Source organism: Oncorhynchus nerka, linkage group LG10 (assembly GCF_034236695.1).
Source record: "Oncorhynchus nerka isolate Pitt River linkage group LG10, Oner_Uvic_2.0, whole genome shotgun sequence".
Classification (NCBI taxonomy): domain Eukaryota; kingdom Metazoa; phylum Chordata; class Actinopteri; order Salmoniformes; family Salmonidae; genus Oncorhynchus; species Oncorhynchus nerka.
In genome coordinates, this window is record NC_088405.1 from 86,979,208 (window position 1) to 87,039,385 (window position 60,178).

The 60,178-nt window shown below is 43.8% G+C and overlaps 1 protein-coding gene across 2 annotated transcripts; it reads left to right on the forward strand.

The window, feature by feature from the left end:
• The first annotated feature begins 1,736 nt into the window (after positions 1-1,736).
• Positions 1,737-36,344, forward strand: gabra1 (gamma-aminobutyric acid type A receptor subunit alpha1). Of its 2 annotated transcripts, none has more exons than XM_065023896.1 (10): positions 1,737-1,901; positions 4,258-4,357; positions 8,911-9,023; positions 10,271-10,338; positions 13,733-13,953; positions 15,468-15,550; positions 17,538-17,681; positions 20,033-20,185; positions 34,229-34,431; positions 34,921-36,344. In XM_065023896.1, exons 2-10 carry the CDS (start codon positions 4,278-4,280, stop codon positions 35,245-35,247), a joined length of 1,392 nt encoding a protein of 463 aa, XP_064879968.1. In that variant the 5' UTR covers positions 1,737-1,901; positions 4,258-4,277; the 3' UTR covers positions 35,248-36,344. The 2 variants fall into 2 exon arrangements, with proteins under 2 accessions (XP_064879968.1, XP_064879967.1); XM_065023895.1 differs by lacking the exon at positions 1,737-1,901 and adding an exon at positions 2,291-2,649.
• The last annotated feature ends 23,834 nt before the right edge of the window (positions 36,345-60,178 follow it).

A 60,178-nucleotide genomic window follows, 5' to 3' on the forward strand; every position in this document is an offset into this window, starting at 1 on the left:
GAATGATAGAGGCCTCTAGTGGCCAAAAGGCTGGTCAGCGCCATTGAGGGCTTGTACCATTTTAATGTAGTGACCTGTTGGAGTCATGTTCAACCGGACATCAGGAGGGATCAGCCAATACTGAAGAAGAAAATGTACTACTTCAAAATGCAGATTGTGTCAGTGGCACTGCCCATGCTGTCACAGACGCTATAATGGCACAGATATAAATATGAGTAATCTATATATCTCTATGATCCTACGTGAGTCCTTCACTAAAAAGTTTTGAAATCTGCCGCACCCCCTTTGAATCAGCTATTGTTTTCTCGAAGGAGAAAAGCATGCAAACATTTAAACGATTTAAACGATATGCTATTTATCCTCTTATCTATAAAATGTATTGTACATCTAGCTACATTTGTTTTTCTCACTTTATACATTAATTTTTGCATTCCACCCTGTAAACGTCATTTGGCCGATGACGCGCGATTGGAGAAGAAGTGTCATTTCATGCAAGCGCATTTTCGTCCACTTTCCCTGTCCTCGCCGCCTCTCCTCGATTGCCCTTGAACTTTTCAAAAGCAGGCCAGAGAAGACAGAGGAGAGAGGATGCAGGAGGTGAGCAAATCCAAATGATGAAAGGCCATTGTCGTTTTGTTCGAACTCTGGGAAGGGTGTGATTTTCATTGGAAATAGACTTGATTGGCCACAAGCGGTCCGGTTTTGAACTGCCCATGGTGCTGAAATGACAGTTCGCCATACATTGCACTGAAGTCTCTCTCGCCCCCCCCCCCCCTCTCTCTCTCTCTCTCCCTCTCTCTCTCTCTCTCTCTCGCCCTCTCTCTCTCTCTCTCGCCCCCTCTCTCTCTCTCTCTCTCTCTCTCTCTCTCTCTCTCTCTCTCTCTCTATATATATATATATATATATATATATATTATATGAATTCTGACCAGACTTAATGTTATTGTAACGTAATGTCTTCGCAGACATGCTTCTTCACTGTCCAATGAACAGTGAGTTCATTTGTTTGTGTGTGCGTGTAGGAACGTGGGAGAGAGAGAGAGAAAGAGAGAGAAAGAGAGTAAGTTACATATATATATATATATATATATATCTTAACCCTCCCACGTTCCTACACGCACACACAAACAAATGAACTCACTGTTCATTGGACAGTGAAGAAGCATGTCTGCGAAGACATTACGTTACAATAACATTAAGTCTGGTCAGAATTCGGCGTTTAGTTTTGAATAACGAGTTATGCACTTGCAGCATCAGGCTAAGGTCGATGCATGTAGACTAGGCAACCTCACTATCTGTGTAGAGCACAAGAGAGACAGCGACAGAGAGCGAGAGCGACAGAAACCTTACTGAATACCCATAACTCATACATGCACTATATTAACCACATGTAAAGCAACACATACGTCCGGTTCCATTTCAGACGAGAGGAATCACAGTCTCCGTAGTCTGGTAAATTAAACCCAATGCCAATATTGCAGTTATTGCAGAGTTATGATTTGTACATGAAGGACGAGTAGTCTAGATGTCATCATAGCGTGTTGTAAACGTATTCAAACAAACCAATAAGATCAGTGTGTATTTTGCTTTGAGGTCAATAAACCGGCTACATAAATGTTCCGTTATTACATATCTCATCATGATTAAAATGTCTTCTGGTTTGTAGTTTAACTTGAAATACGCAGATGACTACAAAAATATAAGCTTGGTATCATCAGGCGGTTTTTGCAGAAGCACAGCACAGCTCTGTCTGTGCTCAGTCGTGGAGTGCAGGCGATAGCGGCATGATATTTGACAGTAAACAGGCGGTCCTGTTATCTCGATGCGAATCCTGGGCTTTTGGGGTACAGTGAGTGACTAAAGTTCATTTTCAGTGAGGCTTGTCTCATCAAATATATCGGGTGAGGGAATATGCATTTCTTAACATTGGGAAGAATGTCTTCGTGTGTATGAATGTGTGATTTTTATTTGCATTGTGTGTTCATTGATATGAGATAATAATTTAATAATGGGTTGGGAGTCTTCGTTTTGGTCAGAGCGAAATCTCGTGCTGGTTGATATAACCAATTCTATAAATGTAAAACGCCGCTTTTATCGGAGAACATGAAACATCAATCAGGAAGAAAAGGGGAGCGGGGGGACAAGGGAGCTGGTTGAAAATGGAAGAGGATTTGATTTTGCAGCCACTGAAAAAGAGATGAAGTCTAGAGCAGTGGAAGTTACATTATGCTGAATATAAACAATGGGCGGATTGGTCTTTAGATGAGACGTTGGTACCACCTTCCATTCTAAAATAAAATCGCCCTGGCTTGAAGTCACAGCCTATTTCATATCCGGTTTACCCAGTGATATGTTACCATTGTCCTGGTAAAGTAAAGCTTTATTTGGCTGCAGTCTCGGTATTTAGAGTAGATTTTGTAGTTAGATTGCCAATTTGTTGGGGACTGAGAAGAGTTTCACTCAACCACACCATTGAACAGTGCGCGAATCCTGCGCATACTCAGCATCGTCAGCTGCCGCTTCTCGAGACTCAAGCTAAATTTGGTCAGATCTCAGATCTTGGAGGATTGTTCTCATCGAATCCGTGTAGAAAATATATCAATAAAAGTTTGAAAATACGACAGCCTCGAACATCTCTGGCATATCGCTGTAAGTGAATTTTCCTTTGACTTGTCTTTTTCGATGCAGAAGGGAGTCGGGGAATTTGACTTGCAGTTCGAACGGCAGTGAGTTGTGTTCAGCCTAACAGAGGCAGAATCCAGTTCAAATAGATGGCATATGAGTTGCAACTGTCGGGGAGTGGATGATGTGGAGTTAGCTATTGAAAATGAAGACGATTTACTGGCATCTGCTGTGGTATGACATGGTTTTGTCCAAGTTGTTTCATCCCTGGACAGCGCTCCGAATGCAGCATTATTCAGTTGCTTAATTACTCGCCACACACGAATGTTTAAGGTGAGCATTGAGAAATGCCAATATCTCCCTGAACTCAAGATGTTTATACTGGGGACACATTTCACGGAATAATACAGAAAGTGTGGTGTATATGATGTTTTTCTTCCCATTAAGCTGCATTATCCCTGGTTTATCAAATCCTTGTCAACTAACGACATTTGAACAGAATATTGCACATCGTTTAATATGCTTCGTTTGCGGTATATTCCAGTGCAGTTTGGAGAAATTAGGCGCCGTATCTTCTACAGTATGTATCTTTAATTTACAGGTTATTGTAGTCGTTTGTTTGATAAAGGTGGAGCTATTGATTACAATACCTTTGCGTGGGTAATTAATTGCTGCTGCCGTCGGAAACATCGTTTTATGTATGTATATATATATATATGGTTCAGTTAAACGGGCATCTGGCCAACAATTGTATTTTCATAACGCAATAACATTATCCTACCACTTACATCCTCTGAAAGTGGGTTGACATTATGATTTCGGACGAAGGTGAAAATGCGTGAATCTAAGAGGATTTGGTTTAATATGCGGTTTCAGCCGCCTTTTAATTGCAGGCTATGAATAAACTAAGTAGGCTATACAAGTGCTATGAAAACAAATGACATACAAGACTATGTAACCGGTAACGTGTTTGATTCTTTATGTAATATGCATGCGTAATGTAATGTATGTCGACGGATCATCCGAAATCGATTCTTCATGGAATGTAGCTTTTTTTTTTAAGAAACCAATACATCGCAGCCAGTGTATCACATTCATTCAGACGAGCTCTCGCTATCTTTCTTTTCAGGTAATTATATTAAGTGTAATATATAGTAAACTGAAAACACTAAATTATATCTGATGTCTTTAACGGCTGTGTGTTTATGTGTCAACTGACATCTGACTTGTGACGAGAACGCTTGGTTTGATTTGTGACATATGAGCTTACGGATGCAGTTCCGTTAAAGTACGGTTCAAGATAGCCTATATAGGCTGTTTTTGTGAAATATTTAGTGTTTTGAGGTTCGACCCATCACCATATCTTAATGTAAGTCGTTTTTTTGTGTGTACAAAAGCTGGATACTAATATGAACTGAAAGATACAACATAGTTCTTGGGAAAGGCTGGTCTTAGAACGGTGCCTGCCTCTTATGTTCCTTGATCTTCTTGGTTTCACAATAACTCACCTCTTGATTTGTGTCTTGTTTGATTCTCTTTTGAGCCAGTCTTGTCAATGGCACTGCTTATTTTCTGATGTGGTATTTTATTTTTTGTTTTATTTTCTGATGTGTAGTTGTTGTCTTCCTTCTTCAGTGACAAACCACTCTCCAACCATGGGTGGACGGACAGGAACGGCCATACTGCTATGTGTGTGGGCCTGTTTGCTGGTGGCCAACGTGCTTTGTGGGAAAAGGTAAGGTGGGCTTCGACCACACAAACAAAATGTTCACTGTCAAGCTAGATTTGGCCCAGAAAAGAGAATCATTGTGTTCTGTTCTAGGGTCTAGTTGCGGAGACAATATGCTCGCTCGTCTCTTAAGTCCCCAACAGTGTGGAATTAGAATATATTTTGTGATCTGCAATCATGTCATGTTGGAATCCATCCCTCACTGGCAGTCTGAGAGCAAACACCTGATTATCCTGGAGAATAAGGTATGATTGTAATGATCATGTTTTGCCAACTGATCATATTTTATGTTGTGCATGACTCTGTGATGGCAGTAATTAGGGCGTCACTTCAAGACTCCACACTGTAATTGCGATAATAAGAGGAGCTGGGGCGGATTTGCCCAAAATAGCAAATACTGTGTTACAGTTTCGATATGCTAAGCAACCAAATAGGATAACAGTAAATGTTCAACCAGAGTAGAGAAGTGCATGTCTCAGACAGTCTGTCGTTTATTCAAAGGATGTATGTGTTTCAAGTGACATAGTTGAAGTAGAGGGAATTCCAACATAAAAAGTCAGACTTGGGAATACAGATGGTGTCTGTGCTCAGACCACCCACTCAGTACCACAGTGAGATGGGATGAGAGATGATAGGTTTTGACTTGTGATTACCACACTACTAATCCCACCATTGGAAATGACAGACATTTGCATTTACACCTCAATGCTAATCCAGTCTTTAGGATTAACATTGAGAAGTTTGACATTGAACTAAAAATATGCAAATATCAAGGATTCACTATTTGCAAATAAAGACGCATATACCTAGTTAACTTTGTGTGCACATGTGGAATCACATGAAGATGCTTGACTATTAAATGAATGAAGTTTTTTCTCTTTCTATTCTGCTAGCCTAAATAATTCAGTAGAACTGTCTGAGCTGCATCCACATCTAATCAGTCTAATGAAATGGCCATTTAAGGATTTATTTTCTGTGAGCTGTGACATTTTCCCTATTAATCAACAGACAGTTTAATGTATCTTAACCGCACTGCTTCAAGGATGGCCCATTTAACCAATAAACACCTTCCCTGATTACTCCACCTTACAACTGTCACCATAAACTGCAATGTAATTACTGCGTTGTGATTGACTGTATTGACCTCTAGAACTCAAAAACAAACCATGGAGGGTTTTTGAACAAATGCAATTATCATTAGCACATGTTTATATTGGTGTTGTGATATTTTAACAGAATAGGCAGGGAGGGAGAGAGGCAGAGAGGTAGGGAGGGAGGCGAGGGAGGTAGGCAGGGGAGGGAGGGAGGCAGAGAGGTAGGGAGGGAGGTAGGGAGGGAGGCGAGGGAGGTAGGCAGGGGAGGCAGGGAGGGAGGGAGGCAGAGAGGTAAGGATGGAGGCAGAGAGGTAGGGATGGAGGCAGAGAGGTAGGGAGGGGGGCAGGGAGGTAGGCAGCGAGGCAAGGGAGGTAGGCAGGGAAGGAGGGAGGCAGGGAGGGAGGGAGGCAGAGAGGTAAGGAGGTAGAGAGGTAGGGAGGTAGATGGGGGCAGGGAGGTAGGCAGGGAGGCGAGGGAGGTAGGCAGGGAAGGAGAGAGGCAGGGAGGCAGAGAGGTAGGGAGGGGGCAGGGAGGTAGGCAGGGAGGCGAGGGAGGTAGGCAGGGAAGGAGGGAGGGAGAGAGGCAGGCAGGGAGGGAGGCAGGGAGGGGGAGGCAGGGAGGGAGGGAGCGAGGCAGGGAGGGAGCGAGTGAGGCAGGGAGCGAGGCAGGAAGCAAGGCAGGGAGGCAGGCTGGAGGCAGCAGCATTTATTTAACTTTCCTACTTAAATAAAGGTTCAATAAAATAAAAGGCATGCAGCAGTCGGCAGTACTGTTGCTGTTCAGAGGACCTGTAGATGGGGGGGGGGTGTATGATGTTTTATGAGGAAGTGACCCCAGCAGCTCCTAAACATCCAGTCCATTGCTCTCTGCTTATCTGTACCCCCCCTTTCTCTCTCTCCTTCTGCCTCTCCCATCCTCTGTCCCCACCTCCCATTCCCAAATATATTCTATGTCAAGCGCATTTGAATTATTCCTCACTTGAAAGAACTCCAAGGCGTGTATGTAAGTGTAAGTCTGTGTTAGTGTGACGGAGTGAGCATAGCATGATGTACTGCGTGTGCTCTGTTTGTTCGTTTACCTCTCGGCTTCGCTTACTGTTTTTACTAAATGTTATGTCGTTGCCATGTGTTTCTGTTCTGCTGTGTTGTGATATCAGCTCTCCTGCTGCTGTAAGTGTTCTGTATTGGCGTTTGTGTTTGTCATAATGTCCCTGTCCTTCTGCGTTATGATGTCTGTACTGTCCTGTGATTTCAATGTTTTAAAATAATAATAATAATTGCACCGCAATTCCCAGTCGTCACTGGCCAAGCCGTCATTGTAAAAAATCATTTGTTTTTAATTGATAAATAAAGGTGAAATTTAAAAAAGAGGCATCCTTGCACGTTTCCTGTTGTGTTTTTTGTGAGGAGGATATAATGAACTAATCTACTGTATCTGGGGAAAATGGAAAAGCTTCGGCATGTTGTTTTCACTCATTGTATCAGCAAGCCAAGCAAGCAGAACATACATGTGTGTGTATGTGTGTGTGTTATTCAGATGAGAGTTTTTCAACCTCACATGACCCTGCAGGCAGGTCATTAGATATTTGTTTTGGTGGCCTAGGCTCTTGAGCTATGGCATGGAAGATTTGGCCATTTCTTAAAGTTTCACACAAAATAGAGATTCATAACTGTGGAATTGTTTGATATCAGACGCTTGTTCCAATTGCTTGTCTCATTATTTGTCTTATTTATATTTCCTAATAGTATTTTTGTCAGGAAGCTGCATTTTTAACAAATAGCCTATGTGGGAATGAAAGGTGTGTTTGATGGCATATTAACTATATAATTCCTGCAGTGATGTGAGTAGCATGTCCTTATTTAGAAGAATCGTTTACCTGCTCACATTTAAAGCCGTGTGATCTGACCCCCCGCCCCCACCTTCTCTCTCACTCTCTATCTCTCTCTCTCTCATTTGCGGCCGCCTGCATGCATGTCTTCTCAGCTGTTTTGTTCTCTCCTCCTGCTACTTGCCATTTCAGATTCCCCCTTCCCTTCCCTTCCCTTCCCTTCCCTTCCCTTCCCTTCCCTTCCCTTCCCTTCCCTTCCCTTCCCTTCCCTTCCCTTCCTTCCCTTCCCTTCCCTTCCCTTCCCTTCCCTTCCCCTTCCCTTCCCTTCCCTTCCCTTCCCTCCCCTCCCCTCCCCTCCCCTTCTATTCCATTCCCTTCCCTTTGCAAGTCCATGCTAACTTATCTTGATGACCTCCCCTTCTCCTTGAAGCTACGTTCTGAGCAGAGATTGTTTCCAAACACTGGGGACTGTTTATTTAGCATGCAATCAAACCAGTGTGGTCCGCGATTGGGTGTAAAAAGAGAAGGTGATTGCTCAGAGGCAAAATATTATTTATGAGAAAAGTTGTCCTGTGATTATCTATGAGAAAGGCTTTCCTGTGATTATTTTTGAAAGAGAGAAAATAACCCCCCCTCCTTCCCAAGCTGACCATCTCCCTCTCCATCTATACTTCCACTTGTTAAAATACATATTTTGCAACATAATGAAATCTATATTGTTGTTGATTATTGTGTTGAGATATTAATGAGTGGCTATGTTTACTCCACTCACACAATTACTGATTGTGGTGTTCTGAGTATGAATGAACTGATTGTGGGGGTTCTGAGTATGAATGAACTGATTGTGGTGTTCTGAGTATGAATGAACTGATTGTGGGGGTTCTGAGTATGAATGAACTGATTGTGGTGTTCTGAGTATGAATGAACTGATTGTGGGGGTTCTGAGTATGAATGAACTGATTGTGGGGGTTCTGAGTATGAATGAACTGATTGTGGTGTTCTGAGTATGAATGAACTGATTGTGGGGGTTCTGAGTATGAATTAACTGATTGTGGGGGTTCTGAGTATGAATGAACTGATTGTGAGGGTTCTGAGTATGAATTAACTGATTGTGAGGGTTCTGAGTATGAATGAACTGATTGTGAGGGTTCTGAGTATGAATGAACTGATTGTGAGGGTTCTGAGTATGAATTAACTGATTGTGGGGGTTCTGAGTATGAATTAACTGATTGTGGGGGTTCTGAGTATGAATTAACTGATTGTGAGGGTTCTGAGTATGAATTAACTGATTGTGGGGGTTCTGAGTATGAATTAACTGATTGTGGGGGTTCTGAGTATGAATTAACTATTTTGTTTCATGTTGCTCAAAGAGCACACTCAATGAGTCCTTTGCTGTTAAGAGACCACATTAAGGTATAAATAATTAATTACGAGTCCTGTGTGTGTGTACAATTTCATGCCCTGTGGATAAAATAAACCTATTTCTCACATTCATATGGCTTTATTACAATTGTGTATCATCAGAGGAAGTAGATTTTAAAGGATCAAGAGAAGTTGCTCAGGTGGGATGTTTCTCCAACACTCCTGCATCGATTCACCGAATTCACTTTCCAAAATTGCTCTTCCTTTTCGTCAGCTCTGGACAGAATGGCCAGACGGACGAGCAGAAAGACAACACAACAGTGTTCACCCGGATCCTAGACAGTCTTCTAGATGGCTACGACAATCGTCTCAGACCAGGGTTGGGAGGTACAGTACTGTACAATGGTTTCTCACCAACTCATATCATTCTGAAGTTTAGGGAAATAGAGGTGATGGGAGATAGATGGGTGGTGATGAGTGTCTTTGATTTAGTCAATAACATGTTTATTGCATGATGCTGTCAAGTATTTTCCAGCTAGTCATTTCCTGAATCATTTGTTGTGTTATTTGGAATTGTTGGCACCAGGTTGCAGCATTCTGTTGGTTTAATATTGATGGTTGGCCAAAACCATTACTTGGAGGATAGCAGTCAAGAGCACATCAAAACAGGATTTAAAGTAATATAATATAATATACTATAATCTTATATAATATAATATATATACCATTTAGCTGACAGTTTTATCCAAAGTGACTTACAGTCGTGCGTATTGACTACAGACTGGAGTCCTTTGTCCTACTTCATGAAAAATAAATCTGCAATGTGTTTGCGTATCGTCACAAGCATGCTCATATCTTGTTTTCTCTGCCTTTGCACTCGTATCAGAGGAATCTACAGGAGGGTGATTTACTGTTAGCTTGTTTCCTTAGAAGCATGATATCAAGAACTAGTATCTTTTGAAAACTAAAGCAAACTTAAATGACAGCTCCCCGGTAAATAACTCCCCTCGTTCTTTTGAGGAATAGTGTATGGTGTAGGATACTCTCATGGAGAACCTTGGGTAGTTTTGTCACTTTTCATGGAAGTGCACTGTGTGCCACACAGTTATTGCGTATACTGATTTATATCCGACTCAGCTGTACAGAGTTTTGGAGAGATATGTAGGCCTACTGGAACGTGAAGAGGAGTGGAAGGTCAAACAGGCAGGGGATTAGTATATTTTCAGTGGCAAATGGAGAGAAATGAAACATTATGATTGACACCATTCCTGATGTAAATCATCTTTCCATTATTCACTTGAAGAAACATAACTCTATACAGCAGACAAAGTTACTGTAAATACATCAGCCACATAAAGACCAGGTGGAATTTGATCTCAGCCAAGAGATTTGAAAATTCATGGAAAGATTGAGTCAGTCCCCGGGTAAAGGTCCTGCCACTGAAACGGAGAACTGCAGAAATGGTTATTGACGTGAAAATCGGGATTGTAAGGTGTCATTTTGGAAGGGGGCTCTGTGAGAATTGGGGAATGAAACGATCAATGGGCTAGAAATGCTCCCCAGGATTACGAGCCAGTTAGAGCTAACGAGGAGCCCTGATCGCCACTCACTCTCCTAATTTCTTGGTTCAACAGAGCGTGTAACTGAAGTCAAGACTGACATTTTCGTGACGAGTATTGGGCCCGTCTCGGACCATGACATGGTATGCCTGTCTTTCCTCTCTGTTATTCCCCTCTCTGAAATGTCACCAGTTCTGTGTCCTTGTTCTCCCCTTAACCTATTTTCATGTGGTTTCAAAGGTAAAGTGTTTATTGATTTGATCAGCCCCACATTAGTTTTTGGACATAAATGAAATGTCACAAGCAAGGAAATGTTATTAGACCAATTGGCTCAGTCATTTCCTAGATAAATGCCGCTTGTAGTCTTAAATGAAAGTACACGTGTATGTCAGTTTGTATTGCATGGCATGACCCAAGCGGAGAGGCTTGGTATTGATGTGGGTATAACAACTCTGGATCTTGTGTAGCCTTGGTCTTTAGAAGTGGCCATGATGTACAGTGTATTAGCAGGTGCTTGGGACTAGATTGCAAAGCCCCAGTCCGTGTTCCAAATGGAACCCTATTCCCTACTTAGTGCACTACTTTTGACTAATTTTAATGGCACCCTCTTGGTGCTGGTCAAAAGAAGTGCACTATATAGGAAATAGGGTTCCATTTGGGATGCCAACACAGAGAGCAGATGCTGTTGTCATGGCTAGAGACATTACCCTTCCTATGTCTATCATGACTGGATAATGTGATTGGATGGATATCATAATCACACTGAGATATCAATTGACAGAGGAATGATTAGGCTAGTCTTCCTCAAATTAGACAAAAGTAATTTCATTTAGCATAAGTGAGCGTACCTACCATGTGAAAAATAATGTAGAATATTCAATAGGTCCTCTTTGTTGAATGGCAATGGCTAATGTGAGATTGATTTGTTCGTGATTTCTTGGTTGAGACGTCTTCTTTAACCACTGTGGATCTCTCTGTATCTCTCTCTCTCTGTATCTCTCTGTATCTGTATCTCTCTGTATATCTCTCTCTGTGTATCACTCTCTCTCTGTATCTCTCTCTCTCTGTATCTCTCTCTCTGTATCTCTCTCTCTCTGTATCTGTATCTCTCTGTATCTCTCTCTCTCTGTATCTCTCTCTCTGTATCTCTCTCTCTCTGTATCTCTCTCTATCTGTATCTCTCTGTATATCTCTCTCTGTGTATCACTCTCTCTCTGTATCTCTCTCTCTCTGTATCTCTCTCTCTGTATCTCTCTCTCTCTGTATCTGTATCTCTCTGTATCTCTCTCTCTCTGTATCTCTCTCTCTCTGTATCTCTCTGTGTGTATCTCTCTCTCTCTGTATCTCTCTCTCTGTATCTCTCTCTCTCTGTATCTCTCTCTCTGTATCTCTCTCTCTGTATCTCTCTCTCTGTATCTCTCTGTATCTCTCTCTCTCTGTATCTCTCTCTCTCTCTCTCTGTATATCTCTCTCTGTATCTCTCTCTCTCTCTGTATCTCTCTCTCTCTGTATCTCTCTCTCTCTGTATCTCTCTTTCTCTCTGTATCTCTCTCTCTCTGTATCTCTCTCTCTGTATCTCTCTTTCTCTTTGTATCTCTCTTTCTCTCTGTATCTCTCTCTCTGTATCTCTCTCCCTCTGTATCTCTCTCTCTGTATCTCTCTGTATCTCTCTCTCTGTATCTCTCTCTCTGTATCTCTCTCTGGATCTCTCTGTATCTCCCTCTCTCTCTGTATCTCTCTCTCTCTGTATCTCTCTCTCTCTGTATCTCTCTCTCTGTATCTCTCTCTCTCTCTCTCTCTGTATCTCTCTTTGTATCTCTTTCTGTATCTCTCTCTGTCTCTCTCTCTCTGCCTCACTCTCTCTCTCTCTCTCTCTCTCTCTCTATCTCTCTCTCTCTCTCTCTCGGATCTCTCTCTCTCTCTCTCTCTCTCTCTCTCTCTCTCTCTCTCTCTCTCTCTCTCTCTCTCTCCGGATCTCTCTCTCTCTCTCTCCGGATCTCTCTCTCTCTCTCTGTCTCTCTGTCTCTCTCTCACTCTATGTCTCTCTCTGTATGTTTCTCTCTGTCTCTCTGTATCTCTCTCTCTGTATCTCTCTCTCTCTGTATCTCTCTTTCTCTCTGTATCTCTCTCTCTCTGTATCTCTCTCTGTATCTCTTTCTCTTTGTATCTCTCTTTCTCTCTGTATCTCTCTCTCTGTATCTCTCTCCTCTGTATCTCTCTCTCTGTATCTCTCTGTATCTCTCTCTCTGTATCTCTCTCTCTGTATCTCTCTCTGGATCTCTCTGTATCTCCCTCTCTCTCTGTATCTCTCTCTCTGTATCTCTCTCTCTGTATCTCTCTCTCTGTATCTCTCTCTCTCTCTCTCTCTGTATCTCTCTTTGTATCTCTTTCTGTATCTCTCTCTGTCTCTCTCTCTGCCTCACCTCTCTCTCTCTCTCTCTCTCTCTCTCTCTCTGTATCTCTCTCTCTCTCTCTCTCCGGATCTCTCTCTCTCTCTGTCTCTCTCTCTCTCTCTCTCTCTCTCTCTCTCTCTCTCTCTCTCTCTCTCTCTCTCTCTCTCTCTCTCTCTCTCTCTGTCTCTCTGTCTCTCTCTCACTCTATGTCTCTCTCTGTATGTTTCTCTCTGTCTCTGTCTCTCTCGCTCTCTCTCTCTGTCTCTCTCTCTTTCCCTCTCTGTGTGAATCTCTCACTCTCTCTCTCTCTGCCTCTGGTCTCAATGAAGGTTCAATATTTATGCAGTTGAACCATTTATATTTGATGTAATATGAGTTAATTACTGTTCATGCTCTAACATATGGGCCTGCGCTACCTTAGAGTAAGTAACGGAATGGTCTGGTCAGAAGAAACAGCTACAGAAGCTACCACTTCCCTTTCCCAATCCACTTCCATTACCTTGCAGCTCTGTTACCGTACACACTAATTACCTCACAGATCTGTTACCATTCACACTAATTACCTCACGGATCTGTTACCGTTCAAAGTAATTACCTCATTGATCTGTTACCGTTCACACTAATTAACTCACTGCTCTGTTACCGTTCAAACTAATTAACTCACGGTCGGGAGAAAACTGAGAAGCACCTTTTAATTTCACTGGCTAGCTAACTGTGTCAGGCATTCTGAAACAATGACATTCTTAGCCATAGTTATTAGTGCATGTTAGAGTGATATATCATGCCAGTGTTTGTATTTTTTGGTGCGCTAAAATCTAGAGCACTGTGCTTCTTCCTCATGTTTATGGAGGACACATTCATGAGGACAAGCTGGAAGACAGAGACGGAAGCCACTCCACCAGTTAGATAGACCTACCTTTGTTGAAGCCTCTTCCTTGACAAGACAAGACAGTCACCAGCAGGACAAATAGACCAATGCTGCTACATGGAAGCCTGAGTGACGTGAGAGAGAAACAAAGTGGTGAAAAGTGGGCGTGTGCATTACTCAGCAGCATGTGGTCTGTAACATGTCTGGCAGATATAGGACGATTAGGGCAGGACAACCTACCTCTTCCAGGTGCTGATCTTGCATTCTCTCTTACAGGAATACACCATTGATGTGTTCTTCCGTCAAAGCTGGAAGGACGAGCGGCTAAAATTTAAAGGGCCAATGGCGGTTCTCCGTTTGAACAACCTGATGGCCAGTAAAATCTGGACCCCTGACACATTCTTTCACAATGGCAAGAAGTCTGTGGCACACAACATGACTATGCCCAACAAACTCCTACGAATCACAGAGGAGGGAACTCTGCTCTATACTATGAGGTGAGAGAAACCATTTTCCCAACTGGGATATAGTCTGCTTTCTTCATATTCGATTTAGGAAGAGGTATTTTTAACACTGAACGTGGAAATCCTCACTGGGAAGCAGAACGTGGTTTTCTCTACAGATAATAAGCGTACATCTATCAGTCTCACGATGATCGTGATTCCAGTACATTATAATGTTTTGGTAACTTATGCTCTAGAAAATACTGTTGGTATCCAGCAAATGATTTATCCTTAAAAGGGAGTGGCAGTGGCGAGCACCAAGAACCATAGTGGAGCGAGTAGTGTAGACTAGAGTGGTAGAGTCCAGGCTCGCTGGGAGTTTTCATTTCAGCTGAATCATCATAAATAATGGTCCCAGATGTGAATTTCCATGGCCCACAGAATGGAGCTAACGTGTGGGTCACAGAGGGTGGCCATAAAACATTCTTTAACATATTTATTAGCAGATAAGGACACAGTGTGAGTTAATATTTATGTCGTAGAGATGACGAATGGGTGACATGTCATGGTTCGTTTGACATTCCCCTTTTCACTGTGCTGTCAGGAAAAGGCTGCTGCTCAGAGCTTTGCAGCAGTGTCCCTCCATTCCTTCAATTAGATTTGCAAAAGGCTTTTGTTGTATCTTATCTCGCTCTCATCTCTGTCTCTGTCTCTGTCTGTCTCTCTCTCTCTCTCTGTCTCTCTCTCTGTCTATCTTTCTCTCTCTGTGTGTCTCTCTCTCTCTCTGTCTCTCTCTCTGTCTATCTTTCTCTCTCTGTGTGTCTCTCTCGCTCTCTGTCTCTCTCTCTGTCTATCTCTCTCTCTCTCTGTCTCTCTCTCTGTCTATCTTTCTCTCTCTGTCTGTCTCTCTCTCTCTCATCTCTGTCTCTGTCTCTGTCTGTCTCTCTCTCTCTCTGTCTCTCTCTCTGTCTATCTTTCTCTCTCTGTCTGTCTCTCTCTCTCTCATCTCTGTCTCTGTCTCTGTCTGTCTCTCTCTCTCTCTGTCTCTCTCTCTGTCTATCTTTCTCTCTCTGTCTGTCTCTCTCTCTCTCTGTCTCTCTCTCTGTCTATCTTTCTCTCTCTGTCTGTCTCTCTCTCTCTGTCTCTCTCTCTGTCTATCTTTCTCTCTCTGTGTCTCTCTCGCTCTCGCTCTCTTTTTCGCTTTCTCTTTCTCTGTCTCTCATCTCTGTCTCTGTCTGTCTCTCTCTCTCTCTGTCTATCTTTCTCTCTCTGTGTGTCTCTCTCGCTCTCGCTCTCTCTTTCTCTTTTTCGCTTTCTCTTTCTCTGTCTCTCATCTCTGTCTCTGTCTGTCTCTCTCTCTCTCTCTGTCTATCTTTCTCTCTCTGTGTGTCTCTCTCGCTCTCTCTCTTTCTCTTTTTTTGCTTTCTATTCCTCTTTCTCTGTCTCTCATCTCTGTCTCTGTCTGTCTATCTTTCTCTCTCTGTGTGTCTCTCTTGCTCTCTTTCTCTTTCTCTTTCTCTTTCTCTTTCTCTTTCTCTCCCTCCCTCCCTCCCTCCTCCTCCCTCCAGACTGACCGTAAGGGCAGAGTGTCCCATGCACCTGGAGGACTTCCCCATGGATGCCCATGCTTGCCCACTGAAGTTCGGCAGCTGTGAGTGATTCGCTGTTTTCCCCCCGCTCTCTTTGTCTTTCCCTTCCAACAGGAAGCCCAGTACTCGTACCTGATAGGAGTTGACAGTGGCGTAACAGCTATTTTCAGGCAGGACCTGGCCTCCCAGGCCCGCCAGGCCCCACCAAGACCCACCAGCATACTGTAGACCTCTGTTTATCGGAGGCAGTACTCCCTGTCATACTTCCAGTTCCATTGTGCCAGCTGGTCATTGCTGCCAGGTCTTCTGACCCCAAATTATCCTCGAGAAGTCGAGAGAGAGAAATAGTTTTTTGTTGATGTTTTATGTCTCCTCACTTTTGTTTATTGTTTATTTCACTACCTTTGGTAATGTAAACAGATGTTTCTCATGCAAATAAAGCCCCTTTGAATAGAGAGAGAGAGAGAGAGAGAGAGAGAGAGAGAGAGAGCGAGAGGAGGAGCCCAACGATAATGAGTCAGTTTGTTCAGAATAACACACCTTGAATAAAGACCAACTCTCAACTTTAAACGGGCTTGCTGAATATTTCATTGATGAGGCTCCTCTGCAGTACAAATCCTCAACAGTGCTGAAGCAACACTTTACGTGTTGGCTGGGTCACCAGGTGGGAAGAAATCTGACTTGGTTGTTTAAAGGTCAGTCAGATTGAGATGTTGTTTGTTTCTCTTTCCCTCTCTCTCAGTAGCGGTGCGTGGGTATAATCACTGGGGAACACAGAACAAAAGCCATTTTACAACCTATGTGTTGTGATAATTGTGTTGTTTTCTCTACAACCTGTTAGTTCATATGCCTTGCCACTGTGATATATAGATAGGCCTAAGGCAGAGACAGTAAGAACACAGTGGCAGAATAAATTCAACCACACCTTTGTTTCATCACTAAACCGGAGAGCAACCTCTGTCTGGTGAAGTCCACAAAGCATATTGCATGTTACAGTTACATGAACTACAGCATGGCAAGTTAATGTACCCCACATTTTCTGACTACTAAACAACTATTGATTTAGAACCACAGAGTTTTACTGCAAGTCGCAAAGGAAACAGGATCTACCTCAACTAATCCAGCACCATTTCAACGTCATCATTGAATCACCTCTGATTAGTCTAATACAGTGACAACTAAAAGGCACCAAAAACTATTTTGTCTATAATCAACGGTGTATGTGTGTGTGTGTGTGTGTGTGTGTGTGTGTGTGTGTGTGTGTGTGTGTGTGTGTGTGTGTGTGTGTGTGTGTGTGTGTGCGTGCAAGTAGAAAAACCATGTTGACTCCCCCTACGGTCTATGACTGTCATATTTGGCACATTTTTAGTTTTTGTTGTCCTAGGCTACTTGGTTAAAATGCTTGTTCGCTAGCCTAACTTCCTTATATGGGCAACGTTAGCTAGTTAACATTAGCCTTTTACATCTAGCTACATTTTGAACTTCCATCCTCTCAGGCCAGAGGCACAATATATGAATGAATGGTTGGATCAGAATGGTCGTTATAATCATTGGCCAGTACGGAGAATGAAGTAAAACCACAAGTCCAAATCCCCATCTCCATACACGGCTAATTTAGGAAAGGGACCATTTTAACCTGCTAGCCACCGGAGGACAACAACACAACGAGATGTTTCTGTCAATGACGTATTGCTCTCGATGTCATGTGATTGGAGTGATCCCAAATCCCAACTGTCCCACAGTTAAGCGCAACGCTGATTGGCTATTATTTTGTATTTTGCATTCAATGCTACGGGCGGCAACAATGTCATACTCAGACAGCATCAAATAGATGGCCTACACATACAGAGACCGAGGGGCGCTGTTTCACTCACTCAGATGCTTTTCTCCGGTGAGATACATTCAGCCACTTGCGAATTGAAGGAAAATTATTAAACACAAACAAAATATTAATTATTTTATGTTTATTTCTTGGTCATTTTGGGGGGGAAGCCTGCCTCTCCTTGGCATCCATGAATACACACCACTGCTCTCTCTTCTTCCTGACAGATGCTTACACCAGGGCTGAGGTTGTGTACGTGTGGACGAGAGGGGCAGCCCAGTCTGTTGTGGTGGCTGAAGATGGCTCTCGGCTCAACCAGTATGATCTGATGGGACAAAGCGTGGATTCTGGGGTTGTCCAGTCCAGCACAGGTCTGTTTCCCTTGTAAAGTACACTATATTTACAAAAGTATGTGGACAACCCTTCAATTTTGTGGATTCGTCTATTTCAACCACACCCATTTTTGACAGGTGTATAAAATCGAGCACACCACCATGCAATCTCCATAGACAAACATTGGCAGTAGAGTGGCCTTAATGAAGAGCTCAGTGACTTTCAATGTTGCTCCGTCATCGGATGTCACCTTTTCAACAAGTCAGTTCGTTAAATTACTGCCCTGCTAGAGCTGCCCCAGTCAACTGTAAGTGCTGTTTTTATGAGGTGGAAATATCTAGGAGCAACAACGGCTCAGCCGTGAAGTGGTAGGCCACACAAGCTCACAGAGCGGGACTGCCGAGTGCTGAAGCATGTAGTGTGTAAACATAGTCTGTCCTCGGTTGCAACACTCACTACCGAGTTCCGAACTGCCTTTGGAAGCAACGTCAGCACAAGAACTGTTCGTCGGGAGCTTCATAATATGGATTTCCATGTCCGAGTAGCCCCACACAAGCCTAAGATCACCATGCGCGATGCTAAGTGTCGGCTGGAGTGGTGTAAAGCTCGCAGACATTGGAGGGAGGGAGGGAGATGGAAGCAAGTGGGACAGAGAGAGATGGACAGAGGCAGAGAGAGACAAAGCAAGGTCCATACAGAAAGGGTTTGATGAGATCGTTGTGGAAGAACTTGACTGGCCTGCTCAGAGCTCTGATGTCAACCCCATGGAACACGTTTGGGATGAATTGGAACACTGACTGTGAGCCAGGCCTAATAGCCCAACATCAGTGCCGGACATCACTAATGCTCTTATGGCTGAACGGAAGCAAGTCCTTGCATCAATGCTCCAACATCTAGTTGAAAGCCTTTTTTTTAACCTTTATTTTACTAGGCTAGTCAGTTAAGAACAAATTCTTATTTTCAATGACGGCCTAGGAACAATGGGTTAACTGCCTGTTCAGGGGCAGAACAATCGGGGATTCGAACTTGCAACCTTTCGGTTACTAGTCCAACGCTCTAACCACAAGGCTACCCTGCCGCCCCAAAGCCTTCCCAGAAGAGTGGTGGCTGTTATAGCAGCGAATGAGCGACCAACTCCATATTAATACCCATGATTTTGGAATGAGATGTTCGACAAGCAGGTGTCCACATACCTTTGGTCATGTGGTGGGTACCTACACTAAACTTCCCTCTCTGTTCTCTCACTTCCACTGCTCTGTGTTTGTAGGTTTACTCTGAGAACATGTCCCAGATTTGTCATTTCCCTTGTGGGCATCACATCCTTTACCTTCTTTTTGGTACATTGATACTGGCAAAGGTTGTGACAAAGTAAAATCGGTGACTCCTTTACAATGCATTTAACTGCAGGCCGAAAGGTAGATTTGAGTGTTTCTGTATTGGTCTGTGTTTGATAGTGTCAATACCTATCTCATTCAATTATATATGCTAATTCTGAGGAACCATTGATTTACCAAAACCAATGTAATTAATGTTGCATGACCATTGAATGATTCCTTTGTTTAAATCTCTGTCAAACATAAAGAGCCAATGTATTACTACCTAGGTCAGGGATCATCAACTCAACTGTAAGTGCTGGTCAATGTTTTCTTCAGCCGATGGTCGGGGGCCAGAAACATGATTTCAAATCATTTGTATGCAAGTTGACTGCAAGAAGCCCAAACAAATCTAATATTTGACTAAAACATAATCATTTCAAACCTTGCAAACATTTGTATACAATCACGTTTCTCTCTGTGTGGGAATACTTGGCAACATATTTCAAATAAATCCACCCGTGGCCGCCAGTTGGGTAACTCTGACATAAGTCATTCCCAGTGCTGTCGCAGAGCATTCAATATGGTATTGCTCTAAATGCATTGATGAATTGGGTTATTATCAACTAACTCCATGCCACATTATTGAATTAGTTGATAAATGAGGCCTAAACAATAGTAATAAATGTCTGGCAATAAAACTACTCCATGTCCATAACATGACCAACCTCTACAAAGCACACATAGACAGACTTCCTGTTCGGTATGGTTTAATGGTCTTACACGACAGCTGAAGATTATGGAGTGCACAAAACCAGCACACTACATAGACTGATTGGATGTATTAGTTTCCATATCTTTTCTTTCTAATTGGCTTTTATTTCTGTTTTGGAAGGGGTGTACGTTGACGCAGAGAAGAACTGCACTCACACATTTTTGGAGTATATCAGATCAAATATTTAGGATTCACAGGAGCACTAGAGCTCTATGAAGTGGCTCTCCAACTCAGATGACACAGACCCTTCTCATGCTTTTCAACTCTCTGTTTCCCTCTGTCCCACCTTCCTGAAAAACAGGAGAGTATGTTGTCATGACGACACACTTCCACCTGAAGAGGAAGATTGGTTATTTTGTCATCCAGACGTACCTGCCCTGCATCATGACGGTGATCCTGTCCCAGGTGTCCTTCTGGCTCAACAGAGAGTCCGTCCCAGCCAGGACTGTGTTCGGTGAGTCCCTACTACTTCATGCCAAACGTAAACCAGTTGACATACACTCAGTGGTAACTAACCACAGCAGACCTACACTTTCATTGAGATTGTGATGGGAACAGAGAGATCCTCGTCACATTGCCTTTTACTAACGTCCCTTCACATGTAGCTCTGGATTCAATTACTACACTATATCTCAATTTTGATAGAGTAAGTCTGTCGCCTATCAATGAATGAGTTTGTGTCGAAGCAAAGGAAAAGTATCACTGACAACTCACATTGGTTGGTTTTCTAAAGTCAGTATAATAAACCAGATTGGTAGAATTATCTTATTACCGTCTGTTCACAGTGGAATTTCAACTTCTATTCTGGCTGAGTGTTACTGTCTGTTCACAGTGGAATTTCAACTTCTATTCTGGCTGAGTGTTACTGTCTGTTCACAGTGGAATTTCAACTTCTATTCTGGCTGAGTGTTATTGTCTGTTCACAGTGGAATTTCAACTTCTATTCTGGCAGAGTGTTACTGTCTGTTCACAGTGGAATTTCAACTTCTATTCTGGCTGAGTGTTATTGTCTGTTCACAGTGGAATTTGAACTTCTATTCTGGCTGAGTGTTATTGTCTGTTCACAGTGGAATTTCAACTTCTATTCTGGCTGAGTGTTACTGTCTGTTCACAGTGGAATTTCAACTTCTATTCTGGCTGAGTGTTACTGTCTGTTCACAGTGGAATTTCAACTTCTATTCTGGCTGAGTGTTACTGTCTGTTCACAGTGGAATTTCAACTTCTATTCTGGCTGAGTGTTACTGTCTGTTCACAGTGGAATTTCAACTTCTATTCTGGCTGAGTGTTACTGTCTGTTCACAGTGGAATTTCAACTTCTATTCTGGCTGAGTGTTACTGTCTGTTCACAGTGGAATTTCAACTTCTATTCTGGCTGAGTGTTACTGTCTGTTCACAGTGGAATTTCAACTTCTATTCTGGCTGAGTGTTACTGTCTGTTCACAGTGGAATTTCAACTTCTATTCTGGCTGAGTGTTACTGTCTGTTCACAGTGGAATTTCAACTTCTATTCTGGCTGAGTGTTACTGTCTGTTCACAGTGGAATTTCAACTTCTATTCTGGCTGAGTGTGGCTGTGACTGTGGATATGCATGTGTGTGAGAGAGAGTGCTGTGTGTGTGTCAGCTCGTACGCCACAGCGTTCAAAAGGAAGACTCTTGTTGGTCAGTCTGAAGCATGCTTCTCCTTAGCAGAGCAGAGTACTGTCTAGCTGGGTTGTCCTTGTTTTACCTTCTCCTCTCTCTGCGCATCGCCCAGTGTCTCCCTTGGCCTAGTATTTATTAAAAGAGCTTTCCGAGCTCCATAATACAGCCTTTATGTGAGTGTAAGGAAGAGGGTTTTTCAGCACCAGTCTCAGCCTGTACTATGTTTGCTGCAGGGTTCCTGTGGTGCTGTTGCCTACCTTGGGCTGTTCATCATATGGCAGAGAGAGGAGTAGGGGAATGAGGTTGACCTTGATGCATAAACTGACATATGGAATTGTTTTAAGATGGTTATACTATGGATCATTTAGCAATTTGATTTAGAATTGTAGGACCCTTTTAGGTATATAAAAAAATATATATATATATTTGATAAAATATTGATTTGGGCCTTTACTACTAAAGCCCATAAAAGTCACAAAAATGACAGTAAATGACAAAAAGGACAGTAGTAAAACAATTAATCATAAGAAGCAAGGTTTTGAGGTATCGTAGGAAATATATACATATATTTTTCCCCCACATATTGAACCTCTATTTTTAAGGTAGGAACAAAACTACCTCCATACTTCCATTAGTTTTTGAATCCGGAACTGGTTACCTTCAGACGAGTCCCAGAGAACACCATGATGTTCGTGATGAGACGGTGACACGGTCTGACAAACACCACTCTAACTCTGCCACCTTTCACTGCAGATGCGGAAGTGCTACACTGCCAGATGCGGTGGATTGAGACGCAATACAGTGACTTGCGAAAGTATTCACCCTCTCTGCATTTTTCCTATTTTGTTGCCTTTACAACCTGGAATTAAAATAGATTTTCAGGGGGTTTGTATCATTTAATGCCTACCACTCTGAAAATGCAAAATATTTTGTATTGTGAAACCAAACAAGAAATAAGACAAACAAAATGGAAAACTTGAGCTTGCATAACTATTCACCCCCCCAAAGTCAATACTTTGTAGAGCCACCTTTTGCAGCAATTACAGCTGCAAGTCTCTTTGGGTATGTCTCTATAAGCTTGGCACATCTAGCCACTGGGATTTTTGACCATTTTTCAAGGCAAAACTGCTCCATCTCCTTCAAGTTGGATGGGTTCCGCTGGTGTACAGCAATCTGTAAGTCATACCACAGATTCTCAATTGGATTGAGGTCTGGGCTTTGACTAGGCCATTACAAGACGTTTAAATGTTTCCCCTTAAACCACTTGAGTGTTGCTTTAGCAGAATGCTTAGGGTCATTGTCCTGCTGGAAGGTGAACCTCTGTCCCAGGCTCAAATCTCTGCAAGACTGAAACAGGTTTCCCTCAAGAATTTCCCTGTGTTTAGCGCCATCCATCATTCCTTCAATTCTGACCAGTTTCCCAGTCCCTGACGATGAAAATCATCCCCATAGCATGATGCTGCCACCACCATGCTTCACTGTGGGGATGGTATTCACAGGCTGATGAGAGGGGTTGGGTTTGTGCCAGACATAGTGTTTTCCTTGATGTCCAAAAATCTCAATTTTAGTCTCATCTGAGCAGAGTACCTTCTCCATATGTTTGGGGAGTCTCCCACATGCCTTTTGGAGAACACCAAACGCATTTGCTTACTTTTTTGTTTAAGAAATGGCTTTGTTCTGGCCACTCTTCCGTAAAGCCCAGGTCTGTGGAGTGTATGGCTTAAAGTGGTTCTATGGACAGATTATCCAATCCCCGTTGTGGAGCATTGCAGGTCCTTCAGGGTTATCATCGGCCTCCTTGTTGCCTCTCTGATTAATGCCCTCCTTGCCTGGTCCGTGAGTTTTGGTGGGCGGCCCTCTCTTGGCAGGTTTGTTTTGGTGCCATATTCTTTCATTTTTTTTATAATGGATTTAATGGTGCTCTGTGAGATGTTCAAAGTTTCTGATAATTTTTTACAACCCAACCCTGATCTGTACTTCTCCACAACTTTGTCCCTGACCTGTTTGGAGACCTCCTTGGTCTTCATGGTGCCGTTTGCTTGGTGGTGCCCCTTGCTTAGTGGTGCTGCAGACTCTGGGGGTGTATGTATATATGCTGAGATTATGTGACACTTAGATTGCACACAGGTGGACTTTATTTCATTAATTATGTGACTTCTGAAGGTAATTTGTTGCACCAGGTCTTATTTAGAGGTTTCATAGCAAAGTGGGTGAATACATATGCACGCACCATTTTTCAATTTAAATTTGATTTTAAATCAAGTTATTTCTTAAATTTCACTTCACCGATTTGGACTATTTTGTGTATGTCGGTTACATGAAATCCAAATAAAAATCCATTTAAATTACAGCTTGTAATGCAACAAAATAGGAAAAATGACAAGGGGGTGAATACTTTTGCAAGGCACTGTATCTCTATCTTAAACTGAAAGATTTTGATGGGGATCGTTTTGTTATGTAACTTAGATTGACGCACCGGTGCTTCAATCAACTCTAGGCTATTGACAAACAGCTTATTTATGGCTGCTATTCTTATTGATTGTTTTTCAGTTGAGACAGTTGAATTTAAGATTCCAATAATCAGCTGTACATGCTTGTATCGGTTCTATACTGTACTATACTGTATCTGTACTAGTGTTTTATACTGATGTTTGTAACAAGCATGTCTTATCAACTCTTCAAATGTAACTTGTTCAAGACATTAAGAAATAATGAGTGAAATTAGAGTAGTAGTATTTGTCTCATCAAGTCATATTAAGTAACATAAGATATTGTAATGTATTGCCTCCTGGTTAATAGGTTCCGTGTGAGTGAGAAAACACAGTATACACACACAGCCTCCCTTTGAGATAAATAGGCAATTTAAAAACACAGCAGTGGGTTAGGTAGAGTTATCTATTTGTCTTTGTTACGATTAAAGAAGGCAGATCAATTCAGAGACAGATTATTGCAGTGGAAAAATGAAAAATATCATCCCAATCAAATAAAATACATATATGGTAATGATTATATGGCTCTGAAAGGAAAACTGTATGAATATGTTACATTATATTACATTTTGGAGCAAATACCCTGTCCTTTATTCTCTCTCTGTGGCTGTCATAGACATCAACGGTGCTCAGAAGATTAGCTGTCTTTCTTCCCTGCTCTTAAAGCCATTCACAGTGTATGTACTGGCTGCTTTTTGATGTATCTGCTGATTAAGGTACAATGGAAGCGAAAGAGAGAGAGAGAAAGAGAGAGCGAGAGAGAGAGTGAAGACAGCCAGAGAGAGAGTGAGTGAGAGAGTGAGTTGGTGAGTGAGTGAGAGAGAGAGAGTGAGAGTGAGAGAGAGAGCGAGAGAGAGAGAGAGAGAGAGAGAGCGAGAGAGAGAGAGAGAGAGAGAGAGAGAGAGAGAGAGAGAGAGAGAGAGAGAGAGAGAGAGAGAGAGAGAGAGAGAGAGAAAGAGAAAGAGAGAGAGAGAGAGAGAGAGAGCGAGAGAGAGCGAGAGAGAGAGAGAGAGAGAGAGAGAGAGAGAAAGAGAGAGAGAGAGAGAGAGAGCGAGAGAGAGCGAGAGAGAGAGAGAGAGAGAGAGAGAGAGAGAGAGAGAGAGAGAGAAAGAGAAGAGAGAGAGCGAGCGAGAGCGAGAGAGAGAGAGAGAGAGAGAGAGAGAGAGTGTGTGACTGTGGGTGGGTAGACCAATCAGCTACGGAGATGTGATGCTGGCACACATCTTTCTTGCAACATTCCCCCCAGTAAACACTCTGAGAGTACCGCTATACAACATCTTCTGGGTTGCTGTGTGCCACTGGCATGGTTAGACATGTGCAGAATACGTTTTAGTTATTGATAAGGCCATGAATAAAGCAGTAGTCTTAAGGTTGACACAGCAGGCTTCTCTGATAGGTGAATAGAGAGGACCACTTCACTGCTGGGAGTGGTAAGAAGTTAAATATGAGTTTATTTGAGATTTCATTTGATATACTTGATTTATTTGTTATGATTCATCCATGATTTCCTTGTGACAGCGTTTTCTATCAGCCACCGGTGTGACCGGTGTGACCGACACTATTACTCTTTATCTCTAAAATGTTCTTCCCTGCTACCTACGGTGTGTGTGGAGGCAAACCTTGTTAGAAGATGTGTTGATCTGAATCAAGTGGCAGTGCTTCTGCACATTGAGCTAAATTGAGTGGAAGGAATACCAAATACTGAGCTAAACAACTACTAATCCACACAGAACTTTCTAGATGGGCGCCTCTGTTCAGTAAGGGCCACCACGCCTATTAGTCCAACTGGTAAAATAGAGTAATGTAATGATTCAGTCGCTGTGCTCATTTAGGTGAGAAGGAATCTGAATACTGAACAGTGTTTCTCTGTTCTATAAGTAAATGTTACCATGCCCAACACATGACTTTGTTTGCATTCCATGCATCATTTGGGATTTTAACACTTGCTTTTTGGGGGGGGTGGGGGAAGGGTTGTGAAGACGTAACAAATGTGGACGGACCACTAGAGGGCAGGCTGGGCTCATGTATAGTTGCCCAACAGAGCCTGGGAGACAAGGTAACCAGAGTCAATTAAGCACAGCTGACGGTACTAATGAGATACTCTCCTTCCCCTATAAAAGAGAGAATGGAACCAGAAGAGAGGGGGGAAACTATCTCTGGAAGATGGCCACCGAGAGAGAGAAGCTGTGCTGAAAGAACCACTAAGACGGTGACAAAACCGTGATTTATGTTTGTTGTAGTTTAAAGATTATCCTATTGTGTTCTTGTTTCATCTGGAGAAGAAGATGTGTGTTTTTCCTTGGAAGATTTTTCATTGATTATGTTTGAATGTTTTTGTTGACAAAATACTCTCAATAGAGAACCGTGTTCAATCAGAAAAACCTTTTTCCTGACTCGTTTATTCCACCTTCCCGCTTTAGAGTGACGCCTAATTACTTGGTACGCTCACATTGGTGGAGGATACGGGCATTAGGTGGACGAGTGACACAAGGATAAGTGAGTAAATCAAGATTCTTCCAGTAGACCCGGAGGAACCATTCAAGAACGATGGATAACGCCCTACTACAACAATTGATCACGGCACAGCGGACAACCATAGAACTCCTGCAACAACAGCTGAGCCGACTAGAAGAACCTAGAGTTAAGCCAAGAGCGGCTGCTCACGCCATCTTACCTCGTCTCTCCAAGGAGGATGATATTGAGGCCTTCCTCATGACCTTCGAAAGGACGGCCACCTTGGAAGAGTGGCCGCCCACAGAATGGGCGAGCGCATTAGCCCCTCTTTTGACCGGGGTGGCTCAGGAAGCCTATTTTGACCTGGATTCCCGAAGCTGCGGACTATGGGCGACTAAAAACCGAGATCCTGTCCCGGTACCAGCTGACTGCCAGAGATAGGGCTGTAAAGTTCCATCAATGGACCTATACAGCTGATCAACCCGTCCGTGCCCAGATCTTCGCCTTAATACGACTGACGAAACAGTGGCTAGAACCTGGAAAGGGAGTAGGACATGTGATAGAGACTCTCGTAGTGGACAAGATATTGAGAGAATTACCCAGTGACTTAAAAGGGTTGTGGGGCAAGCCAACCCGTTGTCAGCCGACACATAGCCCAGGCGGTGGAAACATATCGGTCTACAGGGGAGTTGTTAAAAGTGACAAGGAGGAACGGAAGGAGTCTTGCAATCCCGTACCACGACTCACCCCGGCGCGCCGCCACCGAAACGTCCAAGCCCCTCCCGGAGGTGGGAGAAGTCAGCCACCACACAGCAGGGTCGGTGTTATAAATGTCAGTCTCCCAACCATTATGCCCCACAATGTCCTAGCAAGGATGAGCCCATGGTCACGGAGTCATCACTGCCTACCCCCACACATCCCGTTTTGAGGGGGCAGGATCAACACTGTTGGTTAGCAGAGATAGCCCCAGCCTCAGAGATTCGGTGCAAGTCGAAGGACAAGATGTGGTAGCTATTCTCGACTGGAAGTATGGTTACGTTAGTAGAGGAGCGGATGGTGACCTCCGCAACACTGCTACCAGACAAAGTAGCCGTATCCTGTATCCATGGAGACACCCACTATTACCCCACTGTGAATCTGCCTATTCTCACTCCAAAGGAAGGTGTACAGTCAGGGCCGGGAAAGTGCCGCAGCTGAAGGTGCCATTATTGATCGGGAGACTGTCCCTTATATAAGGAGCTTCGGCAGATGACGGTATGCACGGGAAGAAGGGGGACAGGAAAGAAGAGAAAATCCAAGCCCGAGGTAGTAGTCCTACAAGGAGACGTAGCAGCGTCCTCGTCCTCTGCAGCAGAGGAAGAAATAGCGACCCAACGTTTACGACAGATATTCCAAGAAACCACCGATGAAGACACATGTGAAGGGCTATACACAACGCAGGAAGGAACGAGCAACCAGGCGCTAAGGGATATATTTGAAGCTCCATCCGAGGAGGGAACCTGGAAGGATTCTCCTCGGTCACCCCTGATGGGGATGTGGAACAACCTCCACATCCCTCTACCGAGGTCGACCTGCCCCAGGAATTAAAGGGACAGTTCGGCACCTCGCAGCATAGAGACCCAGACCTAAGGGAGGCCATGAGGAAGGTGAAGGTGATCGACGGGAGGAACGTCGACGGATCAGGTGAGCCCCCTCTTCCTTACTATGCAATCAGGCGGGGTCTCTTATACTGGGTCGTACGACGAAGGGGGGAAAACCAGGAATTACTAATGGTGCCTAGGCCATACAGAGATACAGTTCTACAGTTAGCCCATTCCCACGTCCTAGGAGGACACCTGGCACGAGACAAGACTATTGACAGAATCATGCAGAGATTCTATTGGCCCCGGGTCACCCGGGATGTGGCCAGGTATTGTAGGACGTGTGATCAATGTCAACGTACAGCCCCACGGCCACACCTACGTAACCCTTTGATTCCTCTCCCCATCATAGAGACTCCCTTGAACGCATAGCTATGGACCTCGTAGGACCCCTCCCAAAATCCGCCAGAGGACACGAGTACATCCTAGTGGTTATAGATTACGCTACCAAGTTCCCGGAGGCCATACCCCTGCGTAACATGTCGTCAAAGGGAATTGCCAAGGAGTTATTCCTGATGTTCTCTCGTGTGGGCCTCCCCAAGACTATCTTGACTGATCAAGGAACCCCGTTCATGTCCCGGTTGATGAAGGACTTGTGTCGGTTATATCAGGTTCAACAGATACGTACAAGCATATTCCACCCTCAAACAGACGGGTTGTGTGAACGCTTGAACAAAACGATAAAAAGCATGTTGAGAAGGGTGGTGTCCCGAGACGGGAAAAACTGGGACATGCTTCTCCCACACTTAATGTTTGCCCTGCGAGAAGTACCCCAGGCATCCACTGGATTCTCTCCGTTTGAATTGCTCTATGGCAGACCCTGTCGAGGAATCCTCGACTTAGCCAAGGAGACCTGGGAGACCCAACCATGCCCCTTTCGATCCACAATAGAACACGTTACCCTGATGAGAGACCGCCTGTCAGCAGTGTGGCCCATAGTCAAGGAGCATATGGAGAAGGCCCAAAGGACCCAAGGCCGGGCCTATGATAAGTCTGCGACCCCCCGTGAGTTCACCGTGGGAGAGAAAGTGATGGTGCTTGTGCCCACGGCCGAACATCGCTTGCTGGCGCAGTGGAGGGGCCCTCGAGGTAATGAAAAGGGTCTCACCGGTCAATTACCTCATCAAGCAACCTGACAGGAGGAAGAAGGTCCAAATCTATCACATAAACCTCCTGAAGACATACCATGGACGGGAGGAGGAGGTGGCTTTGATGGCCCTGGAGGGCAAAGGAAAAGAGGAGGCTCTACCACAGGTGCGCCGTGGCCAAACTCTCCTACCGGAGCAGTCAAGACAGCTAGACAAGCTGATTATGAACTTCGGTCGAATATTCTCTCCATTCCCAGGACAAACAGATGTCCTGTTCCACCATATCCACACTGAACCCGGCAAGAAGGTGCATATCCGCCCTTACAGGATTCCTGAGGCTCGCAGAGTCATCGCTAAGAAAGAGGTGAGGGAGATGTTGAGGATGGGCGTGATCGAGCCCTCGACGAGTGAGTGGTCCAGTCCCATAGTCCTGGTCCCCAAATCCGATGGTAGTATGAGACTCTGCAACGACTTTAGGGGCGTGAATGCCATCTCTACATTCGATGCGTATCCCATGCCCCGCGTGGATGAACTCTTGGAGCGCTTAGGAAAGGCCAAGTTCATCACTACCCTGGATTTGACGAAGGGATATTGGCAAGTGCCGGTGGCTCCGGAGGATCGCCCAAAGACTGCCTTCGCCACTCCAGAGGGGCTTTTCCAGTATGTGAGGATGCCCTTCGGACTGCACGGTGCCGCTGCAACCTTCCAACGCCTCATGGATGCCATTCTACGGCCCCATCAAGAGTATGCAGCGGCGTACATAGACGATGTGGTCATCCACAGCGAGGACTGGGATAGTCACCTCCTGCGATTACGGGCGGTGCTCGTGAGTTTGGAAGCCACAGGGTTGACAGCCAACCCAAATAAATGCTGCCTGGGTTTGTCCGAAGCGGAATACCTGGGGTACACCGTGGGAATGGGAAAATACGCCCACAGGCAGAGAAGACCAGGGCAATTCGTGACTGGCCTCGACCCCGGACCAAGCGAGACGTTCGGGCCTTCTTAGGGATAACAGGATATTATCGCCGTTTTATCCCGGGATATGCAACCATTGCCAACCCCTCACAAACCTCATCAGGAAAAACCTGCCAAACCAGGTAGAGTGGAAAGATGAGACGGAAGAGGCCTTTCAATTGTTAAAAGATGGCCTGTGTTCTGATCCCGTTCTACAGGCTCCGGACTTCTCACAAGAGTTCATTGTGCAGGTCGACGCCCGGATACAGGGCTCGGGGCCGTACTAGCTCAGGGTAAAGGTGAAGCAGAGAAGCCGATTCTCTTCATTAGTAGGAAACTCAGCGATCGGGAACAGAGGTATGCGACCGTAGAGAAAGAGGCCTTAGCCATCAAGTGGGCCCTCGATTATCTCCGGTACTACCTACTGGGTCGGAGGTTTGCATTAGTTACTGACCATGCGCCCCTCACGTGGATGGCTGGTAAGAGAAACAATAACAACAGAATAGCCAGATGGTTTTTGTCTTTACAACCATTCTCTTTCCATGTCATCCACAGGGCCGGATCGAGGAACGGGAATGCAGACGCGCTGTCCCGACGCGACCAAGACGGTGCGTCTGGCGCCCGACCCTCCGGTTCGGTCCTGGGGGGGAAGGTATGTGGACGGACCACTAGAGGGCAGGCTGGGCTCATGTATAGTTGCCCAACAGAGCCTGGGAGACAAGGTAACCAGAGTCAATTAAGCACAGCTGACGGTACTAATGAGATACTCTCCTTCCCCTATAAAAGAGAGAATGGAACCAGAAGAGAGGGGGGGAAACTATCTCTGGAAGATGGCCACCGAGAGAGAGAGAAGCTGTGCTGAAAGAACCACTAAGACGGTGACAAAACCGTGATTTATGTTTGTTGTAGTTTAAAGATTATCCTATTGTGTTCTTGTTTCATCTGGAGAAGAAGATGTGTGTTTTTCCTTGGAAGATTTTTCATTGATTATGTTTGAATGTTTTTGTTGACAAAATACTCTCAATAGAGAACCGTGTTCAATCAGAAAAACCTTTTTCCTGACTCGTTTATTCCACCTTCCCGCTTTAGAGTGACGCCTAATTACTTGGTACGCTCACACAAAGTTAGAGCCGGCGAGTTGTTTCCATGGCAACACAGCTTGCTGTCTCTATTTATGATAGTGGGAAAGAGTGTGGTGGGTTAACGAAGGATGGAGGCTGCTGCCTTAAACCAGCCTCATGACTGGCTGTCGCATGCCCCTCCCACTTCCCCAAACCCACTTATCCATCCAATCCCCCCTCGCCCCCCGCGCAAATCTTCAGGCACGGTTAGATGCGGTTGTGGTGTGTTTTCCTGCAGGCTATGGATTCCAGCTGAGCTCCTAACAAAAGGGTAGCGTGTAGGAGACCTCAACTTCTAATCACCGCCGGCAAATCTCCTAGCATGGAAATCCAGCCAGTGATGATCAGACTGAGGTGACTGAGCTGCTGAGGGGATAATGTCATGTTGGGGGCGCTGCCTTTCACAGCACGTAGCTATTTCTACTGTAAAGCCCTGTCCAGACACAAAAACACTCTAAGCCCATGATGGACCCACATGATGACAGTAATAGAAAGCTGATTTGACACCGTACAATAAAGGAAAGTGTCCGAGGTCGATCAATATTGTTTTTATGGCAGTGAAAAGACATCTTGATAGTAGTATGACCTTTCAAAGTAATTCCACCCCTGTCATACTACTCTAGTTGAGTAGAAATTGTATCATAGCTTGGCCTTATACAAGGCTATCTGCAAAATCTATTGGTCCCTCTACAAATGGAGTGAACATGCATATTTTGGGGACATTTGAATTTTGTATTGATTGTATTATTTGTTGCTGACGTGAAATGTATTATTAGCATCACTTTGTTAGCCTCATGTAACTCTATGAGATCAGAATAGAATGAGCGTGAATGGGATGTAGGACTATGAGTCATCATCACATCATCGGAACGAGAGAATTCATCATTCTGATGGCAAACAATAACATTCAGAGCTCAGAGGAGAACGTTAACCGCTCCACTGCCAGATGCTTTTGTGGCTTTGAGATTGCGTGCGTGTGCTGTCTCATTTGTGATCTACATTTTAATTTTTTTATTTAGTAAGGTCATAAGAGTTAAATAGACATCAAAGAGCCTCACACACCACCATCGAAAATTATTTTCAAATTTTGTTTGTAATATCTTTGTGAAGTCAAGAATAATTCTGCATTTAACTGTGAGAAAAACATTTTTTCTTTTCTATACTCATCAACAAAAGTAATTAAAAATAAGTATGATTAATTAGAATAAGGTTGTCTAAAAACCAAGTCGCAGGACCAAGGTCAAACCAAGTCGCAGGACCAAGGTCAAACCAAGTCACAGGACCAAGGTCAAACCAAGTCACAGGACCAAGGTCAAACCAAGTCACAGGACCAAGGTCAAACTAAGTCACAGGACCAAGGTCAAACTAAGTCACAGGACCAAGGTCAAACCAAGTCACAGGACCAAGGTCAAACTAAGTCACAGGACCAAGGTCAAACCAAGTCACAGGACCAAGGTCAAACTAAGTCACAGGACCAAGGTCAAACTAAGTCACAGGACCAAGGTCAAACCAAGTCACAGGACCAAGGTCAAACTAAGTCACAGGACCAAGGTCAAACTAAGTCACAGGACCAAGGTCAAACTAAGTCACAGGACCAAGGTCAAACCAAGTCACAGGACCAAGGTCAAACTAAGTCACAGGACCAAGGTCAAACTAAGTCACAGGACCAAGGTCAAACTAAGTCACAGGACCAAGGTCAAACCAAGTCACAGGACCAAGGTCAAACCAAGTCACAGGACCAAGGTCAAACCAAGTCACAGGACCAAGGTCAAACTAAGTCACAGGACCAAGGTCAGACCAAGTCACAGGACCAAGGTCAAACTAAATCACAGGACCAAGGTCAAACTAAGTCACAGGACCAAGGTCAAACCAAGTCACAGGACCAAGGTCAGTGGAGTCACTGAGTTTTAACCTATCTCTAAAACACCAGGTTGATTATCTGATTTGTCTAATCTCTCCATCTCGGTCTCAGTCAACACAGTCATCCAAGCAGAGCAGAGTAGCGAGAGACAACAGTAGTTTAGAAGCGTATGTTGGAGTTCAGCTTACTGTATACTCCAGAGTTTTATGTTTTATGTCCACTGTATTTGTACAGTATTTTCTGTATGTTGACTTTTTTGACTGTGTGTCTGTATCCTGTCTGTACATTGTCTATTGCTGGCAGCACCTATTCACAAAGTCAAATTCTAGGTATGGGTAAATGTAATTCGTGAATAAGTGATTCTGATCCTGCTGACAAGGCTAACACTATCCTTTCTCTATATACCTGTTTTAGCCAGTACCATTGCAGTATAACACAGGGGTGGTGGAGGAGGGCTGTATACTGGCTAGTTCATGACCAGTCTCTCCTTCTGTCCCTTGAATTGCCTTGGCCCCAGCTGAGTTCTCTGTGTAAGCCGCTGGGCTGTTATTGTTTTGTGGTGTAAACATCTGCAGCAGTCCGTGTGGGTGAGCAATGCACCGACAGACATCCCCTGACCTGCTTATCTTCTCCAACAGCCCTGCTCTCACCTCTGCTTTAACAAACCCCAACTATAGTACATGATGACCTCACATAACCCTGTAGGCTTAACACCCTCCCTCTTTCTGTTTTTAAGTTCATCCAACCTTTCGTGTGCAGGTATTATGCAGGCTTAAAAAGAAACGCATGTGTTTTGGTGCTTTTATCAAAACTAAATGATGTCTCCACCGGCATTACATGATAATTCCTATTTCTCTGGGGCTGCAGCCTCGTTTTTCATGTAATGCATGAAGTTGGAATCAGGGATGCTTTGGAGAAGTTGGCAAGCTTTGCGGCAGCTAATCAAAATGTAATGTTCAGGATGCCAACATAATGGTAGCTCATGCTTCATCCATTAAGCAATTTTACCCAGTGACCAATTATGTTGTTACTGATTCAGGATGTGTAGTGTTACATATGTCAACAACAGTGTGTTTTAATTTGACCAGAACATCCCCATTTTGTAAATGCCCACACGTGCTAGATTGGACAGTGTGTAGTTGTTGGATGTAATATGTGTATTTAGCCTACAATGTGAAACCAAAACAAGCAAGAACATGCTTTGTTCCATTCTAGAATGTAACCCATTCTCCCTCTCTGTCCATACAGGAGTGACAACGGTGCTGACCATGACCACCCTCAGTATCAGTGCTAGGAACTCTCTCCCCAAGGTGGCCTATGCCACAGCCATGGACTGGTTCATTGCAGTCTGCTATGCCTTTGTCTTCTCTGCCCTCATTGAGTTTGCTACAGTGAACTACTTCACAAAGAGGGGCTACGCCTGGGATGGAAAAAGTGTGGTGCCAGAGAAGGTGTTCTTCCTTTTATCCCCCATAAAATATGTTGTTTTTTAAAAAGAAATTACGTATTTTGTGACATATTAAGATTTTAAAAACTCAAATTGTTTCTAAACATCAAGATCGGGAGTGTTCTACCTAAAACCAGAGCAGTTAGTTGGAGCACAACATCGAGGGTTGGTTTTATGTCATTTGCTCATCTCAGTGGAAATGATATTCATGGGACATGACAAAAACATGAATAGTTTAGTGTTCCTCCATAGTGTTCAGGTCGTCACTGTGTCACCAGTGCAGTTAGAACTACATTACTATGTGGTTTTCAGCTTCTCCTGAACAACACTGAGAGTGCTATTAGACAAACTCTCACACAATGTTTCGCCATGTTTTGTTATACTTATCTGTAAAGGTTGTCCCGAAATGTAAATTGCTTGCTTGTCAATGTGCTTTGTTGGTTTGGTTTCTCATAAACTAACCCAAGGAACTGTCTGTTTACCTCTCATGCAGCAAAAGAAGAAGAAGGAGTCCCTCCTGAAGAAGAACAACACCACCGCCTACACTGCCGCCACTGCTACAGCCTTCGCTCCAAACATTGCCAGAGATCCTGGTTTGGCCACCATTGCCAAAAGTGCTCCCCCTCCCCCCACTGAGCCCAAGGAAGAGCCAAAGCCCAAGCCACCAGAGGCCAAGAAGACCTTCAACAGCGTCAGCAAGATCGACAGGATCGCCAGAATAGCCTTCCCCTTACTCTTTGGAACCTTTAACCTGGTCTACTGGGCAACTTACTTGAATAAAAAGCCTAAGTTACAGGGTATGACCCCAGGATCCCACTAATCTCAATCCCCCTTTCTTTTTCCCCCGAATGTTTATTTTCTGAAAACATGGTTTTCATGCTGGTTGAATTCCCAGTCGCCACATTGCTTTAATGTCAAATACCTTCTAAGATTAAAAAAATAAAAATAGAAAAGAGTAAAGGTCTTAGGATCAATGTGGTGACTATTTCATGGGAATTGTTTTTGGGGGGAGGGATTATGCTACTAAAGAAAATATGCTATAAATAATATATGATATACACAAGAGAATGCTATTCTACAAATGCACATAGCCCAACAATTGTTAACTATTATTTGTTTTAGTTTTCTGATATATGTTCAGTTGTTGTTTTGCATTACATTTTTAACACTGTAAAAGAAATGTGTGTTTTTGCATGGACTGGGCATTTTTCTTTTCAAAGATCAATCAACATTTATTTCACAGATGGACCAGTTTGTTTGATATCAGTGACAAAATGCTACCTTCAATCTTCATCAAATATTCCTCTATTCTCTGTAGTTGATGTTTTTGGGGTTTGTTCATTTCCTTTTGTTGAAAGAATCAAGATAGGGGTTCAGCAATAGCAATAAAACATGTCTCAATGGAAACAACATCATTCATTCATCGATTTTAGAAGAAGCTAAATGATTTTATTGTTTCTATGTGCAACATTAGGAGTAATATGAATTTAGTTGTTTTGTAAATATGATCAAGTGTTAGAGATGTCAACATTATGTTTAAGCTTTTCAAAGAGTAACTAATGGTATACATATACAACTCCTGGCAAAAAAAGCTTTTCTTTCTTTAACTGTTTATGAAACATTGAAAATAGTTTGTATGAAGAGAGTATTTACTGGTTCACTCCAAAGTGACTGTTTCTTACCAAGTCAGTGTTCCACTGATCGCTGGTCAACGTTGCCAGTGCTTATCAAGTTATCAAGTACTTATCAAGTATAAGTTAATATATATTCAACTAATTCCATAGCTGTGTGTATGTGTGTACTGACACCAACAATGTGTCAGGTCTGGGATAGTAATGAGTAAGAATGTAAAACTGTCGAAGTCTAAATGTCGGAATGCATTTTATATTTAGAATTAAAAAACACTATTATTCTTTACTTTGGTTTCTGGTTTCTATGGCAGAGATGAGCCCCTAAAGGGACATTTGTACAGGGCCCAGAGGACTGTCAGCAACATTGTTAAGTTTCTAAGATGGCTGGTAGCAGTGAGCGTTGCACCGAGCGGGGAGTGGCCAACACATTGAGAGTGAAGAGCAGTGCCACTAAGGAAAGGCTACTCCCATGATTGATGACATTAAGTTTTCCATCCTGCTCTATTCCGTGACCCTGTGATGGCGCCGTAGTTCCCTTCTTCTGTTACCGATGTTTTAGACATCACTTAAAACGTACCTGCTACGCTGCCTTCAGTCTCACATGCCGTTAGGGGAATGCTGCTTTTTGGACTGCATCTGTTGCTGCTTGATGTTGATGAGAGAGAAGGCGGAGGCACTCAACTCTATTGGCTAGTGCTGTGTTCTGCGCATAGGAAATGTCTTGTAGTTCTTTGACAGTATTGAATATCTATATTTTTGTAGCATGATGTCAATCACTCCTCAGAGAGAACCAACAGATTCTAAACCAAACGTGAAAACATGTTTGCTTTCTTTTTATTTTCTCATTCCAACAGACAATGTTTTCCCAGATGTGGCAAGTTAAAGTTAATTGTCCTTCTCAAATTCTGTTGATGTAGCAATATTGATTAGCAAGGGCTTTTTGAAAATCTGAATTTAAAACATGCATTGTCCGGGATGATATCCATGGTAGCTTTATGGTGACCTCTGTAGTCATAGTTCCATGTGTATTGTTGTTATCCAAAATATCTTTGGATTAACGATCACGAGCAATGGCTTATATTTTTTCTTCTCTGTGGTTTTCAAGCCGTCAGCACCTGACTTGCTTTCAGAAATCTATGATCCAATTTGAGAGTGGGGGTATTGCATAGCACGGGCTGGGGTGTTTTTACAGTAAATGGGTTTTATAGTACTGGACATTGTGCAGTGGTGATGACATCTCTGGACCTTGTAGAAAGACTAGAGTGTATTGTATATCAGTGCACAGGGGTGAAAAGGTCAGTGTTTCCCAGAGGGAGAAGGAGAGAGTCAGTTGCATTACGACCAATAGACAGAATCCATTCCTGGAGATGGAGGGCTTTCAGTATGCAGGTTCACTCTGCCGTGCACAGAGTAGTCTGTTTCAAACTGCGTCAGGAACACAAGTTCCGTGTGAAATGTACAAATATAAATACATAGATAATTAAATTCAAACGTATTGTATGGATGTTTAATATCATGACGAAAATAGTATAAATATATATATAATATACATAATGCATATATGACTATTTCCTAAAAGATACTAGCTAAGATAATGATAAATATAGTTTGTACCAACCTATTGTTATGCCTTTTGCACATTAGAAGTTTACTTTACATGTATGTAGTCAGCTTTGGGCTATGCAAGGACAGCTTTGCACATTAGAAGTATACTTTACATGTATGTAGTCAGCTTTGGGCTATGCAAGGACAGCTTTGCACATTAGAAGTATACTTTACATGTATGTAGTCAGCTTTGGGCTATGCAAGGACAGCTTTGCACCACGTTAATTCACTTTTTTCTTTGACCGTTGTTTGTCCAATTAAAAAGGTGTTGTAAAAAGCTTAACTCTTTAATCAACCATGCAACCTACTTAGCCGTTGAACCATTTTTTTCTGCTGGGTAATCACAAAGTTGATAGTGATTGTGAATTACTCTACCATTATTTCTCGATGTACATGTCTGAATCTAATGATGGTTGATGGAAAGATGATGGCTTTGAATGTCGAATGCATTTTTTTTTGGGGGGTTATGGTAATAAAGTTAGTCAATTGAAAACCTCAAGCTAAAGTATATCAAGTTAACATACATTTGAGGATAAAATTAATCAGATTTGATAATATAATCTGAGACTGATGAATTGCAGACTGGATAAATACATGTTTTTCTTTTCCACATAGCTAGCAATTTAGTTTTAGAGATAACTAAATCCCTGAATGGTTCCTCTATCATTTAGCAAATGAAAACCTCAGCTACAATTCATTTCATAGTGGAAAGTGGACCCACCGCACTTGTTGTTATTCTGGCATACTCATTTAGGAAGGCATTGTATTTGCTCCATAGCACTGGCTGTGGAATCTGTGGCACATTTTCAAACATGAGCTTCCAACCCCTTACCTTTTTACATTCATCAGCTGTAACATGTAAAAGCACCTCAAACCGATCCCCTATGTTGGAGACCAAGTGATCCCCCATCGAGAATCCTCCCTCATTGCTTTTCAAAGTTGGATCTTTGATCAATATTAGGTGCCTGTGGGAGTTTGTTGTTTTCTTGTGCATTTATTTATCAGGCATACAAATATATTTAAATCGGAAATAAAACCACATTTTCGGAAGCGCAAATGTTGCAGATATATAATGGATGAGGGTGAAAGGCATCCACACACACTGATATGTAACATCTGATAAATTACAAACGATGATGGAGAAGGGGAAGGATTCTGTTGGATTGGATGGAAAGGTGCATCTTCTGTAAATGTCTGGTTTTGTTATAAAATGACTCTCAGTAGAATCTGAATCTCAACATACGTCTTTAAATAAACCTGGTCACGTTGACATTTTTATCAATGTGTAATAAATGATTAAAATGCCAACACATCGTTCTTTTATGACTTGGCGTATTATGCTTTCTGTTACTTTTACAACCAAAGATAATACTTGAGAACTGACAGTTCATACATTTATGTGTCTCTTGGGGAATGGACAACTCAAATGCATAAGAGTGAGACCGTTGCAGCTTATTACACATAAAACACATGTGTCAGGGACTCAACGGGACATTAAGTGAAATTGTGCACAGGCAAGGGAAGGAATAACACATGTTTCTATGGCTGGTATGTCTCAGGGGGTAGTTTGGTTTGGTGACAAGGCTAAGTTGACATAAATAACAATACATAACAGAGTGATGTCCCCTGGTTAAACTGATGTACAGTACTGTAAAGCTCTCCATCAACATCCTAATCAAAATGAAGGTCCTAGAGCCCTACTATTACCCAAATGATGATCTCTATCCTCCTTATCTTCTCTCTCTCTCTCTCTCTCTCTCTCTCTCTCTCTCTGTGTGTCTGTCTCTGTCTATCTCACTCTCTCTGTCTATTTCTCTCTGTCTCTGTTTCTGTCTCTGTCGCTCTGTCCCTGTCTCTCTTCCTCTCTCTAATGCACATTGAAGTTAGGAAACACACTAACCAATGGCTATTGACTTCCCCTTTCACAGCTCTCCCCGTCTCTTTCTTAAAGATACAAGCAGTCCGTGGGGACACTCATATAAATAATGTTCTGCTTCGTTCACTAACCATGAATGTTCTGAGTGTGAGAGAGAGAGTCGGGAAAAAACACCAGTTTATTATATGCAGTGTCTAAGATAGGAGTCTAAAGTTAATTTCAATTCAGTAGGAAATTGTCTGTTGACTCTGTTTTATGCTGAGTGAAAGTTAATTGGTTGAAACCTCACATACCGCCAGAGAGAGGGAGGTAGCTCGCTTTCCTCTACGTCTTTCAAGTGATGGTGATGGGCCATCCTCTTTCTTCCCCCTGTCCCTACCACCGTCACATTGAGGTGCAGAGGAACGTGCGTTGGCTTCCTCAAAAGCATGAGACGGTTACATAATGTGGGGCTTCTGCTGTTGGCTGAGATGCTCTCTCTCTCTCCCCTCTCTGGAAGTGCCTGCCTGCCTTTCTGTCTGCATGGTCTCCCTGTACTGGGCTCCAGAAAAGCCAGGAACTATGAGCCATCTCTCTGTCAGCTCCAAGCCACATTGTGCCACATTCAATTCTTTGGCTCTTAATTCACTCGGCTGTAGGGGTATGTGCTGAGATTCCTACAAGTGCTTTCTCTCTCGCTCACTCTCTATGTCAATTCAATTCAAGTCATTTCAATTTAAGGGCTTGCCAAAGCAAGTGAAGTTGATAATAAAAAGTGAAATAAACAATAAAAATGAACAGTAAACATTACACTTACAAAAGTTACAAAGGAATAAAGACATTTCAAATGTCATATTATGTGCAAATATTTAAAGAAAAAAAGGGAAATAAATAAATAAATAAATATGGGTTGTATTTACAATGGTGTTTGTTCTTCTCTGGTTGCCCTTTTCTTGCGGCAATAGGTCACACATCTTGCTGCTGTGATGGCACACTGGGTATTTCATCCAGTAAATATGGAAGTTTATCAAAATTGGGTTTGTTTTCTAATTCTTTGTGGATCTGTGTAATCTGAGGGAAATATGTGTCTCTAATATGGTCATACATTTGGCAGGAGGTTAGGAAATGCAGTTCAGTTTCAACCTCATTTTATGGGCAGTGTGCACACAGCCTGTCTTCTCTTCAGAGCCAGGTCTGGCGGCCTCTCTCAATAGCAAGGCTATGCTCACTGAGTCTGTACATAGTCAAAGCTTTCCTTAAGTTTGGGTCAGTCACAGTGGTCAGGTATTCTGTGACTGTGTACTCTCTGTTTACGGCCAAATAGCATTCTAATTTGCTCAATTTTTTGGTAAATTCTTTCCAATGTGTCAAGTAATTATATTGTTGTTTTCTCATGATTTGGTTGAGTCTGCAGAATCTTGCATGCAGAGTCTCAATTTGGTGTTTGTCCCATGTTGTAAATTCTTGGTTGGTGAGCGGACCCCAGACCTCTCGCTCTCTCTATCTCTGACATTACCTGTTCACTCATATCAAAGATTACTTTGGCAGGTATTTGGACCTGTGATGTGTATTTCCCCATCAATTTAAATGAATAGGTCAACATTACTGTATCTAAATTCCTTCACCTTACAAAAGGGCTTTTCGCGTTGTGTCTGTTGAAAACGATTTGTGCCTGAGGGGCAAAAGTGTTTATCTATACTTTTTATGTGTGAAGAAATGCCAATTGTTTTATACAACAGAAATACAAACTCCCAATACGGTAGTCCAATAGATCCTATTTCATCTATAGTATTAGGACAGACATTTATTTATGTTCAATATAGCTCATGGAGTTTCATCTGCCATTTTGGATAGCACACAAGAAAACCAATGAATGGACTTGGAAATTTATGAAAAAGCATGAAACAGGTGCTATATTCATGTAGATTTCTATCCATGTAGATTTAGGCGCATTGGACTCCCTATGGCGGGAGTTGATTATAAAGTTGATCCAAAATAGAAGGGGTTCTGTTTAATTCTATGTCTCATTCTCTACCAATCGAACAGACACTAATGGCAAAATCCCCCAGAGGGATAACACTGTCATCTACACCCATGTTACCCGAGAGGAGCTGATGTTGATCATTAATAACACACATTCACAGAGACACACACACAGAGACACACACACACACACACACACACACACACACACACACACACACACACACACACACACACACACACACACACACACACACACACACACACACACAATGACAACAATTAAAGCCTTTCAAATCCAATATAAATGTGTTAGCGGCACAAATAGTAAGAAGCCCCAGAGGTGTTAGAATTTGTGGCAATAATGCTACAGTACATACCACAAAAAAATGACATGCTGGACTCGGATGTGTCGGGCAGTGCAGGACAGCAACATTAACCTATGAGCTGCTATGCGGGGGTTGTTGCATTAGAGATACTGTTCGTCATTCAATACCCCTCCCTCTAAATAGGCATCCCATTACTTGGTTGAACTTTGCAGCGCCTCCCAATCAGCTAACGAGTCAAAAAGTTGCCAACAGCAAGACTCGTCAGCCTCGCGGAGAGGGGCGGAGTGGAGAGGAGCAGGAATTAAGCCTCCAGGCAGTAGGCCGTAATGATATCATCAGCAGATTGTATGTCCTTGGTGCCTCTCATTAGAATCCACAGGCCCTCTCTCTTTCTGGGGCCAGTGGTTTGTTTTTGAAGTTGTCACTTGGGTCAGCCTGACCGCAGGGCAGATCGAATTGATCCTCTGCTCAAACATCGCTTCTGTTTCGACTTCTGTAATTGACATGTTTCTCTGGAGATAGGGGGAGGTTGGAGAGGGGAAGAGGAATGGAGGAGAGGGGGGATGAAGAACAAGAACGTATTTTATAGAGAAGCAGGCCGTAAGTAGAGAACAGTAAGGAGTCCCCTACTGATGACTTCACATCCTGTTCAAAGTGGACTTACTGGTGACTTTTGGTTATCCTTTTGTGTAGAAGAAAGGTTGAGAGAACGGGTGTGTTTTATGTGTGTGGTGTGTGCATGCGTGCATGCCTGTGTGTGTATCTAATAATATTAAGTTGTTATTTTCCTGTCATTATGTGTGGGAAACAGTGTTCATCTTTCCACTCTGTTTTAGATTTAGTCTAGTCTTAGCATTTTTTACTTAAAAATATCCTTAAGTCTTAGTCACATTTTAGTAATTTTGAAAAATGATTTAGTCAAGTTATTGTCAAAACGACAACAACTGTGGGCCATTTTAGTAAACTAAATGCCCTTTTCATTTTAGTCACATTCTAGTCACATCACATTTGTACCTCTGTTAAACGTAAATCACTGACTTCCATGTGCACAAACATACATAGCCTTAAGATGAGGGAGGATGATCATTTTTTATGAGCATGGCCTTATTTCTATTACACCATATTGGATGAATGTCATTCATATTCCTTTTACCCAGGTCAATGTAATATCGATAGGTTTAGGCTACTATATGATAGTCAAATTTACCCATAAGGTTGCTACATCCTAGCCTATGAATCAAAGTTTACAACGTAGGGGCACAGGTCGAGAGAATTTTGAGTAATCAAGGAGCCAGACAGTGATGCATTCAATACCGCCTTGTACACTCTTGCCTGCATCTAGATGATCTAGGGTGTAATCATTAGTCCAACAGTTGCAAATGAGAGTTTATATTGGACACATTCTGATATGTTCATCTCCGTTTTTGTTCTGTTTGCTTTCGTTTAGAAATGTTTTTAAACCTCTGATCACAAGCAAACACAGTTCACTTTCATATCATCCACATAAAAACAACATGATCACTTTGCTCTTTGCATATATAATGCATTCTCTTAACTATAACCTCTCACCTTTTTCCTTCGCTTGTGGACTTACATGCACAACACATCAGCTGTCTGTGACCAGGCGAAAAAAAAACATTCCAAGCCAAACCTTCATATCACCGGTGGCAATAAATGAATAAAACCAAAAGCTTACCTTGACATGGAAGAGCTCCAGTGTTGGATAATCATAGCCAGCTAGCTAACATAGCATCCCTCTCTGTTTGAGCCAGGTGTTTGAGTAGACTAAACTAGCTAGCTGCATTTGCTAGCTAAGTGAAAGTTTAAAAAAATACAACCAAATATAGCTATCTCTCTCTCTCTGTCATAATTAATGTGCAAGTCTATGGAAGGGGGTGAGAACCATGAGCCTCCTAAGTCTTGTATTGAAGTAAATGTACCCAGAGAAGGACCGAAGTTAGCTGTGCTCTGGCTACACCATTGTGCTACGCTACAGAGTGCTGCTGAGGCTACTGTAGACCATGGTGCTACCCTACAGAGTGCTGCTGAGGCTACTGTAGACCATTGTGCTACCCTACAGAGTGCTGCTGAGGCTACTGTAGACCATGGTGCTACCCTACAGAGTGCTGCTGAGGCTACTGTAGACCATGGTGCTACCCTACAGAGTGCTGCTGAGGCTACTGTAGACCATGGTGCTACCCTACAGAGTGCTGCTGAGGCTACTGTAGACCATGGTGCTACCCTACAGAGTGCTGCTGAGGCTACTGTAGACCATGGTGCTACCCTACAGAGTGCTGTTGAGGCTACTGTAGACCATGGTGCTACCCTACAGAGTTTCAAAAAAAATCAAAATCATTTCATTACAGTCCCAACGGTGTGATTTGTTTGATCGTAGCTAGCTACATAGCTAGCTACATAGCCGTCTTTGTTTCAAAGATAATTGTGTAGTCTAGAGCGATTTTCTAGGTTAGCTAGCCAGCTATTGTCGTTCTCCTAACGCAACGTAACGTAACCAACACTGCTAGCTAGCCAGCTAGCCCCCGAAAAGCAGCATTGTAGAAACTTCACACTCAACGGAACGACTTGATTAGGGTAGTGTCAACAACGCAGCTAGCCTACCTCAGCAGTACTGTATCATTTTAATCATTTTAGTCAATTAGATTCTTGCTACGTAAGCTTAACTTTCTGAACATTCGAGACGTGTAGTCCACTTGTCATTCCAATCTCCTCTGCATTAGCGTAGCCTCTTCTCTAGCCTGTCAACTATGTGTCTGTCTATCCCTGTTCTCTCCTCTCTGCACAGACCATACAAACGCTCCACACCGCATGGCCGCGGCCACCCTAATCTGGTGGTCCCAGCGCGCACGACCCACGTGGAGTTCCAGGTCTTCGGTAGCCTCTGGAACTGCCGATCTGCGGCCAACAAGGCAGAGTTCATCTCAGCCTATGCCTCCCTCAGTCCCTCGACTTCTTGGCACTGACGGAAACATGGATCACCACAGACAACACCGCTACTCCTACTGCTCTCTCTTCGTCCGCCCACGTGCTCTCGCACACCCCGAGAGCTTCTGGTCAGCGGGTGGTGGCACCGGGATCCTCATCTCTCCCAAGTGGTCATTCTCTCTTTCTCCCCTTACCCATCTGTCTATCGCCTCCTTTGAATTCCATGCTGTCACAGTTACCAGCCCTTTCAAGCTTAACATCCTTATCATTTATCGCCCTCCAGGTTCCCTCGGAGAGTTCATCAATGAGCTTGATGCCTTGATAAGCTCCTTTCCTGAGGACGGCTCACCTCTCACAGTTCTGGGCGACTTTAACCTCCCCACGTCTACCTTTGACTCATTACTCTCTGCCTCCTTCTTTCCACTCCTCTCCTCTTTTGACCTCACCCTCTCACCTTCCCCCTACTCACAAGGCAGGCAATACGCTCGACCTCATCTTTACTAGATGCTGTTCCTCCACTAACCTCATTGCAACTCCCTCCAAGTCTCCGACCACTACCTTGTATCCTTTTCCCTCTCGCTCTCATCCAACACTTCCCACACTGCCCCTACTCGGATGGTATCGCGCCGTCCCAACCTTCGCTCTCTCTCCCCGCTACTCTCTCCTCTTCCATCCTATCATCTCTTCCCTCTGCTCAAACCTTCTCCAACCTATCTCCTGATTCTGCCTCCTCAACCCTCCTCTCCTCCCTTTCTGCATCCTTTGACTCTCTATGTCCCCTATCCTCCAGGCCGGCTCGGTCCTCCCCTCCCGCTCCGTGGCTCGACGACTCATTGCGAGCTCACAGAACAGGGCTCCGGGCAGCCGAGCGGAAATGGAGGAAAACTCGCCTCCCTGCGGACCTGGCATCCTTTCACTCCCTCCTCTCTACATTTTCCTCCTCTGTCTCTGCTGCTAAAGCCACTTTCTACCACTCTAAATTCCAAGCATCTGCCTCTAACGCTAGGAAGCTCTTTGCCACCTTCTCCTCCCTCTTGAATCCTCCTCCCCCTCCCCCCTCCCTCTCTGCAGATGACTTCGTCAACCATTTTGAAAAGAAGGTCGACGACATCCGATCCTCGTTTGCTAAGTCAAACGACACCGCTGGTTCTGCTCACACTGCCCTACCCTGTGCTCTGACCTCTTTCTCCCCTCTCTCTCCAGATGACATCTCGCGTCTTGTGACGGCCGGCCGCCCAACAACCTGCCCGCTTGACCCTATCCCCTCCTCTCTTCTCCAGACCATCTCCGGTGACCTTCTCCCTTACCTCACCTCGCTCATCAACTCATCCCTGACCGCTGGCTACGTCCCTTCCGTCTTCAAGAGAGCGAGAGTTGCACCCCTTCTGAAAAAACCTACACTCGATCCCTCCGATGTGAACAACTACAGACCAGTATCCCTTCTTTCTTTTCTCTCCAAAACTGTTGAACGTGCCGTCCTAGGCCAGCTCTCCTGCTATCTCTCTCAGAATGACCTTCTTGATCCAAATCAGTCAGGTTTCAAGACTAGTCATTCAACTGAGACTGCTCTTCTCTGTATCACGGAGGCGCTCCGCACTGCTAAAGCTAACTCTCTCTCCTCTGCTCTCATCCTTCTAGACCTATCGGCTGCCTTCGATACTGTGAACCATCAGATCCTCCTCTCCACCCTCTCCGAGTTGGGCATCTCCGGCACGGCCCACGCTTGGATTGCGTCCTACCTGACAGGTCGCTCCTACCAGGTGGCGTGGCGAGAATCCGTCTCCTCACCACGTGCTCTCACCACTGGTGTCCCCCAGGGCTCTGTTCTAGGCCCTCTCTATTCTCGCTATACACCAAGTCACTTGGCTCTGTCATAACCTCACATGGTCTCTCCTATCATTGCTATGCAGACGACACACAATTAATCTTCTCCTTTCCCCCTTCTGACGACCAGGTGGCGAATCGCATCTCTGCATGTCTGGCAGACATATCAGTGTGGATGACGGATCATCACCTCAAGCTGAACCTCGGCAAGACGGAGCTGCTCTTCCTCCCGGGGAAGGACTGCCCGTTCCATGATCTCGCCATCACGGTTGACAACTCCATTGTGTCCTCCTCCCAGAGCGCTAAGAACCTTGGCGTGATCCTGGACAACACCCTGTCGTTCTCAAATAACATCAAGGCGGTGGCCCGTTCCTGTAGGTTCATGCTCTACAACATCCGCAGAGTACGACCCTGCCTCACACAGGAAGCGGCGCAGGTCCTAATCCAGGCACTTGTCATCTCCCGTCTGGATTACTGCAACTCGCTGTTGGCTGGGCTCCCTGCCTGTGCCATTAAACCCCACAACTCATCCAGAACGCCGCAGCCCGTCTGGTGTTCAACCTTCCCAAGTTCTCTCACGTCACCCCGCTCCTCCGCTCTCTCCACTGGCTTCCAGTTGAAGCTCGCATCCGCTACAAGACCATGGTGCTTGCCTACGGAGCTGTGAGGGGAACGGCACCTCAGTACCTCCAGGCTCTGATCAGGCCCTACACCCAAACAAGGGCACTGCGTTCATCCACCTCTGGCCTGCTCGCCTCCCTACCACTGAGAAAGTACAGTTCCCGCTCAGCCCAGTCAAAACTGTTCGCTGCTCTGGCCCCCCAATGGTGGAACAAACTCCCTCACGACGCCAGGACAGCGGAGTCAATCACCACCTTCCGGAGACACCTGAAACCCCACCTCTTTAAGGAATACCTAGGATAGGATAAAGTAATCCTTCTCACCCCCCCCCCTTAAAAGACCTAGATGCACTATTGTAAAGTGGCTGTTCCACTGGATGTCATAAGGTGAAAGCACCAATTTGTAAGTCTGCTAAATGACTTAAATGTAATGTAATGTAATGCTGTGGAGGCTACTGTAGACCATGGTGCTACTCTACAGAGTGCTGCTGAGGCTACTGTAGACCATGGTGCTACCCTACAGAGTGCTGTGGAGGCTACTGTAGACCATGGTGCTACTCTACAGAGTGCTGCTGAGGCTACTGTAGACCATGGTGCTACCCTACAGAGTGCTGTTGAGGCTACTGTAGACCATGGTGCTACCCTACAGAGTGCTGTTGAGGCTACGGTAGACCTTCGTTGCAAAACAGTGTGTTTTAATCAATTATTTGGTGACATCAATATATTTAGTAGAATAACTTAAAGGATAACTTTCTTTAATATTTTACTTTTTTAAATTTATTTCTATTCACTGAGGAGGATGATCCTCCCCTTCCTCCTCTGAGAAGCCTCCATTGTCACGTTCTGACCTTAGTTCCTTCTATTGTTGTCTTTGTTTTATTGTGGTCAGGGCGTGAGTTGGGGTGGGCAGTCTATGTTTGTTTTTCTATGTTGGTTTCTGTGTTCGGCCAGGTATGGTTCTCAATCAGAGGCAGGTGTCGTTAGTTGTCTCTGATTGAGAATCATACTTAGGTAGCCTTTTTACACCTGTGTTTCGTGGGTGTTTATTTTCTGTTCTGTGTTTTGTTGCACTGTTCATGACTGTTCGTTTGTCGTGTTTTGTTCAGTGTTCATTACTTTATTAAAAAACATGAACACTTACCACGCTGCGCTTTAGTCCTCACCTACTTCCACCACAGACGATCGTTACATCCATAGCATCCTATTCTCTTCCCAACAGCAGAAATATGACAAACATATATATAAGAATTATCTGCCCATATAAATTCCTATTTCAGCCTACATAGATAGCTCTTTCTCAAGGGAGAGAAAAACATAGGAAGACTGTTGTTTTATTATTAAACTCAATGCTGCTATTGTTTTGCAGTTCGTTGAGCATTTTGTGCTTTGTAACAAGGCAAAGGTAGCTAACTAGAAGGCTGGTGGTGACTGGTTAGCTACGAGGAAGCAAGAGAGTCACCTGAGCAATGTGTATAATCGGAGGCGGAGCCGGAGCGGAGCCTGTCTGCCTGTCTGACCACACTCATCGCTTGCTCCTGTGCAGCTTACCAGCTAATGTAGGCTGTGTGCTGGGTTTGGTGCGTCCTTCCTACTGCTGAACAGAACTGCGCTGCGCATCTGTGCTGTTAATATTAATTGTGCTTATCACTGAAAAGCTTTCAGATTTTAGTCACAGAGATAATTTTGTCTCATTTTAGTTAACTGAAATGAAAAATAATTATTGTTTAGTTATAGTTTTTTCTGAGTCTATTTAGTCAGATAGTCTTAAAAAAAATATGTGTTTGACAAATATTCTTGTCACTATTTTTGTTGATGATATTTACATTGGTGGGAAATCACCCTGGCTCTGATGGTCGATTGACATACCCATCTATGTGGATAGGAAGGAATAGACTGGGCGCGCATTATGATGACCACTCATTTGGCTGTCATGTGTACAGAAACGCCTGGAGATGGGCGTAGGACCTTGGCATTACACCGCTTCCTGCCGCCTTTGTGTCTGCATGCGGCTGATGTCACAGGCATCTATACTCAGGGAATAATATGACACATCTCAGAGGAGGTGTAACACGACAGCAGAGCTTACATGACTAAAGACGAAGGAAAATCTGTTATTCTGGCTCACCAACTCCTCCTCTCATGTGCATCCTCTCTCTCTCCCTTCTTGCTCTTTCCCTCTGTTTTGCTCTCTCTATTCCCCTTATTAAAAGCAATTCTATCATCTAGGAGATATTGTTTTTATGTGCTGCTACAGCTACATTTATGTAACAGAAGTTATGTAACATAATTAAAAGTTCTCATTTTTCAATCATTGCATTACATTCATTTAGTTTCCTTGTGCCAGTCGTTTATCCCAATTCAGATGTCTTCCGCCTTTTTCAGTGCAAAAATCCATTTGCTCAGATGGTAGTTGAAATGTGTTCGGCTTACATCAGAAAACATACAGTTCCATTAAATTACAAGTGAGAGCTTTCATGTGGAGAAAAAAAGGAGTTACACCTCATTTCCACTGTAATTGGGGCACTTTGGACACTGCATCAAACTGTCAAATAGGAGGCAAGCTAAACCTGAGATGGGGCTTCATCCATCCAGCAAAACTAATCATGACCTTCCAGAACACAACACACACATTTTCCACTGCCAAGGAGGCTCAAGACTTCTTTGAGAAGCACATCAAACCCAACACACAAGGGGACAAGCTGACAGATGGTACCCCATGGCTGGCTCATTATTCAGGTATGCTATCCATGCACAATCACGCAGCCTAGCCTATGGCTACGATGCTGCCCTCAGCATAAGACTAGGATGAGGACACCTCTCATGTTTGGGTACAAAGAACAATATAACTATTGATGCTGAGCATTGAACTTGCTATTTTGCCTGTGTTCTAGGACATTTACACAGTGATGACACCATGCCAATTCATGAACAATGCACCATATATGGAGGTGTCATACATACTGGGACTGCTTTCTTGTGTGGCTACAGTACATGGAATCCATTTGGGCTAAATATGGCAATATACACTGAGTATACAAAACATTAAGAACACCTGCACTTTTCATGGCGTACACTGACCAGGAGAATCCAGGTGAAAGCTATGATCCACTATTGATGTCACTTGTTAAATCCACTTCATTAGCTGCGGAGACAAGTTAAAGAACTTTTTTTTTTGCCTTTAGACAATTGAGACATGGATTGTGTGCCATTCAGAGGGTAAATGGGCAAGACAAAAGATGCCTTTGAACGGAGTATGGTAGTAGGTGCCAGGTGTAGGGCTGTGGCGGTTACCAAATGTAATCAGTTGGTGACTGTCAAGCAAATATCTGCAGGTCTAATTTACCTAATTAACATAAACACATTTGGCATCTCCAGGCTTCCACAGAGCCTACAAGTTACTGATGCAGACCTTTGGAACATCTACAGTACATTTTAAAGAGTCTAATAAATCCATGTAATATAGCCTACACCTTCACAATAAATTCATTTTTTTATGGACAGGTCTAAAGAAACATAAAGTGAAGAAAATGTAGTCTATTTCAGAAGAACAGAATAGCATACTCTGAGTTGTTAGGCCCTGATCTGGCTATGCCGTATGGCTGTGGGCTACACTCATTTAGCAGACAATATTTGCTCAGAATGTAGTTATTTTATTATTATTTTCTATTGAGCTAATCATGTAAATGTAATTAACTAGAGAGTCGGGCACCACAAAATAATATTTATAGAGCTGTTATCTTCCGAATAAACTCTTAAAGATCTAGTAATATTTTACATCCATAGCAGTTAACATTAATCTTCATCTTACTTCAGTCTCATCTGAAAGTTGTAAATTCTTGGTTATCTGCAAGAACCCTGGCTAACAATTTGAATCAGCAATACAAAATTGGGTTTAATCATTTATTTACTAAATACCTAACTAATCACACATACACATAATTAAATCATAACTTGATTACAAATTACATCATAAAGGAAAACATCCCTAGCGGGCGGAACAGATATGACAGCTTGTTACACAAAGGAAAAGAGGCTGGGTTGAGTGAAAGAGCGGGAAGACAGGAACAAAGGCGAACTGTGCTATCATAAATACAGTATCTTATGCATTCTAAATATTTACTTTGAGCTGCGCTTCAGTAGGTTGGTGGTAGATGGAAGGCTGTGTTGCCAAACCGAATCCTCTGGTTGTCAATTGAATACGTTGTAGTAACGTTGTTGTGTGATAGATGGGATACTCTGTCTGTTCCTTCCTAACCTGCGTTTGTAGCTGCGGTCGCTAACTCAACAGCTAGGAGGTATATCTTCTGTAGTGAATAAGAGTTCAAAGTTCATACCATTCGCAACCAAAGCTCATGCTGATGTTGGCTTCGTTCTGAATCATTCTGACATAGGACCGTCACCCTCATATCCTCGGAACAGGAAGTTATGTTGTCGTCAAGGCTTTATATAGGAAGGGAGAAAAGGGGTGTGTTTCATAGTTTACATCCTCCGTCTCTTCACGTGGGCGGGCCACTGAGTGAGCAGCAATATCTTATGAAAACCCACATCTCACATTTTAGAAGCTAAAAGCACATTTCATCCCATCACAAATAATTTCATATTCAAACATTTAAATTGAACAACAATTCCATGTGAATCCGATAACTCTGATGTGTAGACTTTCCACTGTAGAGTTTATGTCATCTTATCATTGATGAGAATGTCTCAGATGACAACCGAACTGACATCATATTCATTAACCTCTTCAGTCGACCCTCTACTTTTTTGAACATTCTGTTAAAAATCACGCAACATTTCAGCGCCCTGCTACTCATGCCAGGAATATAGTATATGCATTTGCTTAGTCTGTGTGGATAGAAAACACTCAGACGTTTAAAAAACTGGTTAAATCACTGCTGTGGCTTTACCAGAACGGCATTTACATCGAAAAGCACAGGAAAAACTGATCACTGAAAATGGGGAAAATATATCCATGCGCTACTTGAACCCATTGATAAACGTGAACCACAATTAATTGCCTGAGGTTGCAGTACCTACAGCTTCCACAGGGTGTCTAGAGTCTTGTCATTTCCCTTCGTGTTTTTTCTTGGTCAAACACATACAGGACACCGTATCTAATCCGGTCTAGGACCGGATATTTTCGTTGAGTTTCTAGCCGGACATTTTTCCAGACGGACAGCTAATGATCTTTACATCGCCTCCTGATGAATTTTATCGCTTATTAACGTTTACTAATACCTAAAGTTGCATTACAAACGTATTTCGAAGTGTTTTCTGAAAGATTATCGTCGACTTTTTGAATTTTAAAAAATGACGTTACGTTTTGAAACGATGTTTTTTTCGTTTATCACACAGTCTACATATAACGATATCTAGGCTTTATATGGACCGATTTAATCGAAATAAAGACCCAAATAGTGTTTATGGGACATCTAGGAGTGCCAACAAAGAAGATGGTGAAAGGTAATGAATGTTTTCTATTTTATTGTGCGGTTTGTGTAACGCCGAAATGCTAATTATTTTGTTTACGTCCCCTGTGGGTCTTTTGGGGTGTTGCATGCTATCAGATAATAGCTTCTCATGCTTTCGCCGAAAAGCATTTTAAAAATCTGACTTGTTGCCTGGATTCACAACGAGTGTAGCTTTAATTCGATACCCTGCATGTGTATTTTAATGAACTTTTGAGTTTTAACTAATACTATTAGCATTTAGCGTAGCGCATTTGCATTTCCAGAGCTCTAGTTGGGACGCAAGCGTCCCGAGTAGAAGCAACAGGTTAAGTAGCACCGCATATGTTCAATTGTTCGGATTACCAGAATATAGTTAATTTCCCCCCACATTCTGACGTTCCCAGAATCTCTATGTTAATCAAGGGTTTTGCAAATGTAACCCCAGTAGGGTAGAGAGGAAAAAGGGGGAAGAGGTATTTATGACTGTCATGAACCTACCCCCCAGGCCAACGTCATGACACAGGTCATCTGATTATATCAAGGCGAGACTCAAATGCAGACACAGGAGGCAGATGGTTGGAGTCATACAATGGAGGGGGTGGAGACAATAACGAAGACAGGTGAAACTGATCAGGGTGTGACAGTACCCCCCCTCTAGGGACGCCACCTGGTGTCCTACCTGGGCGCATACCTGGTTGACCGACGTGTCTGCGGTGGAAGTCGATGATGAGGGCTGGATCCAGGATGACTCTAGCGGGAACCCAGCACCTCCACTCCGGGCCGTAACCCTCTTAGTCAACCAGGTACTGGAAACCCCTGTCCTGTGGTCAAATACCCAGGAGACGTTATACCGTGTAGGCCGGGTGGCCATCAATAACACGGGGGGCTAGGGACAGAAGACAAAGACAGAGGCTTAATCTTAGACACATGGAAGGTAGGCTGAATATGGAGGGTACGGGGTAACACAAGACAGACAGCAGAGTGGAGGCTGATACCCCATGGAGCACTCGAAAGGGGAGAGTCCCGTGACAGAGGCTTAATCTTAGACACATGGAAGGTAGGCTGAATATGGAGGGTACGGGGTAACACAAGACAGACAGCAGAGTGGAGGCTGATACCCCATGGAGCACTCGAAAGGGGAGAGTCCCGTGACAGAACTGGGAAGAGTGTTCTGGACATACTCCACCCAGACCAGTTGACGGCTCCAGGTAGTGGGGTTGGTTAAGACCACGAGAACCAAGGACCCCAATCGGAGAACATGTCTACCGGGAGTCCATGGATCCGGAAGACATGCTGCACCATTAGCTGGGCCGTCTCCTTGGCAGAAGGTATTTTGGGGAGAGGGATGAAATGGGCGGCCTTGGAGAACCGGTCGACTACCATCAGAATGACAGTGTTGCCATCAGACCTAGGGAGGCCAGTGACAAAGTTCAGAGATTTATGAGACCAGGGACGATGAGGAACCGGTAGTGGCTGCAAGAGGCCAAAAGGAGCTTGCCGTGGAGTCTTGTTTTGAGCACACACAGTGCATGTGGTGACAAGGGCAGAGATGTCAAGGACCGTTTTGGGACACCAGAAACGTTTTCGAAGGAAGGCTAGCGTACAACGGGACCCTGGATGACAGGTCAGCCTGGAGGAATGAACCCATTCCAGAACCTGGGACCAGACTGGATTAGGGACAAACAGCCAGTTATCCGGGCCCCCTTCAGGTCCAGGCTGGGAGAATTGTGCCTCACGGACCAGGTTCTCAATACCCCAATCCACAGTGGCAGCAAGGCATGAGGCAGGGAGAAAGGTTTCAGAGGTTGAGGGTGTGGCAGAGGAACTGTATAGGCGGGAGAGGGCATTAGGCTTCACATTCTTTGACCCTGGGCGGTAGGAGATGGTGAAGTTAAATCTGGTGAAACAGGAGGTCCCACCGGGCCTGCCTGGAGTTGAGGCGTTTGGCTGTATGGAGATATTCCAGGTTTTTACAGTCGGTCCAGACCAGAAATGGCTTTTCTGCTCCTTCCAGTCAATGCCTCCACTCTTCCAACGCCATCTTCACCACCAGGAGTCGTAGTTCCTTTCAGCAGGATTGAGACGATGGGACAGGAAGGCACAGGGATGAAGCTTCTGGTCCTGGGCAGATCACTGGGACAGGAAGGCACAGGGATGAAGCTTCTGGTCCTGGGCAGATCGCTGGGACAGGATAGCCCTCACTCCAACATCTGAAGCATCCACTTCCATCACAAATTGACGCGAGGGATCCGGATGGATGAGAATGGAAGCTGTTGTAAACTGATGCTTAAGATCCAAAAAGGCTCTGTCAACAGCTGGAGACCATTTGAACGGAACATTGGGAGAGGGGAGTGCCGAGAGGCGGGCGTCAGGGTGCTGTAGTCCCGAATGAAACGGCGGTAGAAGTTTGCAAAATCAAGAAACCGTTGCAACTGCACCCTGGACATTGGTTGAGGCCAATCCAACACTGCTTTCACCTTACCAGGATCCATCTGAACATTGCCCTCAGCAATGACATATCCCAGAAAGGTGATAGTAGAGTGGTGGAACTCACACTTCTTGGCTTTCACAAACAATTAGTGCTCCACGAGGCATTGAAGGACCTGTCTGACATGAAGAACATGTTCTTGTGCAGATCGGGAAAAAACAGGATGTCGTCAAGGTACACACACACAAAATGGTTTAGCATGTCCCAAAGGACATCATTGACCAAAGCCTGGAAAACAGCGAGTTCAAATGGCATTACCTGGTACTCATAATGTCCACTGGCTGTGTTGAAGGCTGTCTTCCACTCATCCTCCTCACATATCCGAACCAGGTGGTAGGCATTACGAAGGTCCAACTTGGAAAATATGGTGGCACCCTGGAGAGGTTCAAACGCCGAGGAGAGGAGAGGTAGGGGGTAACGATTCTTGACAGTAATGTCATTAAGTCCTCGGTAGTCAATGCACGGACGCAGGGTCTTCTCCTTCTTCTCCACAAAGAAAAACCCTGCGACAGCAGGAGATGCAGATGGACCGATGACAGAGAATACAATCGACCTTGAGGTGATATGGTGCCTGGGAGAAGATCAATGGCACAATCATAAGGACGGTGCGGGGGAAGGGAAGTAGCACGTGCCTTACTGAACACTTCCAGAAGGTCATGGTATTCTGTGGAGATAGCATCCCGAGGAAGATGACTTGAGAATGGCTGTGCTGCTTGAAGGCAGTGGGAATGGCAAAATGGGCTCCAACCCAGGATGGAGCTTGTGATCCAATCAATCATCAGATTGTACTTTTGAAGCCAGGAAAAACCACCGGAACATGGGGAGAGGTAATGAGGAGGAACTTTATTGTCTCACTGTGGTTACCAGAAATCCGTAATTGAATGGGCACAGTATTATGGGTGACTTCCCCTACAGAGCGGCAGTCCAGTGCCCTAGCATCTATGGGAACAGAGAGAGGCTGAGTGGGAATACCAAGCTCCGAAGCTATTGTGGCATCCATAAGATTTTCATCAGCCCCAGAGTCAATGAGCACTCGGAGAGACTTAGATTGGTCTCCCCACAGCACAAGAGCAAAAAGGGGTGTGCGGGTGATGGGAATTAGGGAACTCCCAGTCTGACTCTCCATAGTACTGGTACCCACTAGAGACAAGGGTTTCCTAATAGGACAGGTGGCTGGCTATAAAATGTCCATCAAATTTAATGGTTGAGGCAATAAGAGAGTCGAGGTCCTCTGGCAGTTCCAGAGCAGCTAGCTCATCCCCTCCTCAGATAATCCGTGCAGAAAAGTACCGAAAAGAGACTCCGGATTCCAGGCACTCTCGGCGGCCAACGTGCGAAAGTCAACCGCGTAGTCTGCCACACTACGGGAGTATTGACTTAAGTCAAGCAGTTTGCTGGCCACCTTTCTCCTGGATACCGGAGACTCAAAAACCTTTCTCACCTCTGCCACAAATTCCTCAAAATTCCTGCAAATGGCAGATTGTTGTTCCCAAACTGCCGTAGCCCAGGAGAGCGCCCTTCCCGACATTAGCGTAATTATATATGCTATCTTCGATCGGTCTGAAGAAAACGAAGATGGATGTAGCTCAAAAATAAGCGAGCACTGAGAAAGAAAACCCCGGTAGGCACCAGGATTCCCCGAATATCACTCTGTAGGAAGTAAGCGGGGTTCACAGGGATTCAGGATAGGCTGTACCAAGTCACCACAGCTAGGGATAAAATTACAGAGTGATTGGAGTTTTTCAGAAGTGGCAGACAGTCTCTGAGCTAACTCCCTGATTTGCTCCATAATAGCCTTTAACCCATGGTTGTAGCATTCCGTCAAGGAACTGAGCCCTTCCAAAAGGCCCTGTAGCAACTCTTGATGTCTCCCAATGGTGGCTCCCTGCAGGGAGACAGCGTGACGGAGCTGGTCCAAGTCTGCTGGGTCTGTCATGGCCAGTTCGTACTGGCGAGACCCAAATGAAGACACAGGAGGCAGCTGGTTGGAGTCTTACAATGTTTATTAATCCAAAGGGGTAGGCAAGAGAATGGTTGTGGACAGGCAAAAAGGTAAAAACCAGATCAGAGTCCAGGAGGTACAGAGTGGCAGACAGGCTCGTGGTCAAGGCAGGCAGAATGGTCAGGTACAAAGTCCAGAAACAGGCAAGGGTCAAAACCGGGAGGACTAGGAAAAGGAGAATGCAAAAAGCAGGAGAATGGGAAAACGCTGGATGACTTGGAAACACACAAGAGAAAATGGAACATACAACTGGCACAGAGAGACAGGAAACACAGGGATAAATACACTGGGGAAAACAAGCGACACCTGGAGTGGGTGGAGACAATAACGAGGACAGGTGAAACGGATCAGGGTGTGACACATGTATGGACAATATCTTACTTACTCTCGACAATGTATCTCAATCCCTCCCATAGACAAATTCAGCTCCATCTCAAGTTATAAAATACATCTAACCAAATCTGCCCTACTGCCTCTCAAGACGCTGATGGAGGACTCCATCTCTACTTATAGAATCCCAATCTTTTCCCGTTTTAATAGATATAGGTGACGTTGCAGTATTTTGAGGGTGCATGGTATCAGATAATAGCTTCTCATGCTTTCGCAGAAGAGCATTTTACAAATCTGACTTGGTGGATAGATTCACAACGAGTGTAGCTTTAATTCAGTATATTGTATGTCAATTTTAATGAAAGTTTGAGGTTTATCAACCTCTATAGGTGGCGCTCTTGAATATTTCCGCTGATTGTGGTCCCCACTTCGGTACCACGTCCTTACAGGTACCTAACCAACCAGGTTTCATGTTTGCTAACTAACATTAGGCTATAACTAGCAAAGCAAATGCCTCTGAGATACAAATAATATTACTACACAGATCATACACATAACGTTAGCTAGCGAGCCAGCCAGCCAACTAATATTTACATATATTATAGATGGCATACAAGTTTCTTATTAAGGCACATGAACGTTTGTTATTACGGCACATGAAAGTTCACATGTTCCAGAAGGCACTTCTGCCCCAAAATTAGTCACATTTAAATTATTTCGCCCCCTGGCTGATTATAGAGATAAATATGGTGTCTCCTATTGCCCTGGAAGAGGTGGTCTTCACTGATATATCCTTGAAACAATGTAAACTACACTTTGGTCCTATTACTGCTCACACAATTTCTAATAAGTGCGAAATAAAATATAAAAATTGAATTGGGAATGAAAATGGCATGCCCGTTCGTTCCTATATTTTACAATAATGTCTTGCGATCTAGAGGCTGGCCTTTTGCATCCCCCCAATGGTCTAAATATGGAATCCACACCCTTGCTGATTTCATGGACTGTAACGGGTTGAGAGCATTCCAATATTTGAAAGACATACACATTACCAAGCAACTCCTTTTTATATTTACAACATAAGTCAGCTGTTCTGGCCTATGGAGTCCCTTGGGAAATCCAACTACTGAACCATCCAATGATGGGATTTATAAATAAATGATCTGGCTTCCCGAAAGGTCTAACATCTATAATATATAAACAACTTTTGGAAAGCTCATATTCTGAGCTAGCCATTAAAAAAGTATTGTCCACAGATCTAAGTGAATCTGAACAACCCTTTAACTGGAACAGAATATGGAAAAATATGACCTTGGCATCCTGTAATCTGAAACATGAATTTATACAGGTTGTTCACACCAATGAAAAGGTTTATGATGAAATTTGCCCCAACTCTCAACTGTTCACTTTTTCCCCTAAATCTCGTTCCTTCATATGATGTGGGAGTGCCCTGTAGTTACCGTAAATGCTTCTGGGCCAAAGTTACTAAATTAATTTTGAAGTGTATGAATGTAAATATTCAATGCGTTGCATCTACTATGTTACTTAACGATGATAGCTCCTTGAATCTTTCAATCAATCAGAGACGAGTACTGCTGGGAGGCAGCACTGCTTGAAAAAAAAAATGGAAATCAGCTCACTCTCTCCCATTTAACCAGTGGATACAGTTACTATTAGAAGTTATAACATCAGCATTATCGACAGCGAGAATGAATGGTGTTAGTCCAGGAACAATTGAAGCCTGGACAAATATACTTGACACTGTAAAGAATAATCTCAGCTATCTATAAAGTCCAACACATACATACAAACAAAATATTAAATATACATTTATATCTACCTGTAGGCTAGTTTAAGGGAGGTTGGACAGAGATATTTGTCAGCAGCCCATACATGTTATAGAAACTGAATATATGAATTGATAAACCCTTCAACAAAAAATGACAGAACAAATACAAACGTGAATTTTTAAAATATTACCACATCCTTTTTCAATGAGACCATCATACCAACACAAGGGAGTATGAACATTAGAGCTTTAACTACTGCCTTGGGCTAGTATGTTACTTATCCACTGCCTTATTAAGGCAGGTAGCCTAGCGGGAAGTAGCCTAGCATAACGGTGTTTTTCTTCCATCCCTTACCTCTCCCCAGCGTGGGCTTGAACCAGGAACCCTCTTCATACATCAACAGTCACCCTCGAAGCATCGTTGCCTATCGCCCCACAAAAGCTGCGGCGCTTGCAGGGCAAGGGGAACAACTATTTCAAGGTCTCAGAGCCAGTGACGTCACCAATTGAAACACGACTAGCACGCATTGCTAACTAGCTAGCCATTTCACACTGGTTACACTCGTGTTAGGTAGCCTAGCGGCAGGTAGACTAGCGGTTAGAGCGTTAGGCCAGTAATTGAAAGGTTGCTAATTCAAAGCCAACAAGATGAAAAATCTGTCAATGAGCAAGGCACTTAACCCTAATTGCTCCAGTGTCGCCGTTGACAATGGCTGACCCTGGCCGCAACTCCACTCTCCAAGGGTGTCTCAGGGAGAGTTGGGATATGCAAAGAACATATTTCCATTTCACACGTTAATACACACTTGGACATGTGTGAAGCAGGACAAATATACACACCTACCACATTCCTATTCTCATGGGATGTCCCACACTCACGGCAATACACTTCTGCTGGCGGG

Coding starts and splice junctions, on each gene's coding strand:
- gabra1 (XM_065023896.1), top strand. CDS start 4,278: ATGGGTGGACGGACAGGAACGGCCATACTGCTATGTGTGTGGGCCTGT. Junction 10,339..13,732: donor CCGTCTCGGACCATGACATG/GTATGCCTGTCT, acceptor TCTCTCTTACAG/GAATACACCATTGATGTGTT. Junction 13,954..15,467: donor ACTCTGCTCTATACTATGAG/GTGAGAGAAACC, acceptor TCCTCCCTCCAG/ACTGACCGTAAGGGCAGAGT.